Source organism: Mastacembelus armatus, chromosome 3, assembly GCF_900324485.2.
Source record: "Mastacembelus armatus chromosome 3, fMasArm1.2, whole genome shotgun sequence".
Lineage (NCBI taxonomy): Eukaryota > Metazoa > Chordata > Actinopteri > Synbranchiformes > Mastacembelidae > Mastacembelus > Mastacembelus armatus.
The window spans coordinates 7244408-7314612 of record NC_046635.1 but is presented as its reverse complement, the minus strand read 5'-3'; the positions used below and the strand labels follow the sequence as shown (position 1 = coordinate 7314612).

Genomic DNA, 70205 nt, shown 5'->3' with positions numbered 1-70205 from the left:
ACCTGCAGCCATAATAACAGAAAATGAGATGGGAAGCAGATCACATGACTGACTGATACTGATTGTTCTGACATACTGAAATCACTAGGGCTGGAACTAACAATTAATTTCATTATTGATTAATCCGACAATTTCTTGTCTCAATTAATCATTTTGTCTCAGCCACAGTGACAAATCCCGAGTAATATATTCTACAACCCATTCGCACCAGAGCTGTTGGCATCAGGGAAGACTGAGGTGTCGCTAAGGTTGTACTGTAGCGTCAGGTTAGCAACACGGTACAGACTTCCATTGGTTGAAAAACTCAGTCCCAGTGCGTGGCCGGACCCAAACACCGCCACCAGCCATGGTGAGCTTCCGCCTGTGCCACAAGAGCTGCTGCCTGTATTGACTGTGGCAGAGTCAGGCAGAGAGACCTGCACTGTTCTCTGTGGAAAGCAAAGAGATACAGCTGTGTTTACAAGGATATCCATTGGTGGTGATGAACTGAAGGGAATATGGCAATGTTTATTAAACTGTGTTCATATTAATGCTTTAGAGACGGAAACCAGAATACTGTCACTATACATACTGTGCTGCTGGAGGTGTTGTATGTGATGGAGAACAATGCAGAAAGCTCAGCCTTAATGCATGTGGAGTTGCCCTCATGCACTTCAAGAGTAACAGCCTGGATACAACCTGTAGAGAACAGAATGAGGAGTGATGCACAACCCTGAATTATATGGAATTATATATCCCATTATTTGTATGACATGTCTGGCATTGTAATTACACTTGCATGCAGTAATTCAAAATACTAAAAACTACTCATAATTAACATCAGATGCTGAAGTACAAAATAGCATGACCAGATTTTATGCTAGAATCCTAACACAGGTCAGTATAGTGATAAATAGATGATTTTACTGCACATGTATTATGATACAAAGTTATGATCTGGTTCATTCTTGTTTTTATCTGACTTAATATGATAAAGTTTACAAAACAAGAACAAAGATAATGATTATTACAAAACGACCAGTGTTACATTATGCCATGTCCTACATACAACATAAAGCAGTTCACACAAACCACCACCAGAGGTCTATAGACAGCTAAAAGTGCCCCCCCCCCCACTTCCCTATCTCTGACTCTCCCATTTTGACACGTAAAAGCAGGCAACGCTCAAAAACTATAACATTAATAATAATTCCTGTCACTGTTGGGCTTATTTGAGCTGCTGCTCCACAACAGCCTTGCAACAGGTGTAACTGAATTTCTCCTAACCAATAAAGTCAGAAGCCATGCCTGTTAGTTATTTGGCTACACTAAATGTGGCTCGAGTGAGCAGAATTACCAAGCAGCACTTACCAACTCAGCCAACCTTGCAACTTTCAGCCAACCTGGCAACTTTCACATATGCATTGTAAGCTATTAATACCTCTATGTCCTGGAAACTGCCAACTCACTGTTGCTTCTGTGTGTGTGTGTGTGTGTGTGTGTGATAGTGGCTGTATTTCTAAAACATGTTGCTTCAAGGCTACAGTGGATATTCAAGCCCTATCAACCCTGCCCTCATGTCCCTAAAAAAAAACTGAGTTTCACCATTTCTGTCTCACTTCCCAGAAAGAAGCTGACTCAAATGTGGCTGTTCAATGGCCGTGACTATTCCTCTTTGACTTTTCATCAGCACAAATACTTCTTTTCTCTACCGTATGTACAGTCAGACTTTAATGATAAAGAAACAACAAAATAAAAGTTGCTCATGAGGGGAAAAAAATCTTGCCTTGCTGAAAACCTGACCCTAAGGTCACCTCTCTGTTTCTCCTGTAAATACACAGCAGGTGATTTACACAACACTGTAATCTGATCATGAAGTAGGAGTGGCTGTGTGTGTGTATCATATCAAGCTGCAGATAGCAGTGTTAGGCAGCTGGTGCAGACAGCACAGTAAACCAGAAACGTATTCCACACAGATCCATGTGGTATGAGGAAATACTGGTGCTAGCAGGCTTAAGCTCTAAGGTCAGCAGGGTCTTCAGAAGGACCCCTGAGCATGTTGCAAAGTGGAATATTATTATATAATGAAAATGAAAAGGTTAAAAAAAAGCAAACTTGGTCTGTTTTCCTGTTGTCAGCAGCCAAATGCCTGTCTGTTTTTAGGCCTTGTCACACCAATACTAAACTAACACTGTCAGTAGGCTCCTGCTGGCCTGTGTGCAACACAAAGCCATCAGAGAGGTCATGTGAAGCTCTCAAATGACTCAACAAAGAGGACAATCTGTTAGTACACAACAATAGCAAAATCGAGGCATCAGAATAGAATAGGTGCAGCTGACATTTGCATTTTGGAGTTCAGATAGACAGGTCTATGTAACTTTGAAATGCTGTGGTACACTTTCCACTTAGCTGAACTTCCTGATGGAAAGACTCCTCACCTTGACAAAAAATAGCCTAACTACTTAATATCGACATACAAAGCAATTAATCAGTTAGTAAAAAATAGTTTATTTTACTGTCATTAAACTAATCAGCTAAAGTTGCAGCTCTAAAATAAACTAATTGGCCTGTAAAAGACCATGACATCTTTAAATAGTCTGTTCTGTCCAACCAGCGCTAATGCCCTACAGTGTTGTAGCATGTATCTCAGTGTGTGGCTATAACCACCGTTATGTCGTTAGTGGCCGTGTCGAGGCAGCTCTGTACCGCAAACACTCACCTAAAACCGCAAACCAGGCGACGGAGAGCGCTGTCAAAGCCTGAGAGAGTTTCATCCTTCACTCCAGGACACAGCACGGCGCACACTTTGCTTTTATGACCCCGTAGGAAAGAAAAAAAAAGCCGGAGAGGCGGTGTGGCGTCGCCGCTGCAGGCTCAGCTGGGTCTCCGGTAACGTTAACGGTAACGTTACGGAAAAGCGACTACAAGTGCACTTGACCTGACGGACCGTTAGCCAAAGCTAAAGCGTCGGTGTTGTTGTTTACGTGTCCCTGTGGTCTGGAGACAGGTGAGAGGTTTATTTAGCATTAGTGAGGGATGTCTTACCGGGAAAAACGCTCGGGAAACGCGGTTAACGGTCGGTCCCAGCCGCAACGCCTGAGTGAGTCCTGTCCTATCATGTGAACAGATAGCGTTCAGCCACACGATCACGTGAGACCGCCCCCGCTCTGTGAGGCGTTCAAGGCGACCAGCTGTGTCCGGAATGACATCACAACTTTCTGTCAAATATGACTTCTTACGAGTCTGCGTATCCGTGCATAAAACAAGCGATGCCATTCCAGCCGGTGTCTGTATAGAGAAACCCAGTGAGGAAAATAGTGGACCCCCAGGTACAATGTTTTAAAGAAAATAACTTCTCTCACAAAAAACGAAAAACAACTTGTCAGGGTTGATTAAAAGCAAAATGTAGCTTATAGGACCGGGGAGGGAAAACACCCAAACGTTGCTTCCTGACACTGTAAATTGTGTATAATTTGAAATAGCTGCTTTTAAATACCATGAAATCGTGAAGCCATTAAGGAGTGATATTCACATTCCTGAAATTAATATGGTATGTAGAGGAGTCATTATACTGTATATGAAATGCATATTTTGGAGCACAACATATTGTTTGCTATATGGGAAGGTAGCGTGAAAGTGTATACACACACACACACACACACACACACCATGTGCTGCGCAGGCGGCAAAGTGCGTGTGTTGTGGGCAGTCAGCTGATACCATCAGTTCACGAGGGAGTGCAAAACCCTAGAAGGAACTCTGAAGCTGCATTAACGCCGCTGCCCAAGATTTCTTCAGGACCCTGCAACATTTTCCCTGCATACTTCACCTGTGCTTTCTGACAACAGTTTTCTTGTCTTAAAGTGAGGCTACAATGTCGACAACCATATATTTCTTAATCATACTGTACAAAGGTTGTACACAATCTGATAGTGGAAGTAAGAAATACCCTTTTATTTTCAGTTCCATCTTCCAGTAACTTGATATACTAAAACCCTGAATGCTATCAAATTGAAAGTATGTTAATTTTAAATCAAAAATCATCCTAAAGAATGACCTGATGCAATCAGATTACTGAAAGTGTCTAGTCTCAGCTGTAGCTGGCAGAGGTAAACCCTTTACAAGGTGGATAAAACAGGGGAGATGTGTTCAAACACCTAAGATAGTATCTACAAATAGTTGAATCATTAAATATCCATTTATTCAGGTTCACTTTTCTCACGCTTACACAGAATACAATCTGATCTACAAAAACGTCAGCACATGACATTGGACATTTTGGTCAAAACATACAAGATACCCAAAGAAATAACCAATTGGCTACTGCAGTATCTGTGCTACCAGCAATGAACCTTCCCTCTGGCCCAAACATGTCATTCTCTAACCAACTGGACAACTTCACGTCTAATCAATCTATCAGGTTTAGAGCCAGCACTTTTTGCAGCCATACATTAGGAGAATGCCTTGAAAAAAAAAAAAACAAACTAAAAAAAAAACATTTTAAAACTCCAGACAAACCAACTATATCAGAAAATAACTGAATTTAAAATATGAAAAAAGATCCCAATTCTTGAGAGAGAAAAAAACACTAAACTAAAACTGAGGAAAGTGCTAGTTATTTTCAGTTGAGTTTTGCATTAGCAGATTTGTAAGTCACATAAACCAACCATCAACACCTTCTCCAGCCCAATCTCAGCATCCCACTAAAGATACTGCCGTGGGAACAGCGCAGCCAAGTCTCTCTCGCCTGTCTGGAGCTCTGCGTGATCTGGAAGCTGCATCCAGGTTTGTGGATGAAGGGAAAGATGGGCACCAGAGGAGAGTCAGGTGGCTGAAGGGCTTTAATGCTGTTTTAAGGGTCCAGCTGTACGCTTGCTGTGAGGAAAGCATTGCATTGACAGTGGTACCCCCTCAGGCAACATAGTGGTACTGGTTAGGAGTCTCCTTGTCACGTTCCATGTAGTCTCTGTCTATAAGTGACTCGATCCGTTTCTTCAGGTCGCCCGGCTGTGGAGAGAAAACCAAGTCAGATACTGATAAACTTTGTGTGTATGTGCTTAGGTGCTGAAAGTGAAATCATAGCAATGAGAATGAGAAGCTTAAGATAAGTCACCTTAACAGGGAACTTCAGCTGATTATAGAGCTCTGATACCAGCAGGTTGTGACTGAGAGTCTTCCTCATCTTCATGATGCGTACCACGGCTGCATCAATCTGATACTGCCTGTCTTGAAATACACGCTCTGTGGTGCTTACTTGCTCCTCTACCTGTGAGAAAAACATGTCTAAAATGGTTAATAATCATCATCACAGCATTATGTAAGTATTCAACAAAAAACTACACCCCTGTAAAGCACTGGCTGTGGAGGTGTTGTGAGGAAAAAAAAGAAAGAAATGTGCTGGTAGTTTTACCGTTTCCTTCATTTGGATCTGGTTGATCTTGATGCGGAACAGTTTGTGTTTAAAATCATTGTTGAAATTGAAACGGTCTCCATCCTCCACATCTTTCCCTCGAGGGTTCTTGTTGAGAACGCGAGCTTTTCCACAGGCTAGGGACTGCAGTGTGCGCCTGAGCTCGCCCTCCTCTGTGCAGGACAAGCAACACTGTCAGTGTGATCCTATCAGGATCACCTCTCCAACAACAGAACAGCTGAATTACATATTTCAAGACCTGTATCACCTATGCCAGTGGCAGTGCGGATCTCCTCCACGCTGAATTCCTCCCCCTCATTAAACATCAGCAGCACCAGCGTCTGGAACAGGGAGACTTGGAGCTCCTTCTTACCCTGTAGGATAAAACAGTGGTACGTGCAGCTCAGAAACACTCTTAAGCTAATTTGTCTATCTACTCTATGCCTTGGATGTCCAAAAAGGTTTACCTCTTTAAACTCCGCCTTTAATACAGCATGACCCAGTGTGGGCTGCCACTGCAGCTTTCTCCCACTGTGCTTACCCAGGTAGAACAGCTTGAACACCTCCTGGAGTTTTACCATCTACCAACACCAAAGAGATGAAATTTGTACTAAGATTATCCTTAACAGTCCGAGACCATCATCATTAAGTCTATTGTTTTGACAAGCTTTCTTCACAACCTTTATCATCTTGCTGCCAACTTTAATTCAGCACACTGAATGCACTCTAAACAATTAAATATTATTTGAGCAAAAAGTCTGATGTTGAAATTCTACTTAACCCAGGTGCATAAACTGCTTTTATGATTCCAAACCCTACTTTTCAGTATTATCACAGCATAGTGTGTACAATTAACAACACCTAAACATACAAGTACTTACCTCTGGGGGCAAGTGAACCTCCATGGGTGTGTATGAAGGCCAGTATCCCATAGTGAGGATGTTGACAGTGAGTTCTATGTTGGTTGGCTCACGCTGGTTCTGCATATACTGAGTAGAAAAAACACAACTTTATCAATTAAGCATGAAAAATGCATTTAATGACTCAGCACAGTCAAATCCATGAATTTAAGTATGGCATCAATGTTTCACAATGCACATGTATGTTTATATGTTTAAGGCTGTGAGTACCTGTTTGAACTGGATCATGATGTCTTTGGACAGTTCCATGTCCTTGAACATCCCCTCCAGCTTGCTGGTAAATGCTGCTCCACATTCTGAAGTAAGCAAAACCCACGAATATCATTACTAATGTTTTTTCACACTCACCCATTACAGACTATTTCAGATTTTAATATTTATTTCAGTGCTTAGACTGCTACACTACTGGGTACATGCAAACATCCTTTGTGCAGATGACACACTAATATAATGTGCATCAAGGTGCTCCAAGTCTACAATGAAAGGATTTGGAACTGTTCCTAAAGCACCAATCAGACCAACACCAATGACATATTGTACACCTCTTAAAATCAAATTGCATTGTTTATTAGAATATTAAGCATATATCCCAGAATCTGACAAGGTGTCTTTTTTATTGACAACAATTAATGACTAATAACATCAGACTAGAGATTCACCATGTTTGAGCTTGGAGAGCATGGACTTCTCAGCATCAACAGAAGCACTCTTGCCCACCAAGAGACGCTTGGCCAAGTCCTTCTTATAAAAAGCTTCAAAAACATCTTTTCCTGGAGGGGGAAAATAATAATCAAGATGACAGAGTACAAGAAAGTGCATAATGTTTAGTAATGCTAACTGACTGAGAAAGCAAACACTGACAAATCCATTCACCCCACACACATGCACAGAAGTGTAACTGACCATGTATGAAACGAAAGATTATCATTATCTTGTCCAGTATTCTCTCCAGCTCCTCCTCTGTAGCCTCCTTGTTTCCTGCCCTCAATTTGGAATCCACATATTTAGCTAAATAGGAAATAATAACCATAACAATTGTTACCACAACCTGGAATAAAAATGACAATAAAATGTGCTGGGTAAAATTATTGAAAAAACAAAAAATGCATTTTACACTTTCACAAAGCTATTAAAAATTGAAAGGCCTGAAAGAATGAATGAGTCACAGCTGTCATTTCTTCGCCCAACCTACCAATAAGTTCAGCAGGTTTATTGGGTCTCTTGTTGATAAAGGTCTCAAAGGCCTCCTTCATGGCGTTGATGAAACCCTCATTCCGTGCAAAGCAGCTCTGTGCCACGTTGTCCATCTTGTCCTTGAAGTCCAGCAGGTCTTGCACCATGTCCTTGTCTTTCTCTGGAGTACATACAATCTCCCCACCAAAAGACTGGGAGTAGACAAAGTTGTGTATGCATATTTGGTAACCATCAATGTGTGAGTTTCTCACATAAAAAGGAAGGATAATGCTTTGTATTGTATGTTCACGTATATACTAACTCAGCTACGTATATACCTTGATGTAGTCCCTCCAGAACTGCAGAAGTGTAGGAAGCCCTCCCTTCACTTTGCTGAAGAGCTGGTACAGCAGACCCAGCTCAGTCACACGATTCTCATCCAGCAGTGTGCTTAGACCTTACACAAAAATATAACATATTATTGACTTAGTGTGTGCAAAAGTATTAAAAAATACAACTTCAACTACATTCTACAGTTTCATGTTTATGACTAAATAGAATTTACTGACTGAACTAAAAATCGATGTGTATTGAAGCACCATGAGTGTAGATGTCACTTTTTGACTTTACCCATGACTGTGCAATAATACATTTTACTCACAACCATTTCACATCACAAAGAAGCAGACAAAATAAATGAGCTTGAATAAGATTTAAAAGCAACAAGCAAAGCAGTACTAGATTTAGTTGCAAAGGCAGTATAATTTACAAGGTAATGCAAACCAAATTAAGAACATCACAATCTTTACAAATGTATACACACTAATGCAAAGGACTCAAAAACATACCCTTTTGTAGTACTGCTGTCATGTGTTCTCCTAAAAGTTGTTTCTCAACACAGCTAATAAGTGGTTTCCTGAGATAAAACAGAAAAATGAGGAAGTATATCCAAAAGCTTAAACAGATGTAGCATATTCAAAATCCCTTCATCTACATTTAAAGAAACGCTTTTAAATATTCCCCCCGATCTTTAGATTCATCAATTATTTGTTAAAAGCTAAAGAAAATATGGGTCATAGCTACAGCTCTGAGGTTATGATTTAAAATCTTTTGGGGAAAAAACCGCACTGATAACAATTGTTAAATTAAGTCTTGCACAGTATAGTTTTATATGTTAACCCTTGATTAATAGATCAAGATAGATCAATAGATAGATTTTAAATTACAAAACTGTTGAGTGAGCTTAATGTGAATAGATTTCAGAAAGACAAGAAGCACAACACAGTGTTTTCTTTACACCTCCATAATTGTTAGCAGAAACCTCCGCAATTTCGCGAAAAACCGCAAATATCCTCTGCAATTTTTTTATGTGTTTTAATGGTAAATTATTAAGAACAACAAAATTTTGTAATTTAGGTCATTCATTTATTTACTAATAATGTATTAAGCTGAAAATGAAATTAAAGTGTTTTGGGAGCATATTTGGGGGCATATTTAAACTATAAAAATAGACATTTATAGAGATTTTTTGACCACATCCAAAGTTTTTCACAGTTCGCGGATGCTCTAGGAAAGCAAATTTCGGGGGTTTACTGTATATTGAACATTTACTGGACTGCACCGCTTGGCTGTAGGTCCAAAACAGGGCAAATTATATATCAATTATAAAACAAATGTAACATTATGTCCATGTGTACTGTATTTATTTTTGAGTTAAATTAATTATAAATTAGATGCACAATACCTTAACAGCAAGAAAAAAAATTGTTATCAATATTTACCATACTTTTATTTGATGAAGTTTGGTATGCACATGATCTCCAATTGGTACTTGTGACCTGGTTTTTGTCTCAATAATACAACAATACCATAACTGAAAATTGAAAACTAATTACTGAGTGCTCTGGTCGAGGTAGTTCATTATACGATCATTCTCCTCCTCTAACCGGCGAGCCACATGGTGCAGGTACTCGGGCACCTGGACACATAGAAACACTTATATTCAGCACATTTGTCAATTAGAAAATGTGAAACACATGACACACACGTACAGTTGAATAATAATTCCACTTACGTCTCTCTCCTGCATTAGCCGCTGCCCCTCTGCTGCATACAGACGATTGGTCTCAATCAAAAACCTCTCCTCAAAGGAATCTTTGTAAACCTTAATAAAAATTAGACAGCCAGGAGGTAAAAGCACTCACACATTTAGACCATCTACTGATTAGCTATTGTAAACAAACGATCGAGTACCTGCAGGTCTGACAGCATGCCCAGCAGGCTCCTAAGCAGACTGCGGTCTACAGTCTCCCCATTCCGCTCCAGTTCGATCTGCTCCAAAATTCCATCTACCGTCCGCTTCTGAACTGCACTGTCACTCACAATGTGGGTACGAAACAGTTCCAAGCCAGTGTCCCTGCAATTCATACATGCTGTCAGCTTTCTGAATACACCTTAACAAGCAGAATTATTTGAATAAACTGTGATTTTACCAGATGGAGGGCAGCAAAGAGTTCTGAAGGACGTAGGTACGATCCAGGAAGAGAAAGATACTTCTGATCATTATCTACAAAGACAAAATACAAAAACACTGTCCTCTGAATGGAACAAAACTAAATAAAGCATAGTTATCATATTTATATCTGACCAACATCAAACCTTACAGTTTGCCTGCAGTGGTCCTGCCAGCAGCGATTCATACGTTTCAGGAAGGAAAGGTTGTCCAAAGACTCTGTAAACTCCATGTTAAGGAAGAAATATCATATTCACTCAGTGTTCAATTCAGGTGATGCTGGATTGGTTTGCCTATATTTTGAGACAATTTTGTTATTCTGTGATTTCAGGGCTGCCTTATTATCATGCGATATATCAAACTTCTTTATATAATCTGCTAGTCAGAGCTACCGCTTGATAAAGCTCCACTGTGGAAGATTTGGAAATACAATGGTGAACTCCCCAACTTGATTGAATTTACCCCTATTTAAGCCTACTAGTGATCCCTTGTGGTAAAAGACTGCAAAACACCTGAACTGTGCCAGCAAAGTTCATTGCTGCCAAAATTGACAATCACTGTCAGAACTGCAGGCTTGTGATTGAAAAGCTTTGACTAGTGTCCTACCATTAATGGTGGGAAGTAGATCTGAAAGGGTGACACTAAATGAACATATTTTACAAGTCGTGAACGGGCCAAATGCAGTTTGGTATATTACAATAAACCACTTTTATTACTAGCAAAGATGGGGGTCTTATGAGGTAGAACACCTAAATATGTATCCTTTTTGTACAAATCTCAGTAAATAATTAAACAATAGGTTTGACACATAATTTCCCAATACAGTTGCACAAAAAAGGATATTCTCTAAACTGATGGATCTGGGCCTGCACATGTTCTTCGCAGACCTGCCGTAGCTGCTTGTACAGTGTTGGGGAGACTTTATATGAACACAGGTTCTCCACGGCCTTCAAAACAAGTGTTTCAGAAAAAAAAGACACACATTAATGCAAAACTGTGTAACGGTAAACAAAAAAGTAGAGATTCTCTTCTGATGGATTACCAATGTCAAGCAAATTGCTAAAATCTACAAGTTGAACTGTAATTAACAATTGGCAACTACTGGCATATTTGTACATAAAAAAAAAAAAAAAAACAGAGACAAACAAACCTGATAGAGCTCTTCCAGATTGTACTTGATAGAGGTGCTGTTCTGAATGGCACCTACTGCATCTTGTAGTTTTAGCCATGTGTCCTCAGTGTAGTTCTCTGCTAGTTTTGGCCTGTCTGTTACAAAAAGCCAAAAACAAAGTTGACTTATAGCTCCTACACTATATGTGAACTTCCAAACAAGTTAACAGAAACTTCTTAGTGCGAATGAAACAATACAACAACTATAACATGTCTAACAAAATCATAATAATTTGGTAGCCATCAGTTTTTTTTTAAAGGACACTATTAAATACTAAATAATAAATATATATCTTCTAGTAATTCCTTTAAAAATCTTTTGAATAACTGTGCCACCTTCTGTTTTGTTCCATATTTTAAAAAAACTAGTTAAAAATGCAAGTTACATGATCTGTTGCATTGAGATAAGAATGTTTCAACAAATTTAATTTAACAACTTGGATGATGGGCAATGAAAAAAAAAAATTGCTTTTTGTTTAACCAAAAGGGCACAGGAACAGGGAATGTCTCATTTTTGGCTTATGTTTTGAAACTAAAGCATGGATTATATTGATATTTAGTAGGAGGGTGAACTGGACAACTCTGAATGTCTTTCCAAACCATATCTTTGTTTAGTTTGTAATGAAATGCTTTAAAACTCTTAAAATGTAATGTCTGATCTTACTAACTTCCCAGTAATTAACACAGCTCCAGGACAGCATCTTCAGCACACATGCCCCAGACCCCGGTGTGTGTTTATTAAATCTAATTCAGAAGCTGCATAGTCTAAGTACGATTCAAGAAGCAATATGTTAAACTCTTATTTTGACACTGGTCAAGTCCCTCCCACACGTAAACATAGGGGACTCACCTTATACTTTGGTTTTTCAGCTAACTGTAAATCATGTTAAAGGACATACCGTTTTATTCTTGCTCTTGCATCTTGTCAAGTTACACCTAATCCAGTTGTAGACTGGTTTCAAAATATAACCCAAAATAGGCGAATTTAAGTAGTTTTCTGGTGTTTATAAAACAAAAAGTATATTTTTAATGCTCTCTGCTTTTACTCTAACTGTTAATGGTGAAGCCAAACATTTAAAACAAATACGGACCTGAGAGAAGCTGTAAAGTTTTTGGAAATAAAGAAAAATATAGGTAAAACATTCAGTGACAATACCTTTGAAATTTTTGATCACTAATTTCTTTGAAGCGCCACTTTTGCTTGAGGCCATAGCAGAGGTCCTGGCCATCCCGTTGGTACTGTGCTCTGTTATAGCCGAGAAGCTGGCTCTCTTGTCCTGTCGGGTGTCCTCTGCCATGATCAGATTAGCGCTTTGGCTTAACGCTGTTTGCTTCAAATGTTGTGCTGAGTTTCAGCTGGGCTGTTCAGTCCCCTGTTTATTGTCTGTCAGTAACCCAGCCTGTTGAACTGGCAGTCTTTGGTTGACAGCACAGACAGCCGCGGTCTGTTTAAGACACATTTATAAGCAAACACGTTAGGTTAATTAGTCAGAAAAAAGAACTGCCGTCAGCTAAGTAAACAACTAGCTAACAGTGTGTTACCTGACACTGCTGCACACTTTAGCTAGCTAGCTTACCAGCTTTCGTATTCTCCACAACACCTTAGCTTTATTGGTTAGTCCATGCCACTCTGAACTACGTACAGATTTTAACGAGTTCAGTTATCGTATTGTGCGACAGAAACAAAAGCCCTGAGCGACATAGTTATCTCTGATATAACAGACCCATGTTTTGGTGGCTTTCTTTAGCATGTAGCTGGCTAGCACAACAAAATGGCTTTTATCAGACAGTTCGGTTGGACAGGTGCATCCTGGGTGAAAAGCGGCCGAGTTGCGTTCAGGCACAGTTTGGACTTTGACACTCACTTACAGATACTGCAGTACCTGAATTGACCTCATAGGTCCTCTACAATCCATGTTGTATTTCCATTTCCACCCAGAAAATAACCAGTACTACAGAACTGTTACTAATATAGACAAAAACATTTTTTAGTTACTTTATATTTGAACTCGAGCTTCAGGGAATAACTATAAACATGTTCATAATGTTGACATTTTAAACTCCAATTAAACAATCAATCAATCAGTTATTAAAGAAATTATTTGCCAGTCCACCTTAAGATAAAATTAACTGTTGTGTTTAACTGTTACTGGTGCCTTTCAGCGATGGATAATACTAATACTACTTAGTAACCAACCTTTTTGGTAGATATCAAACTTTTTGTACACTACAAAGAAATTTGTATGTATGATTTAGGAATTTTAACACACTCAACCTTTGGATAGCTTTAAGACATCTTTCCATCCACAACATGTAATAGATCTAATCAGAGTTTCATGTTCAGGTCAATGGACTGCACAGATTATTACAGACGTTTCTTCAAAAAATTAAAGGTGGGCTTTGATTGATTTCCCTGCTGTTTCTCTTTCTGACTGACTGCAGGACACTTTCATCCAGAATTTGCTACTGGAGTCCATTCTTCCTTCAATGTTCCCTGTACTACAGGCTGCCACACAACCCCACACCACAATATTTCCACTCCCATGCTCAAAACTGGATGTGTGAAGTACTGGCTTAATTGCCCAGACTTTTAGACATGAAGTACTGTTTAATGTTCATGAAAGAAAATGTGACAGTGCAGCCAAAGTGTAGTTATTTTAATAACACGGTAATAATAAGTAGTTTAAATGTGTTGAGAAATCACCCTCCTTACAAGACAATCTTGAACGCATCCCTGTCACCTGCAGCAGTTCAGAGCAAATGGGTGGTGTTTTATACTGGACGAGGAAGACCTAGCGCTACCAGTCAAGTCACATTTTCTGCTCGTCGGTGTGGTGCCGACTAGAGCACCATGGCTAGACTGATGTTTATGTGTAAATATACTCCGTCCATGGTATTTTGGGGGTATTAAGGATCGCCTGGTCCTGTTGGTCTGGTCTGTCGTCCTGAGCGCTGTTAGCAGCGGTAGGTAGGTAACGTTATGCTAACAACTCCGACTCGCTGGACAGGGAGTTGGTGCGCAGAGCATCATCTCACTGAAGAATATGAGCTTATTTTCAGACAGATACCTTTTGAGAAAAGGGAACAATTTGGGAATAAATTATCAGTAAGCCTCCCTATTAGTCTCAGTGAAAACTCAGCTAAGCGTTAATTAACCTGCTTGCTATGGCAGATAACTGGAGAACCGCTTCTTTAAGCTAACGTTAGCTAGTTTAGCTATTTGGCACAGGAGCTACCAAATCAATTAAAACCCGATAACTATTTCCTCACATACTGAATATACGTGAGCCTAAGAACAGATGATTGCACCTCCGGACAGTCCGTGTGAAAACCAGTGAACTTTGTTTTGCTGCCGCCGTTTTAAGCCAGCTAACGTTAGCATTATTAGCTCTTACCTTCTTGATTAGCTAGCTAACGTCTAGCTAATGTTCTCAAAAGTTGTTGGACAGAAACCTTTTGATTTAACGTTAGGTCACTCCTTTAGCGTTTATTGACACTTTATTCATAACAGATAACAACATTTTTTTTCTATGAAGACATAAGGTAATTTATATAAATAGTCTATCATTACGCTGTCCTCGTCCATAACATTAGTTACACAGCAGCCATTTAACTAACTGCCTGTTTATTAATTACATATATTAAATAATTAGCTTCATCATGCACACACAAGAGTTTGGTAAGGAAAGTGGTTACACAGTGGTAGGGAAGGACACTGAGTGGATGTACACGACATTATATATCGGACAAGAAGGAACAAAACAAAAATGACGCTAGACACATGACAGATTATACACTCAACATTACTAAAACATTCAACATTTCCATATGTGGATGGAAAGTCCATATGCCTGATATGTAAACATATAGTGTGGTTTACATTCATCTGTCATGTCAAACATACCGTGTTGCCTGGCTGACATTTAAGTTTAACAAAAAGATAAAAATATAATGCCCAGAAGAATAACAAATCCACTCTTATTATTTAGAGTTAAATTAGTTATTATTATTTTTATTTTTATTTATATATATTTATATATATATATAAAACTCAGGACACAGGATAAAACTCTACATCTGTTATATATATATATAACAGATGTAGAGTTTGTGATGAATGAGGGGCATGCCCATACCTCAGTGTATCATGTGGTATTTGTCAGGGAATTAATATTGTATCAAAGAAAATCTTTTGCAGTGCACTGTTATATTGATTTAGTTTGTGTGCAGTTTTGTTGATGCTAGTTTGTTTTGTGTTATCTAGCGTAGATGCCTTGGCTAAGATGAGTGTGAAGGCTTTTGAGCTAGTCCCCGCTGTGGAGCGAGATCTCCTCATGGGCGACAAAGCTCGCATCAACATCCAGTGCATTGAATGCTGTGGAAAGCATTTGTATGTCGGCACCAATGACTGCTTCATCCACCACTTTCTGCTGGATGAGGTCACTTCCTCCAAAGGGAAACTGAGTTACTCACCTCAGAAGCTTTTACACAAATATCTGGGCCTCAAGAAACCAGTTGCTGAGCTTAGGGCTGCATCTGCTCTGGAGCGTCTGATAGTGCTTTGCGATGGAATAGTGTTCCTTGTCGACATGGTGACGCTGGAGACTGTGCCTTCAGCAGCAGGAGGTGGGGCCAAGATCAGAGGTGTGACAGCATTCTGCGTTAATGAGAATCCAGTGAATGGTGATCCGTTCTGTGTGGAAATAGGTGTACTCTCCTCCAAGCGGCGGACAGTGCAGATTTACATGGTATATGAGGATAGAGTGCAGTTGGTCAAAGAGGTGACCACTCCTGAGCAGCCCTGTGCTCTCAGTGTGGATGGTTACTTCTTGTGCCTGGCCCTCACTACACAGTACATGATCCTGAACTACAAGACAGGAGCCTCCCAGGACCTCTTCCCTTACAACAGTGAAGAGAGGAGACCCATTGTAAAGAGGATTGGCAGGGAAGAGTTCCTCTTAGCAGCACCTGGTGGTCTGGGTAAGTCAGTGCTAAAACAGGGTGTCAGCAGAAAGTTCATTTAGTGGTACAGAGGTCCTGACTACTTCCTTTCTCAGTCACTGAATAATACAGCATAACTTCCTAATGCTGTTTTAGAAACAGATTTTACTAATCTTTAAAACTTAGGATAGCAGATAGTATTGCAGGTACTAATCCACCCCACCAACCTGTTTTTTTTGTATTCAGTAGTTGTATTGTAATGTATTGTTTACTTGACATATTCCTCTTTATCTTCAAAATGGTCTTTCCACCTTCCCTATAGGAATGTTTGCCAATGCAGAGGGGGCATCTCAGCGGGCTCCAGTCAACTGGTCCGAGAGCGTGCTTGGTGCCACTGTATGTTTTCCTTATGTGGTGGCTTTGGATGAGAGCTTCATCACCATCCACAGCATGTTGGACCAACAGCTAAAACAGACCCTTTCATTCAGGGATGGACACATTCTGCAAGATTTTGAAGGTATCATCACATAAGGCTTTTTATCAGAATTAATAGACATGGTCTCACTTCATTAGAGGTGAACAACTACTGTACCTAATGAACTGAATGGGAAAGTGTGTCCAAATATTTGGCTTTATATGTTTTTTTAAATTTTTTATTGCCAACAAACCCCAAGGTCAAAATCACAATCATCGTTTTCAACGAAAAAATATTGGGTGTGTACCTTAAGCCTAATTGAGCTTATTCACCTGCGTTATGCTCACTTCTAAAACATATCAGTAAGCCACACTGTACTGGGTGACGTGTTAATTCATTATGCAAAATATAGGCATTTAACATTAGAAGTTGAAGTGCTCTTTACTTGGGTGTGGAAATGTTTAGACCATACAATTGTCCACTCTTTCCCTTCACATCCTGTGTTACATTGTCAGTTTATTTTGTCCACTTTGAAGAAAATCCACAACACAGCGGGGCTCCTGTGTGCTGAGAAGTTTGACTGGTCTGTGACTACACTTGCAACCTGAATTAACCCCGCTAGAGACTGTGACAGTGATCACTGTTGTTATTCTGTGAGCTGTTCATAGCTAAACTGACTGGCTGTATTTTTTGTCATGAATATACCTGTCTCCCAAAATCAGAGTGAATCATCTGCCTCCATTCAACCCTATACCAAAATGTGTAGTCTATTGGACAACAATGGAGTTCTATGGCACAGACGAATAAGCTGAATCAGATTCTGGATACACAGGCAATACTTATTAGTACGGTACATATTTATTTCATGGAATTTGTTGACAGTAACAAAATATAGAACGTCACCAGCCTTGTCCTTTAAATAAAAATCAACTAAAAGCATGCTAAGATCTGGGCAGATGCAAGTAAATCACAGATTCTCTCAGTTGGTGCTTAAATAAGGTGGTCCTCGAAGTAAACTCTGAGGTGATGCTGGAAACTCACTGTGAAACTCACTGCAATCACAGACAATAGCACAATACTCCCTCTTTCCAGCATTGAAGACTTTTAAAAAGCTGTTGTGTGACCTGTGAGTGTTGTATCTTTTAAGGGAAGGTCATTTTAGCTTCCACTAAGGCGGTGTATGTCCTGGTACCTCTGCCATTGGAGAGACAGATCCAAGACTTACTGGCTAATCACAGAGTAGAAGAGGCACTCATCCTCACAGAGGGTGCACAGAGAAATATTCCCAAAGACAAGTTCCAGGTAACAAACAGTCTGTCATGTGACTTCCATGTATGAAGTATATTGAAAAGATCACTTGTCTTGAGTAATACGTTAGTACTGGTAACATAATAATCAACAATAACATATTTAACAACTTTGCCTGAAATGATAAAGGTAAACCATTGAGCTGTGCAGAATCTCATTTAATGGCAGTACTTTTCTAAACTCACAAACACAGTCTCATATTGTCACTTTCTGCATGTACAGATTTTGCACAAAAGAATCCTCCAGCAGGCAGGTTTCATACAGTTTGGTCAACTACAGTTTCCCGAAGCAAAAGAACACTTCAAGTAAGAGCCTGAGTCAGTGTTTGATAATTTTCCAGCTTTTGTTAAACTGCTTTGTTTCATGGGATTAAACAGTCTGTGGCCTTAACACTCAGGCCGAAGATTTTGTTAGAAATGCCTTACATTATATAATCTATAAATATTTTTAGTAATGAATATGGCAGTACAGTATTTGTTAATTTAACTGCTATTATTCACTGCTGAATTGTTAAGTTATGAGTTGTGCCCACTTTTCTAGTTTCTAGCCCTTGCTTCAATTATCAACAGTTTTTTGTAATCATATCTTTATATTTTCAGGAAGGGTCAGCTAGATGTGCGGGAGCTCATATCCCTCTACCCATTACTGCTTCCAGCATCCTCTACATTCACACGTTGCCACCCTCCTCTTCACGAGTTTGCAGATCTCAACCATCTGGCACACGGTGACCAGGACAAAGTGCTGCGATGCAAGAAATTCCTCATCAGTTATTTGGGAGAGGTAAATAGAGTAAAAATAATATCTTTGCACAGAATTATTCAAAGTTCCCCTGTTCGAAGATCTATAATACTTTATATCTACTGCAAAATGTTTCTCTGCACTAAGGTACGCAGCACAGAAGTGGCCAATGGCTGTCGGGAGGATGTGGACACAGCACTGTTAAAGCTGTATGCTGAACAGGATCATGAGAGCCTTCTAGACCTGCTAGCTTCAGACAATGCCTGCCTGCTAGCAGACAGCGTGCCATGGCTAGAAAAATATCACAAGTGCGTATAATATTCACTTATCCCATAACTCATTATCACTGCATACATTTTATAGTCTCATGGTACTTCACGTACATTTATGGTGAAGTGCTATTATTAGAATGGACACTCAAATACAACTAAATTGAAACAGCACCCACACATTGTGAAACTGTGGCTGCACTCTGGACTTGCTAAAGGTAAGCTCTTACTGTGTATATAGTTTGACTTGTTTATAAAAAGAGAGTGGAGTAAATTAGTTGTCTCCATTTGGACATGTCATATCATGCTGAAAGCTGTGGTAATTAGCATCAGATTTACCACCGTTGTGGACATTGTACATGAGGAATATTTTCACTAATTGCCGTCACAACATTCAAAGAGTCCAGGGACTGTCTGAGATAAGGATTTGTTGGCTAAATATGTTGCTTTCTCCTCACTGTTAATTACCATCCTGGTAAAGCTTAAATATTGTGTCCGGTATCTAGTTACTGAGGGGGAAAATAGAGAAATTTTTTTATTTAATTTAATCATTTTCTTCATCTTAGATATTTTGCACTTGGGCTGCTATATCATTATAATGGTCAGGATTCAGCAGCACTTCAGGTATGTATACCTAATGTCTATTCTCACAGAAGATTTGGTGTGTGCGTGTAAGGTTTAGAAGTTTAATATATCTCCACTTTCTTTTTCTGACAGTTGTGGACTCGTGTGGTCGATGGGGATCTGCAAGATTCCACAAGGTCTGATCTTTATGAGTATATTGTGGACTTTCTATGTACCTGCTCCAATCTGGACCATGTATGGAAGTATGCAGACTGGGCCTTACGGAAAGATCCCACCGTAGGTTACCAGGATGTTAATTTACCTCAAAAATGTAATTGTGTTGTCAAAGATTATTGATGCTAGTCTACTTCAAATTGATCTGTAAACTGATTTACCAATATAAACTTGTTTTATGTTTTCTTGTTATAGACAGCAAATTAGCATAATTATACAGTCGTCCTACCAAGTGATGCTTCTGTATAGTCCAGATTAAATATTAGATCATCCACTCAAATCAAGACAGTCAAGATGGCTGGAGAGATGTGATCTGTCACCCTCTGGTGCTCACATGCCTTTAGTTTTTTGTAAAATAAAAAGAATGCACCAAGATCTTAGTGGGCATCCTCACTTATAGCGGCATTTGCAGCTCCATTCATGTGTGCCTTGAACAGAAAAAAAAACAATTAAATGTGCTTTTTTGTGTGTGTGTGTGTGTTGCATGCCTTGCCTACATACTAGATCATTTACATCAGTTATAATACTTATTCATCATTTATTCATTTTGTAGCATAATTTTCTGATGTTTTGCATGAGGTTTTAGAGCTGTAGTGATAACCTAGGCTTATGTTTTTATTTATAGATAGGTGTTCACATCTTCATTAAGAGGCCTGTCAGTACAGACCAGTCAGAGCTGAAGCCTGATGATGTCGTCACTTACCTGGGAAAGCACAGCCAGGCACTACTTCTCTACTTGGAACACCTAGTGCTGGAAAAAAGGATACAGGTACATTAAAAGGATAAAATTGCCAGATTTTAAAGACAATAAGGTGGCCTTGTAGTGAGAGAGAACTGGAAGATCATGGTTCAAATGTTTGTGTCATCAAGTCTGGGCTTTATTGAAGTGTTATTTGCAAATCCATGCACCTCCAGTGAAGCTGTTGTAGTTCCCTAACACTAACACTAACCTTCCTGTGGAAGAGCAGTGTTTGAGGAATTTCCTAGCAGTATCACATCTCCAAAAATATAGAATTGCATTGATGTCATGGGCACGTTAAATAGACTCAGTTTAGTCATAGACTTAGTTGTTTTTTTTTACCACATTCTAAATATGAAAGTATTTTGATGAAGCTGGTGCTATGAGACCCAGTAGATCAGCACTGTCCCTCGGCCTCCTCCTGCAATCCTGGTCTGTGAGGTTGGTGAAACAGTTGCCTTTAAAGAGTTGCATGCCCTCAGTTTCTACCTTGCTCCTCCCAGCACTTCTGACACATAAGTGTGAGTACTTGAGAAACTGGATGGATGAATACACAAGTTTGTAGAAATGAATTTAATTGTAACTTTTAAGTTTTTTTTTTTTTGTGCTTTTAGCTGAGTTCTGTTTCAGGAGTGCCCTCCTCCACACTCTCACAGTTACATAAATTCATATGTACAAGCTGCCTAGTACAACAACAGTCATGTTACTTTAACAGTCCACAGTAGTTATTACAAAGGTGGGGAAGATGTCCTCCCTAAATTAACTTACACTGACAGTAGCCAGACTTTAACACTGTCTTTCTGTTCTAAATAGGTTAGTTTGGAGGCTTTTTTTTAATCCTTTAGATTAAGATAATTAAAATATAAATATGTTTTTTAAACTTATGAGTGTTGACTCAAGTTAATATCTCGTTATTGCTGTTTGCATTCAGTATAAATATAGTCTTTTTAAGCAAACTGGATTTACCTGCTCATTTTCCTTTTTAATTTATTAAATATTGATTTTATTTTTCATGTTTGTGGGTGCAGAAGGAGAAGTTCCACACACACTTGGCTGTGTTGTACCTGGAGAGGGTCTTATCATTGCTGTCAGAGTCACCAACAGATGAAGAGCAGCTCGCCAGAGCGAGAGAGAGGCTCCAAGCTCTGCTCAGGGAGTCCAACCTATATCGTGTACAGTTTCTTTTAGGTGAGACATGTGACGATGGCAACACTTTATGTTGATCTTTATGTTTTTATGTAAACTTGGGTGAATGCTGCTTTTTTGAAGTTTTTAAAGAGTTTTATTTATAAGTTAACAGCTAAAGTTTAATTTAGACTTGTCTGCAAATGCTCATCTGTGTACCAGTGCAGTGAAGGGGTTTATGGGTAAACATAGGGTGATGACGATGACATGCACGCCTCCCAAATCTGTGGATGTGGGCTTGTGTGGGCATGCACGATGCGTAGCTCCACACAACACAATTGTGGAGCTACGCATCATGCATGCTGATGGGTTGAGCGACTTTCAGTTCGGAGAGGTGAATAGTCCTTTGTTGTTTGAGCACCCCCTAGCCAGAACATTTACACAAGTATATATGCAACATCTATGCAACTGTCTCCCAACGACAGATGCGTATGTTCCCATACATGCAGTGACCCAGATGCAGTAGACCTTCTAAATTCAGTTTAAGTTATGATGTTTAGTCTGTGATAGTACAAACATAAATGATAAATTCAATGCAAGGTTAGTGCATCTCTGGGTTGTAAAGGTGACTGGAAAATCCTTACTAGAAAATGGTGATTGGCTGGGACGATTCTTACGCTGGTTTTGCCCTTAAAGTTTATATTCTTCTGTTCTATTTAGGTAAGATGGATAAATATGAACAACTGCTGCTAGAGCGTGCAACACTACATGGAAAACTGGAGGAGCATGATAAAGCTCTACACATATTAGTGCACAAGCTCAGAGACTTCCCATCTGCTGAGGCCTACTGTATATGGTCCTCATCTTGTCGGGATTCAGCTTACCGACAGCAGCTGTTTCACATGCTCTTGGGAGTCTACCTTGATGGGAACCTTTCTGGAAAATCCCAGACAGCAGCAGGAGGTGGCAGTGGAGATCTGGAGATGGCTGCAGTAGACCTCCTAAATCGGCACGGTGAAGCTTTTGATGCAGTCCGCGTCCTGCGTATGCTCCCTGATGGCTGGTCACTGCAGCTGCTGCGACCCTTTCTGGGTCGAGCTGTCAGGGCCAGTATGCATACCTGCCGCACTTCCCAGATCGCTCTGGGGCTTGCTCACTCTGAAAACCTTCAACTGCTACATGACAGGGTGAGAAGTGCATAACATATTACAAAATGTGCAAATTAGTATGTATTCTGTTCACAGTGAAATGCAGTTGCCCTTAAGGGAAATATGGGGCCTTCCTGTTAGTTACTAGCCTGGCCAGCCAGACCCACTCCTTTTTTAGTGAAAGAATGTGGGTCTGGACCCCCTGTCACAGGAAATCCTCCAAACCAGGCCAGTCACAGCTTAGTTTATCTGCAGTGGAGCGGGCTTTATGCAGGACATAAGTCTGGCTGTCCAGGCTATATAGTTGCCTCCTAAAATTCTAGGAAAAGAACAAGTTATTTTAGTTTCTTGTGGGAGCATCTGTAGTGCGTTAGTGCTCATTGATGCTTTAACTCACTATAGCTTGTTCATGTGTTCTTTCCTCCAGTTGAAAGTGCAGAAGAAACCAATTTTTGTGTCTGAAAAGAAAGGATGCCACCTGTGCCACAACACCTTCACTGAGCCCGACGTGGTGTGTCTGCCAGGTGGAGTGCCTGTCCATACTCGTTGTGTCGCCCAGAGAGTAAGAGACTCTCCAACAAAGAGACAGTTAACTAATAGCAGTAAACATACGTGAGACTTGACCTTTCAAACCGTAATGTAATCTGTGAATGGAGGCACCACACTCAAGCAGGACATGCTGAGACTTTATATGGCTGAGGACTGTGGGGTTATCATAAAGCACAGAACTCCCATAGCCATAGTGGAATCTGCTATGGCAAGAGTTAATGAAAAACACAGAGAAAGGTGGGTGAGTTTGTATTTGTGTAAGGGAGAAACAGATGATTTCAGCTATTTATTCCTGTGCAGCAATTATGCCACACATTCAGACTGCAAGTTTTTATAGAAGCCAAAACAGTAAATTACAGCTAAGTCACCCTGCCCTTTAATTTATTAAAACAGAGAATCAATTAAAGACAGGCTCCTGTGCTTGTATATGGGTTCAGTACTGTGCCTGTCCCTGTCTTTGCTCCTACTGTTTTAAACCTGAACTTGAAACTGCCTGGATTACAGAAAACAATATTTTAATCTCGTTCCAAATGTTTCTAAAGCATGAATAGTATCACCATTCTTACAGTTCTGCTCTAATCACCTCAAATGAGTAATGTATTAATATTGTCCTATCTTGCACATTGCAATGTTACATTTTAATGTACTGAAATACTACAAAGACTCTCTACTACTAACTGGAGTCTTTTGTGTTTGTCTTTTACTCTCTGAGATCTACTCTCATTGTTGCTTTACTTTCCTTTCAGCCATAAAGGAAGTGAGTGTTGTATTTGCAATATTTCAGTTGGTGACTTATCAGCATAATCCACACCCAATACATTTTGAATGTCCTGTGCCTGAGGTTTTTGTCTTTGGAGCAACAGTAGAGTAAAATATTACATGAAATCTTACATCGCTCCACTAGTCATCAGTAATTGTAACTGAAGATTCAATACTCAAACAGCATCACAAGACCCTTCATGCCGACCTTCTAAAACTGGCTCAGTTACATAATCTTTACTGATAGTTTATCAGTAGACACATGAATGAAACATGGCCTCAAATGTTATGGCACATTTATAGGTGGCAGATATGTAAAGCATCAATTAATCATGTAAAATCAAGCTACAGAAATTTTGTCTGATTTTGACTAACAAAGGAAATAAATCTAGAGAGATTTTTACTGCACGCCTGTGTTTTTGGATCCATTTTGTTCCAGAGGACAATTAGTTACTTTTATAGTTGATAGTTAATTTCAATCCTGCTTCTGTCAACAGAAAACAAGTAAATCTCAGTGAGAATGTGCTGAGATTCAGAAAGGCCACTTTTTATTCTGAGGAGCCAGGAGATTATTGGTTCTAAACTGAATGCTGTGAAACAATTGTAATTCACCTCCATAACTACTGTTAGTGAGTAGTTCACTTATTTCACGGTTTACATATTGTGATGCCCATTTTTATATAAGCTGTAAAACAGTATTTGGCCACAAGATGACACTATTGTGTAAAATTTATAAAACAAATGGACTGACCCACAGACTTTTCTTAATAATTATGCTAGTCTGCCTATGCCCTAAAAATGTTTCTAAAAAAAACAACAACTATATTGAGCTGTTTGGAACAAATCCTCTAAATATGTTCCATATTTCACGTTTGGAAATACCCTGGTATTAAAGGTAAATGCTTTGGAGTCATTAAAACTGCAATTAAAATATTTTCTTGTTAAAAACAAAGACATCACTTCTACTGTTGCAGTAGGAATACTGTGACAGTGTGCAGCATTGGCATGAAACGTCTAGATTTTGCTCTTAGTGTGGATGGGGAGAATTTTCTCCAGCATTCCTAACAAAAGTAATGAATGATCGTCAGAGAAAATGGTTTTAACCGCACATAACCCCCAAACCTTTTTTAATACTTGGAGATTGTGATAAAACAAAACCTTTATCATCCATGACTTTGATAGCCCAAGAACATATGGCTCGATGCATCTCAGCTTTCATAGCTGCCTTCCCTCGAGTGCTGAAGTTATGACTTTAACCTTTTAATCATGACACTGCTCTCAAAAACAGAGAGGAATGGAAGTCAACCCTATCCTATCATAATGAAGCCCTAAAATTCTTTACAGGCTTGTCATCGCAGAATACTGCTTTGTCCTTTAGTGCTTTCCAAATGTCGTGTATGTGTCAGACAATAATAAAGTGCAGCTTGGACCTCATAAATGTTTCTCCCAGACTGACATAATTAATGGGAGGTGCATAAAGTGTTTGTGTTGCTAAATTGTGTGTACAGTCAGAATCAAGGACGTTTTCCCAAATGTCTGTTTGAGGTGCCAGAAAAAGTCTCACTACGTCAAACTTTGATTTTAAAAAATTGCATTATCCAAGGTCACTGAAGACTCACGAATTCCGTAAAGGAGAAATAGGAGAAAACCCTAATGAAAACTAAACATGGTAATGTAAAGGCGCTGTACACAGAATACACTGACATTAAATTATTATGCACCTTTATGTTTTCTTCTTAATGTTCAACACTTGTGGAAATGTGTCATTCTCTGTCTCTCATGAAAGATTCTCATCTGGATTTATAGTTTTAAAAAAAGTGATGTTGGCGGTCTTGACTGGTCTAAGATCAGGAGACATAAAAAATGAATCCCTTACCTTCACACTTTAGAAACTCTGTTCAAGATATTCTTTCAAAGTAGGTCTGAAAGAATCTAAATTGGCTTCAGGTCCCAAATGAAGCCTCCAAGGACTGTAGTTTTTTTGAGTACTGCCAGGTTTCACTCTAACACAACAGAAACAAACAAAAGAACAAGAGATTTGTGCCCCCCAAAAAAACATTTATTTTTAACATGTTTTCAAATCAACCCACTAAAACACATCACTGTGGGGTTTGTTTGTTTCTCTGGTGCCTGTGCTGTTGATTCTAGCCTTCTGTAATTTCATCCTATTTCTTTTGGGAACTTTGTGTGAACATCTGACTATTTTTCTAACATGGAGATCTAAATATTGTATATAGTGTAAGTTTGAATCACTTTCCATGCCAGAAATTCATGGCTTATGCACAGCATCTTTCTGTCTGAACAACTAAAGCGCAGCTTGCTTAAAGGTCATCCTAACCAAGACTTTAAATAATTATCTAATAAACTGCATTTGTGTGGAAAAGTGCTATTGTATTTTATAAATATATGTAAACTGTTATGTATATACTGCATTTGTACTTGTTTGTTGCTTTCTATGTTGAAAATGTGGACGGACTGTACAAACTGGTCAATCTGTCACATTTTAATAAACAAACTGCATCAACTCATGGAGTCATTCAGTCCTTAAAAGTAATTTCCATATGTATTTGGACATGATTATTGTTAATATAATTTCATTGGGTACAAATGAGCTTGCTTATTAATGTCAATCAAATTAACATAATTTTACTCCAAATTTGAAGTACTTGAGTAGGCTAATTTAATTTCATGCTAATTTATACATCCACTCCAATATACTTCTAATGAAATTACTGTACCTAATACAATTACAACTATTTCATAACACCAGTTACACTGATGCATATAAGGCATATAAAGAAGAATGTGAGGATTTGCTGCCTTTTATTTTGATGATTTTAATCATATTTATGAATTTGACGTTTGGACCATTGATTAGACAAAACAAGCATTGTGAACATTTCACTTTGAGCTTTGGATAATTATGGGTATTTCGCAGTTTTTGTTAAATAAATGTTTACAAACCATACAATCAATAATTAATTAATAGATAAAATGATCACTATCTTTGCAGTCCAATCCAAAGTAGATCAATTTTAGCTCCACCTGAAGCAAAGACATACTTACTAAAACTGAAAAAGAAGAAAGACTGATAAAAACAGCCTTGAGTAACATGAGTGATGTAATTTCACTATGTTGATTCCAATGCATAGAACGTTACTATTGTAAATGTGACCAGAAAAAAAACTGAAATGAAATTCTTGGTGGGGATGCTGCCATTCATGGTGACTTAAGAAAAATTAATTGCAGGGAAATTTCAGAGGAAAACCAACCAAACAGAGAAAAGAAAGATGTAGATGACACAGAGACACGTTAATGAAATGAAGACTCAATAATGACCCTCTGTGGAAATATTGAGTGGTAATAAAACTCAGCTAAGTGTATCTGATGTAGTAAAGATTTGAGAGAAAAGGGGTATAAAGAAAATAATGTAACAAATGGTGTTTTTGAATGTTCCAGTTTGCTCATGACAAAATTCATACATATCAGTATCTGGGGCCAGTTGTTCATAGTTAGTCAATTGGTGTATACTATTTAGAGTTAAATAGCAACTATTTATTGATTTTATTTCATATTAGAATATTTGTTGTTAATTAGGCATTCATACCCTGAAGAAAAAATAAACTCATTCAAAATTCATAATGGACAGATTGTTATTACCAAGGAGCAGGGCTTAAAATGTGAGTCTTAATAGATTTTACTCATTTGTGCTTCCCCATTCAGAGGAATCCAAACCAGAAACTGATGCAACCAAAGCAAAATATGTGAACATTATGGAGGAAGAATGCTGTTATCAACTGGGAGCCAGAACAGAGAAGAGCCTTGACAAAGATGTGAGAGCACAGGGTTCTCTGAGTGATGGGACCGCTAGACACCCAGAGGTAAAGGAGTGCAGTGGTCCGGGTGCATTGCATGCTCTGAGCATTTCAGCCTCAGGAAGGCTAAAAGCTAGGCAGGAGTCAGTGAGAAGGCTGGAGAGAGCCTTAAAGGTTTTCTGGGATCTGACACTTGCTGACAGAGCAGCAGGTGTGCTTGGTGTTTTCTGATGTGATATTGTGTTTAATTAAACTGATTGGACTTGATTAGGAAAGGCACACACCTGTCTATATAAGACCTTACAGCTCACAGTGCATGTCAGAGCAAATGAGAATCATGAGGTCGAAGGAACTGCCCAAGGAGCTCAGAGACAGAATTGTGGCAAGGCACAGATCTGGCCAAGGTTACAAAAGAATTTCTGCAGCACTCAAGGTTCCTAAGAGCTCAGTGGCCTCCATAATCCTCAAATGGAAAAAGTTTGGGACGACCAGAACTCTTCCTAGACCTGGCCGTCCAGCCAAACTGAGCAATCGTGGGAGAAGAGCCTTGGTGAGAGAGGTAAAGAAGAACCCAAAGATCACTGTGGCTGAGCTCCAGAGATGCAGTAGGGAGTTGGGAGAAAGTTCCACAAAGTCAACTATCACTGCAGCCCTCCACCAGTCGGGGCTGTATGGCAGAGTGGCCCGACGGAAGCCTCTCCTCAGTGCAAGACACATGAAAGCCTGCATAGAGTTTGCCAAGAAACACATGAAGGACTCCCAGACTATGAGAAATAAGATTCTCTGGTCTGATGAGACCAAGATTGAACTTTTTGGCGTTAATTCTAAGCAGTATGTGTGGAGAAAACCAGGCACTGCTCATCACCTGCCCAATACAATCCCTACAGTGAAACATGTTGGTGGGAGCATCATGTTGTGGGGGTGTTTTTCAGCTGCAGGGACAGGACGACTGGTTGCAATTGAAGGAAAGATGAATGCGGCCAAGTACAGAGATATCCTGGAAGAAAACCTCTTCCAGAGTGCTCAGGACCTCAGACTGGGCCGAAGGTTCACCTTTCAACAGGACAATGACCCTAAGCACACAGCTAAAATAACAAAGGAGTGGCTTCGGAACAACTCTGCGACCGTTCTTGACTGGCCCAGCCAGAGCCCTGACCTAAACCCAATTGAGCATCTCTGGAGAGACCTGAAAATGGCTGTCCACCAACGTTCACCATCCAACCTGACAGAACTGGAGAGTGTCCCACAGCAAGAAAGTAGACAGAGAGCATGGAGATGGAGCTGGAGCATCTCCATATGGAAACAATGCTAAAGGTGGGGTTCCTGGGGTCAGAGCTCATAGTTGAGACCCATCATCTCCTTGGTTGGCAGTCACAGGGATAAGAAGCAAGCACATGGCTACCTCTTAGAACAATATCATTGTTTGAATAAGAGTTGGGCATTTGTCTGTTGATGCTTCCATGAGCAGACTTAATTTAAGCATCTTTCACTGGTTACAAATTGTATGCCAGCAGTGCAAAGCCGGCCTAAAAAATCTGTAAGACAAAGACTTAGCAGTGACAGAAACTCACAAAGAGAACTTGCCCCATCAAATAAAGAAACAATATTATTTAATTATTTTTGTTAGGGGTTGTGGCAGACAGGGATTGGGACTTATTTGCTGGAGACAATGGAGCACTGAGTGATCCGCTTTCTGAAGCGACACTCGCTGGCTTGCTGGCTAGTGTAGCTCTCCAGCAGGGATTTGGGCAGCAAGGCAAAGAGCCACGGTGGCCTGACATGAAGAACATGCACCAGGCAGAGAAATCCCACTTTCACCCCGATGCCAGAGAATAAACTCCTCTGAGGAAAAAGAGCAAAAGTCCATTCTTACACAAGAGCAATAGTCTTTCAAATCAGTTCAGTAATCCAATAATCCAATAAAAGGAATTCACAAAATGTCTACTTATAATAGTTGTACAGTATGAGTTGAATGAGGATAGCACCCTAGGGGCTGGGATTTGTCAGCTAGCCACTTTTTGAAACTAAAACCTGTAGAGTTAAAGGACCCAAAGCACTGATTATTGAACTGGTCCAGCAGGCATACACTAGCCTCTGTTATTTCTTGTTTAAAAGCCAGTGAAAAACCCAAGACCAGAAAATGATGTAAAATGACCACAAAGGTCTACAGATTACAAAATTACCAAAACTGATGCAAAATGGCCACCAAGACAAAAAAAAAAAGCTTCACACAGTTGCTATGCTGTGCTAGTAGCACTGTCATTGGTGAGGGAAGGTGAGAATCAACATTCAAGGTTTCCTAGGAGTAGCAGGAACTTTTGCTCTTAGCTCCTATGAGAACAGTAGAAAACATGTTCAAAACACCAGAAAGGACAGAACAAATTACATGAACAGGCAAAGCAGATAAGAAAAAACAAAAACAAAACAAACAAAACAAAACTAGTGATAATTGTTACAGCAAGGAGCTTGCTGATGGATCTTGCTTGTTTTTAACCGTATATCCACATAATGTAGAGGTAACTGGGCTTATAGTAGCTCCAGACCTCATCCCCTTTGGCTGATTAGAGGCACACAGACCATAAAACTGTTGTCCTCATGGGAGAATTACCAATGGATGCTTCTCTGTATTTGAGCGGAGAGGAGCTATCAGTGAGCACCTTCTCTGGTGATCCAATAAGACACAGCAAAATTGCAATCATGCAGTTGAAGAGGAGTCACATTGTAATACAGGCCTGGGCTCAGTGCCTCATTTGCAGTGAGAGTCATGCACCCAGGAGGCCTGTCATCCTTCCCTGCGGTTGGTGCTTTTAGGAGCACATGAACTGGTACTGTTGAGCACTGGTGGTTCCACTTCCACTTCTTCCTCCAGATGCTTTTTTTACGACAGCCTGGCTTTGGGTCATGCACAGGCACTTTACTGGCTGCAGGAGTGCTGTTTTAATCTGTGAATACAGGGCGGAGAGATGAATAGAGCAATTTATTATTACCGTTATATAATTCATTCCCCATAAAGTGCTTTGAGACCACCTGGCCATTGGCCTACCTGTGAGTACTTCATGAGGTGAGAACCCCGTTAGACCATGAGGGCATTCTCTTATGACCAGTAAAACAAATGGCAGGGCTTGTATCTATGATAGGCCTGTCTAAGCCAGTATCTTTGTTTGTTCTTCAGCACCTCTGGTTTGAGGGTAATGGGCAAAAAGTTGCTTTAGATCTATGTGATTTAGCTAGGGATGACATTTCTTCCGATTTTTCAGCAAAACCCAGAGCATAGTAGTATTTCCCATTCTCCCTTTGGACACATGGTCTAAGCCATAAGACCACTTGAGTCATACAGGGAAAACAGGATTTGGAGAGAGCCCAGACCCCACCTGGGCAACCCAAACACCAGCTGAAGCAGTATGCAAATGAGAATTTGCAAGCTAGTGTTAAGCCACAAATGCCCATCACATCCAGGAACAGAAAACTGCAATATAATAAGGCACTGAAGGTGTTTCAGCCTAGATTCCAAATAAAAGGTCATACATTAAAAAAGAACAGGTTCCTGGTTTCATCATTGAAAGAATAGAAAATTCATGCAAATGACCTTTATACCGTATGATGAAAAATGAACCTCAATGCCAAGCACGCATAAAACACTCAATTTAGTTTTACAGGACAAAAATCAGACTGCTATTTTTAAAGAGATGATTTGATGATGACCCCAAACCAGAAATACCTGAGGCCCCTACAGCTGTGATTGATACAGAGAGACACAGGCTGGAGTGCTGGGCTTTTATGCTGGTGCTGAAAATGGTCTTAGCCATGGATCCTTATTATTTGAACAGACCTATGGTATTTGCCAGAGGTCTGGGTGCTTCTTTTGTTTAGAATTCTTCATTGCCATGTTTGAATTTCCCCTCTTTGAGGGACACTGTACTGCTTTGGTTGGGTGCCTGTTCCTCAAGACCCCCGAACCCAAAAAAGTGCACACATTGGGCTGCTTGGAGTTTTGCTCCATTCCTCTTCTTTGCGTGTCACAGACACTCAGCATTCTTAATGTGAGCCCACAGTTCAACCACGTTTTTTCCTTCCCAACCTAAGCAAAAAGGAAAAGCTTTGGTTTCAGTGTCAGAATCAAGACCAGTGAGGAAGTAGCATGTGATCACTTTCTTTATATGTTGGATCAGGATCAACCTCAAAGTGTTGCTGGAGTATTTGAGTCAGTATGGAGTGACAGTTGTTGCAGTGGGACTATGGCAGATCCTGGAATTATACCGTCAGGGGCGTATACAGAGTGAATTTTTAAAAATCCCTTGGTTTAAGCCTGATTTGATTTTGGAGGCTTCGATTTGACCATTTTAACCTCTCCCCCCCAGTGGACCTCATGTCTTTCCAACAGTATGAGCTCCACTCTCCGAAATGTAAAACTGGTCCATGTAATTTGTCCTTTTTTTACCATCAGCCTTGGCCTTTTCTAATAAACACGACATCTACTGGGAACACACTTTCAGTCAGAAAATGTTGCATCACTTATTGCCCTGTTTCAGGTAGCTGACTTTAAGAAGGTCAGGCAGGATTTTGTTTTGGTTTTCCAAGGCCCTAGTGGTAGTTCAGGGACTGCCACAATTTAGATGAATAATAGTTTGTTCTCCTTTTGAATTCTACCTATTGAAATCATAATGTTGCAACCTGACCTGAAATATTATGGGGAACACCTCCAGGTGACTGAAACGGCGCCCCCTGCCGACAGGTCACTGTGACTGCCGGCCTGCCCACTGACACAACAACACAAACGCCATCTTTTAGCTGACAGGCAAAGTAGCGAAGCAGCAGAGTTGTGGAGAGAAACTAGGTCAGTAGCTGGGAAAAGCAAAACGCCTTTAGAAGCCTCGCTCCATAAGCCTCGGTCAGTGTTTGCTATCTTTCCGACACACCCTGCTGTCCTATGGTCCAATGTGTTTGATCGGTCGGCCAGCTGCAACGCAGTTTTCTTGTGTCGGTCCCGGTTGACGTTGAGTGATCGCCTTCTCCGACAAAACATCACACGGGGTGAAAGCCAGGTAAGAGGAGGCCGAGGTTCACCGCTGCTGAAACCACAGACTATGTGGTCTCTATGTTTTAGTTAACTTTTATTAACTACTCGGCGTTTCCTAAGTAACGTTAGCTAGTTAGCGAGCTGCAGCGGCTAAGCTAGCTAACGTCAGGCACAGTTGGTTTGATGCGTTTATGTTTTGTCATTAAAAATCAGCAAAGTCGAGTCGTTCACCTGCACAAATGTACAACCACAGGGTTTTTACGAGCAGGGGTTAACTTCGTGCTTGTGAATTTGATATCAGCCTGCGAGACTTGGCTGTTTGAGGCAGAAGGAGGCGTGTCTTGCTTGTGTTTTCACTATGCAGAGGAAACATTTCTGCTCTTGTTTGTACTTTTGTTATCACTGTCATTGAGCAACACTCACGAAATACACCTCACAGTTATTGAAAATATGTCACTGGATGATTTTTGGGGAAATTAAATAGGAACTTTGGAAAAAACGGATCAGTATCTTTTATTGAATGGTACTGATGCCATAAATGAACCAGGTTCAGGTGAGAAAGTGAGGTCAAAATGACCTGACTACCTTACCCATAACAACCCAGTATTCAATAAGAGTCAAGTAAATCTGTATGATTCAATTAGTTCTGTAATTGGATGTTAAGTTTGCTATTTGGTTGAGAGCACATAGAAGGAGGGAGGAGGACAGTGATGGAGACAAGGGGACAGAGCAGGATGTAGTCAGCAAAAAGACCACTGGGCATAAGGCCCTGTATAAATGCCTCATTCATTCATTCATTAAGGGCTGAGCTCAACTAAAGGTCTGATCCTTGAATCACCCCTGAGACTAGGCTTTCATGTAGCGCTTTAATGATCAATTCACAGATGTCAGGATTTGAAGCTTTGAAAGCTGAATGTCTCAGATTTCAAGACAGCTTCACTAAATGTCTTAGATCTTAATATTTCATCTTATATAATGAATTAATTGATAAATAATTCATTGATTAATTTATTGAATTAATTTATTGCATCTCATTTCACCCATGCTGTACGTATTCAGAATATATCAGCATGCATCCACCTACCAGATTTGGCCTATGAGCTTGTTAATTACAGGATAATTATGATAACATTTAGTCTGCCAGGCATGTCATTTATTGTGATGAGGAGGCCCTGAATAAACTGTACTTGTAATGAGGAGGGTCTTTCTCCATAAACTTAATTCAGCCCAGCCATCTGGATTCCTCTAACCCCTATTCTGTTCACCCAGGCAGGATGAAACGGGTTTTCCAAGGGAATGAGCAAGAGGATGGAGGTGGCACCAGCGCTGGGTCTCAGGAGACTCTTAAACGGACCCGCAAGCAGAGGAGGGAGAAAGATTTGGAGGAAGGATCCAGTTGGGAGTGTCTGCCACAGGAGATCCTGCTCCAGATCTTCCAATACCTGCCTCTACTGGATAGGGCTTACGCTTCTCAGGTACCGTGTAATTTTAATTACCGTTAGGATGGCTCGACACTAGACAATTTTTAACATGGGTTGTGTTGTGGTGCGTTACAATTTCTTAGTTGTAAAAGTATGCATCTGGTTGGCGACACTTCTCAGGCTATTGTGGGTATTCTGTTGGAACTTCCCTGATCAGGAAGATTGAGGCTCTGACCTGATCAGTAGCAGTAAAATAATTGTATTGACAACACACACTTGAGGATTAATTAGACAAATAATTTGTTGTGACGAGTCTTGGGGGCAAATTGGGTACAAAATCAAGCGTAAAATCATCTGTAGTGTGTAGCCACTGTAGGTGCAACATGTGTTCTGCAGATTTTATTGAACAGTGTTGAAGTAATAGGGCAGGATACACATCAGATGTTTTCATTACTGTTGCAGTGTGACTTCAGTCCAACAGTGGCAGTGCTGAGTACAGTGTTTCATAAAACATTTGGTCAGGGGATACATCGCAGGACTTGGGAGTAGATTCTGGGGGATGAGTGAAGTCTGTTTCTGTATAGATTCTGATACATATAGATAATGTTAACCTGAAGCATTTTCAATGCTGAACTGTAGAAAGAGATTATTTGTTCTACAAAAATGCCATTCAATACAGTGCAGTTTATCCAGAATGCATGTGTAAACCCATGGAAGCAAATTATTGGCATAATAATTTGAAAACTGTGAGTTTTCGAAATTTAAGTTGAATACTTACTGTTGAAATGTAAATATGACTGTATTTATTGTTTGAAAATCAATATATGTGGTGTGTTACATTTTGTAAGGGATTCAATAAGTATTTTTGGCCCCAACTCTCTCTTAAGTGCAAATCCATAAGAAAGATTTTGCTAAGCAGTGTGTTCTCATTTTTAAATGCTCTTCAATGTTCACCAAACAAAGAACACGTCTGAGCTGAGTGAGACAGGCAGACACATGCATCAGACTTTGATTGTATTGGTGTCACCACAGGTGTGCCGAGGCTGGAATCAGGCTTTTCACATGCCAGAGCTGTGGCGGTGCTTTGAGTTTGAGTTGAACCAGCCAGCCAGCTCCTACCTGAAGGCCACACACCCAGACCTCATCAAACAGATAATCAAAAGGCACTCCAACCACCTGCAGTATGTCAGCTTCAAGGTATGGACTAATGGTGCGGAGGAGAGGAGGCATTTTGGTCAAGGTGGTAAAACCGTTGAAGACAAGTGTGTAGTGAAGTGAAAACTAATGTTCTGTTCAAGTTAAAGTGTCGCTGGGTTTTGAATTTGTTTCTCCACACTGTTTAGGTGGACAGCAGCAGAGAATCTGCAGAGGCAGCGTGCGATATTCTCTCTCAGCTTGTTAATTGTTCTTTGAAAACACTGGGGCTCATCTCTACAGCCAGGCCCAGCTTCATGGAACTTCCCAAAGTAAGCTGCAAATGCATCTTTGTACAGGGACTGTATTGTCTATAGGCATCTTGTAGCACAAGTTTTAGATAACTGCAATCTTTTCTTTATTATGGTTGGAGCATTGAAACTTGAGGTTCTCTGAACTTTAACATACTGGCATAGCGTAACACTTCATTGTTTTAAAGTTATGATCTCTGCTTAATGTCTAAAATGTAGCTGGTCTCATTAATGCCTGCGGTAAGGTCTATAATTTAAGATCTCTAAGATGTCAGCTAAAAACATTGCACTCAGCCTTTTTCTGTGACAGCCAATCTAAGAAACAAATCATAAACAAAGTGAGTATGACAGCACATTTATTTGTTTTTATTCATGCATACACTTTAAAGGTATGAGCTAGTTCCTGTTTTGATTGGATTTTGTGCTTAACAAGCACTTGAGTAAAGATCCACAAACATCCAAACAAGGCTGATGTGATCAACATTTCTGTCAACTGTGTAATGGAAATGTATTGTGTAATTAGTTGGCAGTTGCAAGCTACAGCTGCATGTCAGATTGTTTGATGACTTGCTAAGTAAGACTAGCATTTAAGGCCATTAGAAAGGCTGGCCATGTTTATTAAAGAAAAAGGATGACTAAATATTTCTTTTTTTTTTTTTACTCTGTTCAACAGTCTCACTTCATCTCAGCACTGACGGTGGTTTTTGTCAACTCCAAATCACTGTCCTCACTCAAAATTGATGACACACCTGTAGATGACCCCTCTCTCAAAGTCCTGGTGGCCAATAACAGTGACACACTCAAACTGCTCAAAATGAGCAGTTGCCCTCATGTTTCACCAGCAGGTACCTGCAAATGAAAGGACTGATGGATAAAATGGTAGCTAACATGGACCTGAGTTGGTGTAAACATTATATACATGTGTAAAACATCTGTGTGCATAAGAGGGAATGGTGTAAGTAAAATAATATTAAAGGACATTTACTAGCAGTCATTGGGCAGAAATCATTTGGAAAACAAAAATTAAGACAGGGATGGATGTTGCTAACAACATAAAGCTATTTTAGATTTTTTACCAAGATGTGATGATGTACTAATTCATACTCTTCCTCAATGTTACAATAAAGACAAAAGTCTAAACTGTCAAATTGATAGACCAGTGTTAGTCAATACTGCTTCATCTTGTGCTCCACCATGAATAGACTGTATAGGTCTACAACCTTCTAACTTTCCTTCCTCTCCATCCCAGGCATCTTGTGTGTGGCTGATCAGTGCCATGGCCTGAGAGAGCTGGCTCTCAACTATCATTTGCTGAGTGATGAACTTCTCATTGCCCTCTCTTCAGAGAAGCACGTTCACCTTGAGCACCTTCGCATTGATGTGGTTAGTGAGAATCCCGGCCAACAGTTCCACACCATCAAGAAGAGCAGCTGGGATGCTATGGTGCGGCACTCTCCTAAATTTAATCTGGTGATGTACTTCTTTCTCTATGAGGATGAGTTTGGCCCTTTCTTCCGCGATGAAATCCCCGTCACACATTTGTACTTCGGCCGCTCTGTCAGTAAAGATGTGCTGGGCCGCGTTGGCCTCACCTGCCCGCGTCTGGTTGAACTGGTGGTGTGTGCCAACGGGCTGCGGCCACTGGATGAGGAGCTGATCCGCATCGCCCAGCGCTGCACACAGCTGTCGGCCATTGGCTTGGGAGAGTGTGAAGTGTCCTGCAGCGCCTTTGTGGAGTTTGTCAAGATGTGTGGAGACAGGCTGACACAGCTATCCATCATGGAGGAAGTACTGGTTCCAGATCACCGCTATGGGCTGGATGATATCCACTGGGAGGTATCAAAGCATCTGGGTCGTGTCTGGTTCCCAGACATGATGCCTACCTGGTAGATCATCTGGGAGAAGGTTTAGGTTTGTATGCGTTTATATGTGTGTGTGCTCATCTTTCTTCTGATTTTGCAGAAAACTATCTCCACTTCACCACATGTACCTTTATTCTCCCTGAATACATGAAGAAATTACATCTCTCTTGAGTTTTGGTCTGATAGATACCAATTTGTTTTTTTAGAACATTTCACTTTGATTTCAACTTCGCTATGGCGTTCCATGTATATAGTGTTTATATTTATATGTATGTTCATGTCCAGATTAGTTTATCATGTTGTCAGTCATAACTTTGTTTCCTGAGACCTTTTCCATGGACTGTGAAACCCTGTAGACTGGTTATGTGTAGTTTTTTGGGATAATTTGGGGTGCAACTTTTCCATGGGAGATAACAGAAATACCTGGGAATTATCAGGAATAAATGAGACAATTGTGAGGTATTTTATGTTCACAGGATGTAATTACTGCATTATCTGCAGACAGATTCTTAAATATGTTTGCCATATCGGCGGAAAAAGAAATCAGAAGCTTTACAGTAATAGGGTTATTTCAGTTAAATAACACAGAATCATTTGGCAGTTTGCCATCACAACAAAAGGATGTGCTGTGGCAGGAAGTGGCAGACTTCATGTGCTGGAAAAATATCATATATGATTAGATGCGGATTACACCATTATAAGCTAATAAATTCAGTTAAAGTCACCATACTAACTCCCATTTTTAACTGTCATGAATAGATTTTTAAGTTTTCTTTACAACCCAAGTAATGACACATTGAGACAGCAGAGGAATAAGAAACATTTCATTATAGAGGGACAGTCACTGTGTGGAGCTTGTTGAAGACAGTTTGATTGATTGTATGGGAGAACTATGCTCAGGAAGGCAACAACGCTCAAGAATTCCAGGTTGAATCTGTATGTTTTGGACTCCATGTGCCTGTAATCATGTCTGAATTGATGTCTTTCCTGACCCATATTCCTATTTAATTGTAAATACATAAGTGTGTTATTGGAGAACAAATGGGATGGGAAAATTTTAAATTGTTGATGTCATATCTGTACATGTACTGAATCCTATTGATGCACTTTTTATGAAGGACACAAGTTTACGAAGATGAGCTACAGTGTCATCAGGGCGTGACGTTACCTGATTTCGCAGAAAAGTAATGGTCAGTTTTGGCAGTAGTCAGTAAATTTTGACTCACCATTGGTAGTTACCTTACTTTTACTTACTATTTTCTATTATTACCAACATTATAACAGCAGATTGTTATAAATTGCAGTCGAATTGAATTTTGCAAATTGAAACAAAAATGATTCTGTGATGCTTCTGGGAAAGGGGCAAACCAAACCTGATGGATGGCTGATAGTATATATATAGTCAGTTGTTCACCTAAGAAATAGATACTGGAGCCTAGCATTTGTAAAATATGCTCTAAAAGAAAATGTACTTGAAACTACAGAACGAAAGAATCACCCAGCAACAAACATAACTCATTGACAAGTTTCTTAATACGTAAACAACTTCCTTAAAGTTTACTGATGCTATAAAAAGTTTAACATTAATATTGTTTGTAAACACAGCAGAGAAAATTATGAAAGCCTGACAGACCCAAAACACAAAAAATAATTTTCTTTATGTGACTAGCTCAGATTTGTGTTGTAGCCTATTTAAATATTGAAATTTTAAATGCCAATACAGGGCTGCATAGTTATGTACAATGCTGTACATTTTTGCAAAACAAAAAGATGGCTGATGAGGATAATTTTTTTTACAACATAGATTGATGGTGGTCCTTTATATTTTGCCCTTGATTGTATAGCTGTTTCACATGTGTCACATCATCCAGCAGTTATCCTCCAGTGTTTCTTTGGATGTGGCAACTGTTGTAATTGATAAACATGAACATTTTAAATCTTAATAGGTAATCTTAAGAGGTAATTGTGCAGCCCTGAATACCAGGCACCGTGGCACCTGAATGTTGATGTGATTGAATGTTTGCCTGAATGTGTAAGAATGAAATATTTCTCCCTCACTGCTCGTTTGTTGGAACAGAGTGAAAGAAGAATATGTCACTCTTGGACTGTGCAATGAAAGAGACCTGTAAATCATTATATTAAGTTAAAATTGATATTTTTGTACAGGGATAATATTCCATTGTTTTCTGTGTCATATTTGAAAATGTTAAAACTTCACATTATCTTTTTCAGTTGTTGCCCTCTAATAAGCACTCATGATCATGTCTTAATTTGAAAAAATTCTGTTTATCATGGTCGGCAAGGCCTGACAATGGACTTTATCATTTACTGACATACAGTACATTTTGTATGTTTATAAAAACATGCCACCTGTTGGTTAATATTAACTGCATTTATATTTGATCTTTATAGTTTATTATTGTAATATTCATGTATAGGCTAAGTAAAGGCTGCAGTTTCTAATAAAGTATACAGTGACAGTGTGTTGTTTTTATTTTAGCTAGACAAGGCTGCATTGTACTGAGATTTATTGGAAGAGGCTGTTGTACTTTTCCCAAAGATTTGAGTAAAGTTCATAGCCACAATAAAACTGCCTGTTTGAGGTATTCAATATCTTAACTATAAAAGTGAACACTTGGTTTAAATAAGCTCTGTATGTAGAAAGATATAGAATAGTTTGGTCTTTTTGTCTAAATAATCATTTGATATATTTGGGTGGTGATTGATATGTCAAATGAAGCAGAGAGATAGGCTCTTTCATACTGTAAAGTCGCAGTACAACAAAGTTTCTAGTAATACAGTTTCATTTAGATTCTTCACATATTCTCACATGTCGCTTGTGATTAATTTGAGATCTTCTTAGGGCTGTGATGGCAATATATTGTAGAGTCCATGTGTATTTGGCATCTAATTGAATTGGATATTGGATTCACAGTAATGTTGCATCACTGTGTCAGGTAATTTCTAGATCAGCCTTCTCAGGACTGTGAGCATATAGCATCTGTGTTTAACATCTCCATGATTGCCCTTATGTGTACTTGTCATTAAGTTATAGTTTACCTTATCAGTTTGTGGTAAGTACATTAACACAAAGTCTCAATTTTTTGTTTCACAGACTTACACCACCCCTTTATGAAAATCTGATACTGTAGTTATATGAAATATTTGCACATTAACATGTTTTTTTTTTGTTGTTGCCAGTTGTTTTTCACAACTATTAAAAACAATGTGTTAATGGCAGAAAGATTTGTGTTGTACATAGACTGCTTTGATAAACTTCGGTCTATCCATATATTTAACGTTAAAATATTAAGATTTGAGGTATTATGGAGTTAAATCAAATGTTATGTAAATTGTAACTAACTGATTCATCAACTAATCAATTAAGTTTTAGAGTACTGTCTGATATATGTGTATATATATATTGGACCTTCACTATATATATATAGTGCCCCACCCAACCAGGCAAACTTGACTTCATAAATCTCCAGACTGAGGAGGGTTTAGTGTACCAAGTGTATTTGTAACAGCTGGTTGTGTTAAACCTCTGTGGACATTCCCCAGTTGGGTGGAGTGAAGTTGCCTGCTCCGGCACAGTGCGAGTCTGTTCTCTCCACTGAACTTTGGTAGCCGTCGAAGGGGCTGGTACACCAGTTCATGGTAACTTGTTTGCTCCCTTTGTAACAGCGTTGGGCGGAGAGCTGATGCTGGGGGTGGCTGGAATGACGGGCAGGTAGGATTTGTCCTAGTTTAGCACGTTTAGTCAGTAACAACCAGACCGATAACTTCAGGTAATGGGCAGCTAGTTAGCGAGCTAACGTTTCAGCTAAAGCATATTAGCTTGCCTATGTAAGCTATGTTAGCTATGCTAGGACGGACAGCTAATTTTTAAGAAAATGTTATCATCAACGCACATTTTCGTTCAGGACAAAGGTCAGTTCATAGTCGATACGATATAGTTATAACGCTATTTACTTTACTAACGTTAGCGTTGGTGTGTTTTTCACTTGGGAGCTAACTATTAGCCGTAAGATTAGCATGCTAGTTGAGGTAACAGTTAGCGTTAGATCTTTAGCGACCAATATTTCTCTTTAACTTCTCAACATTATGCGAATAATTACCACAAAACGCCCGTGCACATTAATGTCTACTGTAATATGTTGGTGTGGTTCTTAAACCGCATAGAATAAAAAAAGAAAGACTTCCATTAGTTGGATTAGCATGTTACATTTGGCTTAGCTGAATTTAGTTTGTAATTTGATTTTAACATATACAAGTTCACCATGAAGTCCTTGGACCTTCATTGAACTTCAGACGTGGCTTGTAGATTGGTATTTGTGTGTAACATTATATTTGTCTGTGTGTATTTAGGAAAGACTGCACGTAGGGTACTGGCTGGATTTCAGCACAACTATTCCTTTACCAAATTAGGTGATGGTTGTGCAGTAAGAGTGTTAGTGAGTCCTCCAGCTGATTTATATTGTGTCCATTCTCTGTGGCAACAAACTCAACACTTACTTCAGAGTTATGTGAGACATGATAAACATTGGTCCCTGCCTTGCTTCACATCCCAGTTATTAGTCAGATGAACACGCCACAGAGTCTCTGGAGAAGTAATGTATTAATATGTGTTCATGACAGCATTGCGAATGCCCTGGCCAACGCAGCCTGCGAACGATGTAAGAGTGGGTTCGCTCCTACTGAGAAGATAGTCAATAGTAATGGAGAACTGTACCATGAGCAGTGCTTTGTGTGTGCCCAATGCTTCCAGCAGTTTCCAGACGGACTCTTTTATGAGGTAGTGCATATACTAGTTTTCATAATGCATTTTACTAATCAAAACTTTATGGACTCCATATGTAGTGACAGGTTGTATTTTATATTAATATATATATATATATATTTAATAAATGAAGGACTCCTTTCTTTCTCTTCACAGTTTGAAGGAAGAAAATATTGTGAACATGACTTCCAGATGCTCTTTGCTCCTTGCTGTCACCAATGTGGTGAGTGTTACAGGCCTTCATTCATTTAGGGCCTGTTCAGATACTAGTGACCACTTTGCGTAATCTAATGGGGCTATTTATAAAGTATTGTATATTTGTATATTACTTTAAATTTGTGTATCTTCTGACATTCAGATTTTGTCATGTATGTATACACACACACACACACACACACACACAGTACTGTGCAAAAGTTTGTGTCAGTAAAAACACACAGGTGATGCTTTTGAGATAAATGACATAAATAGTTGTTTCCCCTTTGCCCTTAAACCAGCAGCAGTTCTCTTTGGTTTGACCTGCACACAGTTTCTTCTGGTACTTTGTAGCATCTTGGAGAAGCTGCTCCAGTTCTTCTGTAGATTCAGGCTGACCCAGGCCTGTCTCTTCATGTGATCCCAGACTGACTCCACACTGCCCAGATCTGTGCTCTGTGGGTGTCAGACCAACTGCTGTAGGACTCCTGGTTCTTTTTGCTTCTGAAAATAGTTCTTCATGAACTCTAGTGGGTACTTTATGGACTTCTTGTCCTGCACAGTGGGATTCACTATGAACCTGGGATCAATCAGGCACCTGATGGTGTTGTGTGATAAGAACATATAAACTGCCTAAACCTTTTGCACAGTACTGTATATGAGATGGATTATATTTTAAGCCTGACATCTCAGGTGTGTCAAGTGACCATTACTGTTATGATTAGACTTGCCTCCTTGCTTACATTTGAACTTGTGAAGACTTAAGCTAGACCAAAAAAAGACCAATTTTTGGTGATCTGTTGTGAGAATGAACTTGAAAGTGTTGCCTAGTTATTTTCCACTTATACGTCTGTTGTTTACTCAAGGTTTTCCATGATATAATTCACAGCACTTCCACTTTAATGAACTCCCAATTTGGGAACTGTACTATGGTATATAAGTGAATGTAGTCATCCCATGTTGTGATTATGTTTGCAATCCCAGTGTGTCCTCACTGAACTTTTAAGTCTATCCCGACTACCTCCCACTTGTTTAAATCACCCAAGATGCATTTTAGTGCCATGTAATCTTTATTTAAATATTGCTCTACTGTGTCCAGGGAGTGACAGACATGCTGTAATTAAATTAAATGGTCGATTAAAATGCCTTCAAAATTCAAGTGTCACTTTGAGAACACTACAAAAAGCACTGCAGTGAATCATATTAACACTAAACCATAATAAAATGCTGATTATAATCTACTGTACAGTATGCAAAAAAGCTTTCATACATAACAAATATTTGAACCATCAAACTTTGACTTGACTTAACCTGACCTCTCACTTATGGTTTCCCTCAGGGGAGTTCATCATTGGTCGTGTCATTAAGGCTATGAACAATAGCTGGCACCCTGACTGCTTCTGCTGTGACATTTGCCAGGCTGTGCTTGCAGATGTGGGGTTTGTCAAAAATGCTGGCAGGTAAATATCCCACCTTGTTAGTTTATGTATGACACTGGCAGTGTGTAAAAGAGGTGGGTATTCATACATCAAGCTGCTGACTTACTTGCTTTCCAACAGATACTAGTATTTTGAGCAGCCATGTCAGGGGTTATCAAAACACTATTTAAGGCTGTAGTCTCTTTCTTGATGCCCCTCTCTTGTGCTTTTCTCCATTTTCATCAGGCATCTGTGTCGCCCATGTCATAACCGTGAGAAGGCTCGTGGCCTGGGCAAGTATATTTGCCAGAAGTGCCATGCCATTATTGAAGAGCAGCCACTAATTTTTAAGAATGACCCCTATCACCCAGACCACTTTAACTGCACCAATTGTGGGTCAGTATTACTGCTCCACTCCACTGTTCTCCACTTAGCTTCACAATATGGTCTATAGTATGATATATAACAATGAGTTGAAACACCACGTTCCTCTCTTTTTTGTGTGATTAAATGTTCCTCTATATGCAGGAAAGAACTGACGGCTGAAGCCAGGGAACTGAAAGGAGAGCTCTTCTGTTTGCCCTGCCATGACAAGATGGGTGTTCCAATCTGTGGTGCCTGCAGGAGACCCATCGAGGGCCGTGTTGTCAATGCCATGGGAAAGCAGTGGCATGTAGAGGTTTGTGAACAAGAAAGTAAACTGTTTCTCTGTAGATGTAATATACTTGTTCAAAGGGAATGAAAGATAGGCATTGTGAGATTTGTTTTTCAGTTCTGATATTTCTGTTGAATTGATAACTTGTGTTTGAGTTACATATTATAATAATAGTAATAATAAAAATAATCACAAAAACCTGAAATCATTAAACATAAATAGAACCCTATCCTTGTTGCATGTTATACTGTCAGGAATAGGCTTGAGAAAGACTTCTGACACATTAATAATAGTGAGCAGATAGAGATAACCCCCTTTAGAGTGGATATGCAATGCTGTCTTCAGACAAAAGCAGACTGAAAAACTATAGTGGTTTATTATACACACTTACGCAGAGGAAAGTTTAATTAAATGAAACACTTTAAAAGCAAAACACTATAAATAAGATCATTTGAGGCAGTAGGACATATGTGAGTCTTGTTTAATTTTCTCCTGAGGCAGAATGCACCAGAAATTGTTGTGTTAGGAGGCAGCTGCAATCCAAAAATATCATCCCTGTCTAGAAGTCAATTCTGCATCTAATCACTTCAGAAACTTTATTTTTTTATTCTTTATGTGATTCATTAAATGCCCATGTAATATTCACATGACTCGCATGCTCTATGTGTGTTGGCACCTGCTTTTCTAGGTAGTTTAACACATCTTGCCAGGAGCCCTTATGCCTCTTTTCTTCAGCAACATTTTTATTTATTTATTTATTTATTTATTTTTTCAGCATTTTGTGTGTGCCAAGTGTGAGAAGCCTTTCCTTGGCCATCGTCATTATGAGAGGAAGGGGTTGGCTTACTGTGAAACCCATTATAACCAGGTAAGAAAATAGGCAATGCAATGTCCACATAATCGGATTGGAGGACATAATAGGGATCATAACGTCAGTAAAGTCTGACTTAACCCCTCTTTGCCCTACAAATACACATATGCATTTGCCGCAAAAACATAAATCTCATTGTCTTTCTGTTATTAAGCTCTTCGGTGACGTGTGCTATCACTGCAACCGTGTGATTGAAGGTGATGGTGAGTATCAGTATGATAAAGCTCTTATTCTCAGTGCAGTGTTATTACTTTACTCAGTTGCTTGAAGATACAACAGTTCAATGTTTATGTTTTTTTGTTGCCCTTTCTATGACCCTCCCCTCAGTTGTGTCTGCTCTTAACAAGGCCTGGTGTGTAACTTGTTTCTCGTGCTCCACCTGCAACACAAAGCTCACTCTCAAGTAAGTGATAATGTTCATTAATAGCTTATTTTACTAACCATTTGTGTACCATACTACCAGCTGATTGTTGTTGTCCTCTGTTGTCTGTAATACACCTGCTGTGTATTTGCAAAACTTACCTTTCTGTATCCTACTGTCCTCTACAAGTCTTAACCTCTTTGACTATTTTCCCTTTCCTCCAATTTCTCCTCTTACATGCTTCACTTGCTGCGTCTGTGGTAACTCAGAGATAAGTTTGTTGAAATTGATCTGAGGCCAGTGTGCAAGCACTGCTATGAGCGCATGCCTGATGAGCTCAAACGCCGTCTAGCTCGACGAGAGCGTGATGCCAAAGACCGCAAGAAAAAACCTTCTGTCTGTCTGTAGATTTACAACAAAGCACTTCGTCTCTTGGTTGGTGCATTCACTACCTTACTCGTTTTCTATGGCGTACCTTGTTTACATCATTGCATGATTTCATTATGTCTCATTTATTTTCAAAATTATAACCAACATCCTGAAAAATTGTTTAGTGTTTGTGTGAAGTGCATATGTATTAAACTTGAATTTGACTCAATTTATGCTTATGAGAAACCTAAGCTTTCATCATGCTTTGATTGATTTTGTTTGTGTAAATGAGATATGTAATTGCTACCTTGCAATGATGGGGTAAACTGCAGTTGTCCATATTTAGGAGGTTAACTCTTAAAACTCTGGCTGATGTAATTTACAGCGTGGGGATGGAGACTTGAATAGATAAAATATGTAAAGGGGAGGGAAATCTGAAAGGTTAACGTAGGTGAGGGACAAGTCATTGCATTACATATGTAGTATGATGTTCTTTTTTTCTTTCCTTTGCAGAAACAAGTTTGTTGAGTTTGACATGAAGCCTGTTTGTAAAAAGTGTTATGAGAAATTTCCCCTTGAGCTCAAGAAAAGGCTCAAGAAGCTGGCTGAGTCTTTGGGACGTAAGTGAGCTACTTCAGACCAAACAACCTGCAAATACTGTATTCCTTCTTTGTCTGTGTTGCTAAAATATCCAGGAAAACCACTACATTACAGCCAAGGGATTACCGGCATTATTTACCGGTAATATACCGGCACCAGTACTTCAATATTATAAATGAAATCTGTTTTTTAAAAAAAAAAAAAAAAAAAAAATCAATTTACTGCCATCGTCTTGCCATAAAGGTGTTTTTTTTTTTTTTTTTTAAATGAAGGCTTGCTGTATTTTTTTATATACATTCCTAAATTGTCCAAATTTGAAATTTTCTCATTAACAAAGAAATATGTCTAAGTTTATTAAACCATGACTGAGTATGCTATCTGCTATGCGTCTTAAATTTGGACAGATTATTCTTTGGTATTGTTATGAATAACACTTGTGCCTTGAACCTACTGACTATGTGTCTTAAAATACACCAAATGAAATTGTAACTTACAGTTGTTATACAAATATACCTTATTATATATACCTTAATTAGATAAACTATGCGCTGAAAACCGAATTTAACTAAACATTTCACCTTTGGGCCTTCATACCCCTGCATTGATACTTATAAAGCAACCAGTGTTCTTTAGGACAATGATGTTGCTTTTTGCCAGCATGGAAAAAAAGAGATGTTTCAAGAAAAACGTCGAAGAGATGTTACTGAGGGCAGCTTGTCTACAGACCATTAAGTGTTAATGACTCCATGCTTGGATATGTTTACTCTAATGCATATCAAATAGTGTTGTTAAATGTGTTAGACATTGCTATATAATGTTTGTAAATCTTAGCTTCAGCTGCTCCTTGTTACTGTTATATCATCCCATATACTCCACAGATAAATATTTTATTCAGAAATTATTCCATGGCTGTTGCTTGATAAGATGGCCCCTTAACCCAGTTGTTATAAAAAGTGACTTGAGTGAATCTGAGATTTCCAGGCAGTTAGGCTAAATAGACAAGAGCAGCATCTTTTACAAAAAAAAAAAAAAAACTGTATGGCAAGCAAATGATAATATTCAGCTTTGTTGGTCTTTAATTTTAAATTACCTGCAACTTTCTGAAAGAAATGGCTCAAAGAAAGCCAAATGAAACAAACCTTCAGCTGATCATTTAATGCGAACACTATGATGTGAAAATATCAGCATGTTGCTAAGACTGTTTGTAAATTGACATTATATAGAAAAAAATGAGAAATGCCACAAAACAAAATTGCTTGGTTTGATGAGCATTTTTATTATGGAACACATGCCTATACATTTCATGTTGGTGTTTATATTTTATTGATTTGCATGAAATGGAGAATTGTGGTTGAACAAATGTATGGTATTTTGCTTTCTGCTGAGTGATCAATAAAATATTCCTAAACATGCAGTGAATGTTGTTGGTGAAATACCAAATATACGTTGTTAATGTTGTTTTAGGGTTTGAAAATATTTACAAGCGTACTCTAACTTGGTATCATATTTACTGACTTATTTTTGACTTGTAGCATACATTTGCGATAGATACCATAAGCATATTACACACCGCATTATACAGTATATACCACATAAAACACAGACATCTAGTACTATAGCATAAATCAGTATCTCATCCATCAGTTTAGAGAAACATCTTCATATTTGTGTTTGGTAAACAGGCATGGAGCTTCTTACTTTTCTACGAAAAGCTAATGTCTAATAATATATTTTCATAGTACTTAAAATGATTAACACTGATTGAAACAATAGTTGGTTTGTTAGTCTGTAGTATAACTTTGTATGCAACTCTTTTTACTATAACGCGTAATGAAAAAAATTACTCATGATTTTAAAAAAACACCTGATCAGTAACTAAATAGAATTACACCATTATTCATTTTTTTCCTTTATACCCATGCCTCTCTTACTGTGATACTGACAAAAATGCCCTTTTTAGAGCAAAATCCAGTATATTTGAATTACAAAATTGTACATAGATGCCAATTAAGTTTGAATCCTAAATGATAGGATGTCCAAGTAAAACTACACCTGTTATTGATGGGCTATTCCCCTTTTAAGTTAATGCGATGAACTTATTTTACACTGATTGGAGATGAAGTGTCTTGCTCAGCATTTTTTTGGTAACATCTTACAAGAGGAGTTCATGTTTAATAAACTGCTGCACTCATGTTTAATTTTTGCTCGACTTATACATTCCTGATTATAATGCATGAATTAATGCATGATTTATCACATGCCCTTGTACCTAAACAGAGGTAATGTGATTATTTTAAACTCTCCACTTCATGAATGTTAACTCATACATTACAGTTGGCTACTTCAAATGATAAATGAACTAAGATAGGTGCCTGAAGCTGAATAATTATCTTATGAAAATATGTATTCACGAATATGAACCAGAATGTCTTATTCTTTTTACTTATTTTTTTACAACTGGTATTTAGCTGTTTTTCTGGGAAAATTTGAGCATTTGGGGGACTATGATAAACCAGAAGTTCCCAGTTCAGCTAGAGAACTGCAGGTACAACTTGACATACTGCAGTTTGTTCTGGTATCAGGGCTCAGCGGGTCATCATAGTCCTGTACAGCACTCTGAGCAGCAAATGAGAATGGTGGGAGTGATAAGCAGAAATCCCTCAAAGGGACTGTAGAGAACAGGTGTTTGTTGGGGTGAATGTAGATAATGCAGCAGGGACGGTGAGACGCTGGCATTACCAGATTGATACTAATAAGCACAGTGGCTCTGAGTATATGATAGTAATCAGCATTTTAAGATAAAATCCCAAATAATGGTGATGCTGTTGCATTTTCTGTCTTGCAGATGTCACATTCTTAGTAAGACAGAGTTTGGGGGAGAATGACCAGGCGTGATAGGCACAAAAACATCTTATTACAAATTGTAGTAATTAATTATTAACTAAAGTGAACAGAATTCATCAGTAAATTTAAGGAGGGAGCCAAATAATCTAACAGGGACTTAAAGGGCTAATTTGTCATTTTGAGGAACACTTACTTGCCTTCTTGCTATGGGTTAGGTGAGACATTTGTGTACTAAAAGCATGACATTTGCTTAGCTTAGCACAAAGACTGGGAGTGGAGCAAATAGCTAGCCTGAGTCTGTCCAAAGTTAGAAAACACTAACTCTATAAAGCTGACTTATTAACATGTTGTATCCCCCTTGTTTAGTCCATTCACACACAGAAGTGTCATAATGTCAACTCATTGTATGTGTGAGCTTTAGAGGTGTAGTTGTATTGTATATTAAACTTTGGTTAGAGCCAAACTATCTTTTTTCTCCTACATCCAGTTTTTATGCTAAGCTAAGCTAATTACCTGCTGACTTTAACATTCAGGTCATGATGAAGATGTGAGTGGGGATGATTTCTCATTTAACTCTTGATTAACTGTCTTATTTTGCCCCAAAGATGCCCCAAATGTCAAACTGTTCTATTAATAATTTATAATATAATATTGACACATTTTCAGGTCTTCCATTACTTTCTATATGTGATTTTTATGAACAAGTTATACTGTTTATTTATAACTGTAAAGGGCATTAATGTATTTTACACATACAGATCATAAATCTATTGATATTACATATTGATACATGTTTTTGGACTGTGGGAGGAAACCAGAGTACCTGGAGTAAACCCATGTAAGCACAAGGAGAACATGCAAACTCCACACAGAAAGGTCCCAACCGGGTTATGAACCCCGGACCTTCTTGCTGTGAGGCAAGAACCAGTAAGCTAACCACTAAGTAACTGTATGATGAGCACCATGTAGGGGAAGTTTTGACAGATGCTTCTGAGAATGGGAATGCATCAGCTGCATGTTTTTGTATTGCGGTTGGAGATATGATGGTAAACCCAGGAAGTGTAGTCTGAAAGTTACCCATTCACCAAAGGTCATGCCTAGGAGATCTTTAAGCTGTTCTGCATTACCAAAGATCAGTGCCAAGCCATGGAGGTCATTGCTTTTCACAATATCCGTATACCTGCTGGGGTATTTCATCCTTTCCAACTAAGAAAAACAGGAAAGTTAAAGCATAATAAGCACAAAGGAGTAACATGATTTACTTACTAAACCTCAACATAAACCAATCTAAAAATGCTTTTCTCTTACATTTATGATTTGCACCATTGTGTGAGGTGAATAAGTACAATACTTTTAATGTATATGTAAGGCTGTGTAACACAATAATCTTTAATATTGGTGTGCCATTAAACTCTATTTTTATGACTATTTAAGGTCAGCATTTTCCAGTTGTATTTCTGATTGAGTAGTTACTCAAAGTGGTGCTGTTACCCCAGGTAAACTCAGGCTTAGCCAACTCTATCTACCTTAATGATTAAATTTTAAAAAAGGTTCTTACCTCTTTACACACATCCTCTGTAGTCATGTTGATGACAGTTCCGATTGGCAGAGGAGCTAGTTTACTCATCAATCCAAAATCTTTCAGCCTTGATACCCCTCTGATCTGGGCCAGCTCGTTTCTAATGGAATGATCCAGGTTCACTGTTATCACTTCAAATGACTTCAAGTCCTTTATGGTGAACTGGAAATCTATTTTGAGAAATCTTTCAAACATCTCAGGATCTCCGTCCTGCTCGAGAAGGTCCTCAATCTGTGCGCTCATGACGTACAGCTCTGCCCTGGATTCATTGAAGACTTCCCATAAAGTCTCTAATTCACCAGTGTTGGCCACATTATTGTGATCAAAATCTGCTCTTTGCTGATCATCTTCCACGCACTGGATGATCCAGCTGAGTCGGCAGGGCCACTCAGTGGCTAAGACCACCCATGCTGCAATGTATTCTGGCTGAGGAACCTCTATGTTTTTTTTCAGCATGATTATCAGAATCACTCGAATGGAGTTGATCACCCTCCTCATGAACATGGCATCATCTAACATGTACTTGTTTAGATTGCTTTCACTGCTGATCAGGACTCTCATGACCTTGTCTACATCCTCCTCCTGTTCATACGGTGGTGCTGTAGTTGTATTCATCAGTGGATCTAAATCTGACATCTCTATTGAAGATGTATCTGAGGAAGATATCTTATTGAGCTTCCTGGCTCCATATTTCCTCATTTGTATATCCTGTGACACTTCTGAATTGCTTCTGAGGCTGTAAAATAAACTGCTCTTTGAGTCAATGCACAATGGTGGAACTGTAAAGGCCAGAGTCACTATGTGGTTCAACAGTGCATATGCTCTGTCCTCTTTGCTGAAGCAGCCATCTGCAAACTTAAGTTTCTGTACAAGAACATCTGGGTTTACTGCAAGAACAGAAATAAATGGACTCTCCTCATCTGAAAGCAGGATGTTGATGGCCTCCAGAACTGCAACAATTTTCTGCGGAGAGCAACGGTCCAGATTGGTGATCTTCAGCACCACTCGAATCCTTCTTCTCTCAAATATCTCCATAAACTGTATGAAGCAAGACAGGAAGCACATTTCCTTCCTAACTTCATTCATGAAGCCCAGTTGGCTGCTGATCTGCTTATTGTCCATCCCCTTCTTAATAGTCAAATCCTGGCTGAAGATGAGATTCTTAAACATATGAAAGATAAACCTCAATACACTTGGCACAGGAATACCTAACACAGCGATGAACAGACCTGCCAGCACACCCATATGGCCATTTGTTTCATTCATCTCCTCGCCTGGTTTTGCCACAACCTTGGGAAGGCCAAATGTCAAAAGGAATACCAGGATGATAACCAGTACCACAAGAACAGACAGTGCCAGAAACCACAGGGGGCAGCAGCAAATCTTCTTGGACTGCCAATTGTTAGGACCATCCTCCACTATCTGACATGTTTTATAAAAACACAAGAAAATACAGAGCAATAAGAAGCAAATTAGACACACTTTTACACACACTTTTAGCAATGATAACATCACAGCTTTAGAGGTGACCATGTTTGGTCAGTTTGTTAGTTTCTCCACAAATTTGGTCTAGATTGAAAAACCTTAAGGATTTTTAGATTGCCATGAAGCTCTGCACATATAATCATATAGGATCATATTTTTGGTTGAGTGAAATGTCACCAAATTAATGGCTGAATTGCTGTGAAATGAAGGACAGATGTTTATGAGCCCATTTTATGTAATGGCACCATGAGCTCTAAATGTCACTCTTTTCAGTATATATTTTATATACTGCTAAGGTGTTAAGGTATGAGATGAGAAGTACATGCTGGACAAAGTACTTTAATGACCAAATGATTGCAAGAATAATGATATTCCCATAACCCAAATTTTAGCAAATTAGCTCACTTACTAAACTAAGATACAAGTGCAGTATTGTTAACATGCTGATATTAGTCATTGGTTCAAAGCATGGCTGTGCCAAAGTACAGTTACACAGAGCTGCTAATATAGATTGACAATTCACAAACCTTCTTCGTGACTTCTTCTTCTTCATTATGTTGAGCCACACGGTAGAGTGCAAGCTGCAATTTCCCAAAGTTCATTTGCATGGCCTGAAACAGCCGTAGGGCTACACCGGCCCAAAGCAGGTCACTGCCTGCAAAATGCCAGGCACCAAAATGCACATAAATGAACCTAACGTTATGGTGATGCTTTGTTTCCACAGTCCAAATAGGCCTGAAGAAAAGCAGTCTGAAAATGAGCGTAAGAAAATCCTTAAATGAAAGCTTAACCGAGCGAGGCTTGGGTCTTCCTTTGTATTCCTGCTCAATTGTCAAAGCCTCCTGATTCATGTACTCTGAAGAGACAAAAACATTATGTTATTTACATGTAGGCTCAGTTATTGAGCTAGTTGAGGTGTATATAATGCAGGAAGATATCAAGATAAACTATTGTGTGGACAATTATGATGCACAATAAAAAAAAAGGTGGTTAATCAGTGACAGCATTTATTATCTGTTTTCCAACATGTTTAAACTTTGTTATAGTATGTGTTGGCAGAGAAGCTATACTACACATTATTATGTGAACATCAAACATGGTCTAACATGAGCAATCTGTCTGCCAAGGTCGAATATAATAACAAGACCTTCAAGGTAACGCAAGGAAACAACCTTAAACTTATATATGTCCAACTTTGTTTTCACTGCGTTTTTGTGTTTAGAAGAATTATGGCATGTGTTCTGAAGGACACAGAGATCTGCAAGGGCCTGCACTGTATAAATACTCAGTTTTCAGTCAGTTATTTGGGAAGAAGTCAATCAGACATGAGTCAGTTGTGGGTTAGTACATGGTGGATTCATATACCATGACTGCAATAGGTGAATCCCTGGAAAATTAAACACTGTTTAGTGGATGTTATAGAGTTGTATGTTGTAATATTGTAAACAGATGCAGGAGATGACATACTGGGATTGCCAGAAAAACTGTTTACACACCTTCCATTTGTCTGAGGATCATGTTAATTCGATCCTGACAAGAAGAGTAGAGCCCTACAGTTGCAGGTGATGAAACATCTGTCAGGGTCTTGGACAGGGCATATGCATAAATATCATCTGAAAGAATATTTAAAAGAAACAAAACAGCACTATTAACTCATTTTACATTTCCATTTTACAGTATATATTTACATAATTTAACTGATGCATTCATCCAGAGAGTCTTCAAAATGCTTGATTAAAAAACTAGTAACCTACCGACATCATTTCACACATCTACTCTGAGAATGAAGGAACTTGGCTGTGTTTGCACAGCATGCATGAAAAAATGAGCTTTTCTCATATATTTGAATGGGAAAAGTCTGGGGACAGGCACCACTTCAGTATATAAAACATATGAAAGAGACCACCCACTAAAACAGCAGACAGGGGAAGCTGTCTTAAACCACTCTGTGCATAAAACTGAGAAAATGGGATCTCCAGTAGAACTACTCACAAGGATAATTGTTACTGATAATGTTCTTGATTAAAGGCAAGTATATTTTATACTGAACTAAACTGAAATGAGAGGTGTTCATTTACTTGGTGATAAATTGCACCAATTCACGAAAATGTTAATAGCATAGATTGATAAATAGGGCTATGAGCATTTAGAGTTGGGACCATAAATATTTGGACAGTCCAAATCATTTGGGATTGGCTCTAGGATGCCAGCCCCCATGAATAAGCATTAACCTCCTAAGACCCGAGCTTTGGTTTGGTTTTAGATTTCTTCTAGCTATTTGGGGTTAGATGTACCCAATAAATAATGTGCTTATGTTTTGTTATTGCTTTTGTTTTTGTTTTTTTGTAATGCTCCAAAACTACTACTCCAAAATAGGAATGTCCTTTTTGTCTGTGGGAACAGTTGGATCACACTTGACCTTTGTGAAAGACAGAAAATGACACAAAATGAAGTTTTACAGTGCAGATAACAAAAAATATGATGTCCACGTTTGTGGACGCCAGGTCATAGGAGGTTAAAGATAAAGGATGGGTAGATGGGAAGTTATTTTGAAAGTGAAGACTGTTACATACAACAATGTAACATCTGAATTGGCAACTGAGTTGCTGTCCAAAGTTTGGCTTTATGAAAAGCCAAAACTTAATACAGGATATAGAAACTTTTGACATCTTAAATCAGAAAGAAAGCCCAAGTCAATGGACATCATTGCCAGAAGGTAATGTGTGTTCTGTAAGAGTTAAAATAATAACACAAAGAATTTAGCCAGCCCTGCAAAAGTATTTTAATGCATATATAAAATGTCCAGGGTCAACAGTTTCAAAATGCTAAAATTAAATCCAAACGCAAATACAACCTCCATGATTGATGAGAACCAATTAAAAAACAATGTCCTACAGTCACTGATAAATGAATACTGAGATACTGTTCGGGGTAGCTTTTCAAACTGAAAGTGAAAACAGTTTACTGAAGAGTATAGAGCGTGTCATTACACTCAGTAGAGATTACTTACCTTTTGTTGGCTCACACATAACTGTGCAGTGAGATTTGCCGCTTTCATAGAAAATTCCTCTGACCTGTGTAGAGTAGGAAACTGTAGCAATCTGTCCAACCTGGAATGAGAACATTCACAAACAAATACAGCTGTAACAGCTATACCATTTAGACCACATCTCTACCCTGAACGAACCAAAGCAATTCTTTCCTTAGTTCTGTTTTGGTTTGTAAGTTCAGTTTTTCCTTTTCTAAACTTATAAACTAACAGTTTGGGAATTATTGTGTTTTCAGTTGTAATGTGCAACACAGTTTGTGCCTTGTCACATTAGAATGATATCCAGTATGTATAGATTTTAACATGTTCAATTCTGTTTAAATTCAGTTCCTTTCACCAAAGTCTGGTTACATCAATGCATGGATGGGTTACTGAATGGGCCTACTGGGCAACGGCCAAGGGGCCCAAGGGTTCAGAGGGCCTCGAGAGCAGAACACCTGATAAACTTTCTGTTAAAAAAAAAAAGCAGATGACTACAAAAGTACAAAAAGAAAAGAAAAGAAAATAATGCAAAACCATAATAAAGAAATGCAAAACAAAATGGTTTGACACAAAATGGTTCAAATCAGATGCAATCAGACTACAAAAGGACACAAAACAACCACAAGATGACATAAACTGATTACTATACACTGTTGCTCATGTAGTGGAGCAGGGGGCCCACTGTGTATCAAGGTTTACAATTTGGACACTCACAATGGTAATTCAGTAGATGCTGTTTTACTAGAAAATCTGTCAAAGATTACTCTGTTCATATACTAAACACATTTTGTGGTTAAATGGCTTTTGACCTCTGGTCATTGTGCACAAAAAGAATGCTAAACTACAACAAGAAACACTTTTGTAATTATGCTCTAATTTACAATGAAAATAATGACTGGTGTATTATTCTTTGGTAGAAACTTGTTATTCTTGAAGCAATCTTACCTGATTCAGCTCCAAATGTCAGTCCTAATCTTTATTTTGACTCATGTTGGATCACTACTTTTAATGCGCCCAGAAAACAGAGATGACTGTGCACAACAGCTAAGGTGTGGCCGTAAAATTTTACAACACTGATAAGAAAGAAAGGCATCAGCCAACCTATGTCTGTGGGTGGGACACTGGTGTTTCACCAGTCACTGACACAGTTCAATTCTGTCTCACTGGGACAATTGCTAAGAGCACTATTCTGAGCTAAAGAGCAACTGTTTCCAGAATAGATGACTTAAGGAGACTATGGCATCACAAGAATCTGTGGAGAGTGTGGTACTGGCTATGTCTGTGGGGATGACCTGCAACCCCCGCTGTGGGAGCGAAGCACGTAGGCAGGGCCCTTACCCCAAGGGGCGACCTGGGCATTCTGCCAGAGTGCAGAGTTCTTAATTCTCCCCACTGAAGATTGCCGGCAGACTAAGGAGATACCTCCTCCCTCTGCTCTGTTCTCCATTCCCGCCTCTCTCCCCACCAAGGAAATCTCTGGCCCAGGTGATAAGCTACAGCACACACTGGAGCTGGTCTTGGACCTGGAGTCAGATGACTCTTCCTCCTTGCCCTCTCTTCCCATAACTGCCTTAGCCCACCGGCAGATAAACTTTGGCTTGGCCACAAGAGGGCACTCATGGTTAGCGAATAGTCAGATGCACTAACTCCATTTTCCTTTGGACCTTATGGGCAGGATGGCCATAGATTGCCCTTGGGTTGTGTCTGCGTGTGGTGACAGAGGAGATGACTGCCAGTGAGAGTGGCAAAGCGGCTTCACATGGTGGCTCGCCCCCTCCTGGTTTTTTATCCAGACTGGTGCAGGCATTGCAAGATGGACCAGCTTTTCTGCAGTTTGCATGGCCCCCTCCGCCATTTAGCAAGGTGATCGAAATGCAACTCGCCCCGCATGCACTGCTAACCAAAATACAGGATCTCTTGGTGAAGGGAGTTATTTCCATTGTTCCACTGGTAGATATGGCCCATGGATTTTACTCCAGTTATATCCTGGTCCCCAAGAAAGTGGGAGAAATGAGGCCTGTTCTCTCATCTCTGTGTCCATTCCCACGTCTACATCATTCCCCAGTACAGGGAATTCTTGCACTTCCAGGGAATCAGCTACCAGTACAACCGCCTGCTGTTCAGCTACTTGCTGGCTCCTCGTACCTTCTCCATGTGTGTTGAGAAGACACTGGAGCCCCTACGGAGAAAGGAAGGGGTCCATTTTATCTCACTGCCCTGCTTCTGCTGGCATGCTCCCAAAAGGACTCATGGCAGCAGATGGTGGAGCTAGTGGCTCATTTTAGCACTTTAGTTTTTTGAGAATAAACTGGAAAAAGAGCTCCGCCCAGCCTACTCAGACCATAGTGTATTTGGAGGTGGTCCTGAACCCGCTAGACATCAGGGCCTGTCTCTCAGAGGAGATAGTGGCTACCCTCTAGTCCCTGCTGCATTTCTTTGCTCCCTGCCATCTGGTCAAAGTTCAATTGGTTATGCACCTACTGGGGATGATCGCACCGGCTCACCTAGTGATGCCGCTCGGCCTGTTACATACGAGGCAGCATCAGCAGTGGTTCATTCATCTGAGGCTCGACCAAATGCAGCAGTGATGCATGCTATCACTCCTGTCATCAATGGGCCTGGATTTGCGGTACGGGGGAAGCCCCCAGGCACTGACACAGGGGGTTCCCCTGGGCAATTCTGTTTACTCATGAAGAAGGGATATAACGCTTTAGCGATAGCCCAGAGGGCGGTGCCCAATTCACAGAATCTTGGGTTACAATACGTAACCAATGTTTTGTTGTTACCTTTTCTGGGAGGCAAGCAGTGGCTGCAGCTGCTCCATCCCCCTCTGTCTGTCCGGTACCAGACTGACCTGTGGATAGCATGCACGGACAGGTGGTGTTGGCTTCAGAATTTCATTTGCACTTCATAGCTCATTTAGTTTGAATTGGAAAAACTTCAGGGGTCTATAACAAGGCTATTTCTTTCAACCTGGAGGGGAATCCGAACTCCCTTGCTGGCAAAACAGTTTTGCACCATTCAGCTGTGACTATGCTAAGGGACCGCTTCTTTTTATTTGCTTCCCCCTTTTCTGCATGACACAATGATTATCCATTTGCTGTGTTGTTTCATTTGTGCTGCCTTGTTGAAAAATACCCTATGGATTTTCATTTCCAGTTGTATATTTCTCATAAAGGAATAACTCTTACATTGAAAATTTTATTCAGCTACTTGTTGGTCAGTTCCAAATATATTTTGTTAATCAGATAATTTTCCTTCCAGATAGTGGCCATCTCTAAAAGCTGTCCTGTACCCATTGTATCAGCAAACAGGGCAAACCTAGAAAATTAGTGGTCCATTGGTTTGCATTTACAGAGTAGCCTGGGATGGAGTCAAATTCCTCACTGAATTACTGTTTCAGTCCGCCCCAATAGGCAGGGGTTAATTACCCAAATTAGTCCCAGCTGTGCTATATATCCATGCAATCACCCATACACACACACACACACACTCAGACACACACACACCTGACATTGCTCCCCCACAGTCCCCTAAATCCATGGACACTTTCCAGGAAATGAGGTTACATACAAGACAAAATTATTTCTGAGACGATGCTGCACATTTTTCCATTCTCCTTTCCTGTTACTTTTACACTCCTGCTTCCAATCTTCTCTCTATTCACTGAATCTGAGTGAAGTGGGTAGTTCCTGAAAGCATTGCAAGGTGGAAAAATCCTCATTTTTGCAATAGCTTCTGGCATTAACTGTCCAACTTTTTCTGTCCACGGAAAAATGGAACAAATGAATGATTTCATGCTTGAGCCTTGGGTCTGCAAGATTCATGAAGTGAATTACTAGTCCGGAGTCCCCCAGGTTGAGAATGGCTAGATTGCTCTTCTTGGCCTCGACTGACATACAGAGCAGTTAAGATGCCAAAGCAGAAGCACAAAAGCCATTTTTGCTCAGAGCAAGATTTGTTAGGACATAACTGGTTAGTCAAGCTTTGAAAAACAAGCTAGAATCCTGATTTCCCTTGATATAATTACTTTTTTGCATTAGTCTACTTTGACCATTTTCCATCTGTTGTTGCAGTGTACCTCACAAGACCTTCACAAACCTACTACAAATGGACCCTGTAGAGTAGATCATCAAGATCAAGATATATTTCTAAAAATACACAAATGGATCCAAAAATAACATGTACTAGTGTGAACATAGATGTATACCAACACAGGTAACAAGTCACTTATAATGGTACAGACTTTATTTTTAAAATGGCATATTGTTAAAATTTTATTTAGGTAAAATTAAAGATTGCAAGCAATACATTACTCGATGCATTAAGGTATTTTGCTGCTCTTTAATATTAAATGTCAAGTTATGTTCTTAGACAAATATTGCACCATGGCAACAATATTTTTTGTCTCTTATTAGTCCACATGGGTTGTGCATGACATACGTCACATTAGTATCCAAACAGGCTCAGGCTGCAAGCATATGCAGTGATAATCAGAACTTGACTTTTTTGGAATCACAACCAAAGATTTTGTATACAGCCTCACACACAAGCATCTGACAGCAGAATGCTCAGTTTGTAGGCTAGTTGCTGAAATGAAGTTTAATTAGTGTATGTCTGATTAAGAATTAAAATACTTGGCCTGAGGGTGACTAATTCTGTCTTTATTCCAAGTACCTGATTGTACAACGACTTTAATTAACTTGATTGTCATAGAGAGAGAGTGTGTTTTTTGTGTGTGAGAGAGAGGTTCTCAGTTATTGCTTGGCCAGAAGTCAATGCAAATCAATACTGAATGAATTGGATTGTATCTGCCCTTCTATGAACCCTCACCACTCCTCGCCCTTTCACCACATTAACCTTGTAATTAAGGTTTATGAATTCACCTTCATGATTAATGCAAGATAGGTATCACACACAGAGAAATGATTTGACTTCAAGTGATTTGTTTTGCTAAAGGCAATTAAACTAATATTGTAATATGTTAGTTTGGAGGGTTGACTTTTTTCTGTCAGGATCTGGTTGAAGATGCACACTTAAGATGATTTGCACCTACTTTGCTGCATGAACAAATCACATGGTATGAGATAAAAAAAAAACGTGTTGTAATCTAACATACCAACAGAGGGTGCTAGAGCATTGTGGATGAAAGCAGCGCAATGATGTTTGCTCAGCCACTCTTCATCACACTTCTCTGCTCTATTTGGTATGTAGGAGCAGATGCGACAGCGAAGGAGGCATTTACTGAGAAAGGGGTGCGGTTGAGGGTTTAAGAAGTGCTAGAACTTCTCTTGGATGAGCTGATGATCATTTAATGTAAATCAGTAACTGCAATGCACATGGCGTAAACAAACACACACTCAGACCCTCATCCCACACAAACACATACATTTGCAGACACAGTAATATCTACCTGCCTTTATTCCTTGTCTGTTCCTAAGGATAGACAAGCTTTCGTATAGTTCAGCATAGACACGTAAGCTGACACCAGCTTGGCCATGACCCAGCTTGCCTTGCCTAATTGGCCTCGAGATCTCTTGTTGGTGTGATCTATTGATCAGCCTCACTGCAGATGCTGCTAAGTCACAGGAACGGGACAGAGGAATAGACAGATATACTAAAAGTAAGCACTGCCAAATCTGGGCATGATGTCTTAAGCTTTGCTGCTCCCTTGGTGCAGCTGTGCAGCAAGCAAAGATGATGATAGTGTCTTCACCCTGAGGTCCAGGGGTCCAGATCCTTGCCATAAGCTGTCCTTTATTGTTACCAAGAGGATGATGGAACCAACAAATGGTGCTTTCTGAATTCTATGACCTCCAAAGATCTATAGACACTGTCTGCTTTAACAATCCCACTAGAGGCAGTGAGATGAAAACTCCTCTACACTCACAAGATCCACTTTTTGTTTGATACTTCTGCAACACATATTAGGAGAAAAGAAAAAAGGCAGCTATGAGATTGCCACAGAAGAGCCCTTGTGGGGCAGGGGTGAGTGAAATGGTATGCATGCTGATCTTGTATCTATCAGTGCAAACATCCTATACATGATTATTTTTGCCTTCAACCTTCTTTCCATTCACATTCAAATTCCAGATCACATCATCTCATTCTCATCTATTTCCATTTTGACTTCTCCTTATCTTCTCCCATCTCAAGCAGTACAACCATTTTAGTATAAATCTCTTTTTTTCCTCCTCCCTCATTCTGCACAGCCGTCCTTCAAATCTCAGAAAATCTCATAAGAGAAACATGTATATGTTTATGAGGCCTATAAATTTCCTATTCTCCACTGTGTGTGAGAGCTACATTCCCATATGGTATTACATTTATGATGCATGACAAGGCTTACAGTTCTCCATCTCCTCTGCAGCAGACTGTAAGTAAGCAGAGCTGTCCAAAAGTCATGGCTGTGACAACAGGGATCATTATACAGTTTTCTTTCTTTGTAGCTGCTTGTCTGTATTCTTCTCCATGCCTCCATGAAATCTGCCTTTATACAGCCGCCTGAGAGTATAGCTAGCAGGTGAACACCAAGCTTTTCTCTGGGTGGTGGTCTTGAAATGATTGTTCACTCTTGGACCTTTTCACCAACATCAAACTTACATGAATGTGTGCACAAATTCATGCCAGCCCGCTGATCCTGCCTCCTGTTTTATTGTCAATATCAGTCGGCTCAGGGGTTGTAGAGTTTGACAGCTGTTGACAGGGGCTCGATTGTGGAGGTAAAGATGATGGCAGCTCTTACCGTGATAGAATAGCTGTATCTTGAGACCCCTTGGAGGATGTTATTAGGTTGTTATGAAATCTGCTCCCTATCAGACCTTCTCTCAAGGAAGGGGATAGGATATAGTCAGATGCATCGCAAAGTAGAAGTGTTGACTCACTCCTTTCTTCCTATAGCTCCTTTTAATCTAACCCCTCTCCTTCCTTCTCCTACACACAAATGCACATGACACATTCCTCTTCAGTATTATTTCACGCATACTTCTGTTTTTCAGTCAACACAGCCTCCCGTCCCCCAGTGTACGTACACCAAGGAATTGCTTCATCTTTTAAGGAAGGACACTCATCTTGTTTTATATTTCATGAACATATACACCTCAAGGTGAAAAGCATGCACTACATCATGACACCAAAACCTGCTGTCAGGTTGCTCCAAAGCTCCTGACAAGATATCTGAACACACACTGATCATCCCAGCATATCAGTGAGAAACTGCTGTAAAAACATTGCAATGTTAGTTCAAACAAAAACACCAAAAGTGAATGTGCACACATCTACTGTACACAGTGTAGCAAACGAGTATGAACATGAGCTATGAGCTTCAGTTTGAACGATACACATATTTGTTTATCCGGCAAGTCAGTGAGATAAAAAAAAAAAAAAAAAAAAAAAAAATCTGAAAAATTGATCTTTGATGTGTGTATTCACAACACAGAGGAGCAAAAGTTATTCCGTTGCCTATATGCTTTGTGATGGAGTTTAACTTTACAATACAGTGTTTTGTGTAATCAAATCTTTTTTTTTTTTTTTTTTTTTTTACTGTTTTACTTTTTTTTTTTACAAGCAGTTGAGCTGTAAGGACTCCAATATCAAAGTATTTCAATAACCAGTGGATGTATTGCCATGACATTTTGTACACACATTCAGGACCCCCAGAGGATAAATCATGATGAAATTAGTGATTCTCTGACCTTATGCTTAGCATCACCATGAGGTTCACATTTCTGGTTTTGAATGAAATGTTACTTAAGGCATTAAAGGGATTTAGGGCTGCAACGAATACTGGATGAAATTGAGGAATTCGATTACAAAAAATCCTCGAAGCAAATACTTTGCATCGAGGATTCGTCTAATTACTGTCACTTGTGTTATCGGAATTGCTCCGCCTGGGGATCATTGTTCCAAACGGACCGGAATCACTGTCGCACAACGCATTTCACAGCGCAGAGAGCAAAATAATTCGTAAGAGGCAGAAAATGTCCAAAGTTTGGGATTATTTCAAACTTTAAAAAAGATGACAACACGGTGCAATGTGTGTATTGTAAAGTAGAACTGGCGAACCACAACAACACTTCGTCAATGCTTCAACATCTGAACACAAAACATCCGGTTGTGAACCAGCGGAGCCGACACAAGGTAACGTCATTTCAAGGTAACCTGTCGTTTCTGTCATGGGTTACACAATAGTATTATTGTTTCAAAATGCAAAAGTCTGTTTTATCTGAGTAATCACTGAAATATTCGGTGGAATAGTCGACTCCAAACATAATCGATAGCTGCAGCCCTAAAGAGATTAACCCTTTAACATCCCCACTAAGAAAAAAACGTTTTTTAATCTCCATAGGGCGATAATAACAACAATCAGTAAAAACAACAAATAATCACTGTTTTTATTATTATTTTTTAGGCCCCACAGTTTGTTTATATGGGTCCTGTGTTCAACTAATTTTCTCAACAAGAATGTGCTCTACCAAATGGTTGATCTGAATGTTTTTAAAATGAAATTTGGTGTTGACATTCATGTTCCCCTTTGTATATGTTGTATTCATTTTGATAATCCATTAGCTCTTTCTTCAATCACATAATCTGACCAAAATGTTAATTTGTCTATTAGTTTGCTTCATAACCAAATATCTGCAAAACTAATGACATCCATCAACTGTACCTTGTGTTCAGTACTAATTAGAAAATGCTAGCAACGGCACACTAAAGATGGTAAACATGGTGAACATTATACTTGCTAAACATGAGTCTGTTAGCATTGTCTTTGTGATAATGTTGGCATGCTGATGTTAGCATTTTCTGTAGCTCAAAGCTCTGCTGGGTCTTGAGTAAAGCCTCACAGAGCTGCTTTGGCTGTGTAGATCCTAAGTCTTGTTTTAATCTATAAAGAACTCCAGTACATAAAAGTCAAAGTGTAAATGCCTCTGATATGCTGAGAGGATGTGTGAAGATCTGTCTTTTTAAAACACCCTCAAGAGGCGGTGAGAGAGATGCTTTGATGGGTTAAAATGGAAATGGAAAATTAATGTGCACACAGCAACAACACGTAAAATGAATGTTTGCACATTATGTTTATTCTGTTGTAGTGTTACTGACGACTTTGATGCATTGTCTGTTTTTTTTTTCTGTATGCAACATTGTCCATGTGTGATTAGTTACTTGACTGAAATTGACCAGCTGGGGCCTATGGTGTGTGCCTGACAAAGACGCATTTGGAAATAAAAGAATAAGTGCTGGCACTGTTATGGCATCACACTGCAATGTTTACACGAAAGAATATTAATTTTGGTTTGCTGTGAAAAAGGCTGTCAAGGAAAGTGTAATATGATTCTTCTTGAAAAGGTAAAATTGAGGCTTTAATGGAGATTGTTGGAGAAATATAAAGCATTGAAAGAATACATTTAATAACATGTAAATAAGAGTTAAAATACTAGTGACATGTGGGACTGATGCAGGTATGTGGGTTATTCCTTTGAACAGTTTGCATCCACTCATAACTCAAATATAACATGCATATGGAGATTCAGATGATTCAGATGTAGTGCTGTCAAGATTTAATAATAGTATCTTTATTCAGTACAAAGGTTGTGCCTGCTTTCTTTTAACTGATGCATCCATTATAAAGTATTCAGGTGTCAGATCTGTTTACACGGTGCACAGATACAGCAGCTATTCAAACATCCAGGCTTGAAAAGGCAATTGGTGGACACAGAAATCTTAGTGTGAATATGAATCTGATTTGTGAGACAAGAATCATTTAAAGTTACTCTCAGGGCTCATTCTAAAACCCTTCTGTCAGCTGTGAGAGAGCCTGCTCTAATCCATTGTCACTGGGTGGATTAATTTGCATAATTCCACTATTGTGCAGTTCCAGATCTTTTTCTCTCTTCCATCACATGGAAAAGGAAGAAGAAGAAGAAGAGTCTCAAACCTCTGCTACTTGTTGCTTTGGAAACAGGGGTGTAAAAGCAAACAGAAGTATAGTAAGGTAAGAATGGGAGAACTGGCAGAAAAGAAAGGACTCAGTAGAGCAAGGGTGTAGCGATGAAGAGGGCGTGAGGATGGAGATATGATGAGCACGGTGCAGTGAAAAGCAGAATGAATGAGTGGAGGATAAGGGGAAGAAAGAGAGAAGAGAGGAAACTACTGTTCAGTGAATGGAATACAGAGCAATTTTCTGTTACTTAAAAAGTCATTTATCTATGTCGACAGTCTATTAGTCATGTATTCGAGTGTGACCCCCCTTGCACACACACACACTTCCCTCTGTCACACCCACGGTGTGTATGTTTACACGTGTGTTTGTGTGTAGTTGTGTGTAGTTGTGTGTGTGTAAGATGAGGCTGCATTGTTTATCCTTCAGGGATGTGAGTTTCAGGGAAGTGATGCAGTGCTAAGTTGCACAGATAAGATCAATATGTAGTTAAATGGTGGAGCTGTGCCTTTTAGAATGAACACTGTGTTATATTGCATTAGCTCCATGCAGTGTTAAAGGCATTATTCTTAAAAATGAAATGTGGAGAACTTACCTGTCAAAGAAAAACATTTTAGGACAATCGCTTGCTGCTCAATGATATTCTTTTACTTTTTGTCCTTCAGGATGGATGCATTAAAGGGAAGTTCTCAAGAAAAAGGACCAATGCCCCAAACAATATACTTAAATTTTAGTTTTAAAGCTCCATAACAGCCATATTAATTGAGTCATGTCCACACAGGTGGGAGGCTGTGGTGGGTGGGTGGTCAACTAATTGTTGGACTTTGTCAGAGAAGACTGCTGTTAATTTTTTTGTTTTCTGCAGATGCTCAGCAGTGGTTCCTTACTGCCATGACATGACTTTTTCCCAAGCTGTAACCATAGTAGTGTGAGATCAGAAAAAATTTTTTTTCAGCTGTGATTTTCCACTGTTTTGGAAAGAACTGACAAATTATGCTCTATCAATAACTCAACAATAATATGTGTTTGAGAGAGCAATTACAAAAAATATATTTTATTTAGAGGAACATTGGTTACATATTGTAAATCAAGATTCTGTGAATTGAGCGCAGTGCACTGGGTTATAACTAATGGGTCATATTCTTTCTTCACTCCTGCGCACTGAAGAAAAATTAATCTGCACCAACTTATTGTGGGTCCCCACAATAATGTCTCAATGACATTTGCAACTCTCAGATATAAGTGGCGGTTCAGGTAAAGTCTTCCTTAAGAACCAAACTGGTTCTTAGAGTGAGAGGGAGTACTCAAACGGCAGGTGGCTGTACTGGTAGCTGATCCTATGGAAACCAAAGTGCAAGAGTTCCTTGTGTTGGGGAACGGTGGAGACATGAAAATAAGCGTTCTCCAGGTTTGTGGACGTGGATGAGCATATGTAACCCTCTGACCTGCATTGATTTGTTGAGCTGCGTCAGATTGAAAACGGGCTTCATCTCTCCTGATTTCTTGTGAACCAAGAAATGATGGGAGTAAAATCCATGGGCCACATCCACTAGTGGAACAATGGAAACAACTCCATTTGACAACAGATCTTGTATTTCTGTTAGCAGTGCCCGTGCATGCGCTGACGAGGCAAGGAGTGTTTCTATAACCCTGCTGAATGGTGGATGGGCAGTGTAAACTAGAGAGTATGATCACTGCGGATGAGCTTGTCCATCCAGCAGTTCATCTTGCAATGCCTGTGCCACTCTGGATGAAAAGCCGAGAGGGAAGGCACATTGGTGGGACCTGTTCATTAGCTTAGCAGCTAGCAGAACCTTTAGCGAAAGGGGGGTGGGCTGCTGTCCAGCTGGGACCATGGGAAAGCCACCTGCATGATGGCGGATAAGGTTGACAACAGGGACTTTGGTTTGGCGGGCTTTGATGCTGCTGCAGAAAGATAAGCGACGATAGGGCCAGACTGGTACATGGCGTGTTGCCTGCTGCAGGTTGTACTGGCCAAACTATGAGTCCTGGGACGGTTGGGACGGGGATCTTACATCTGTTACCCATCAGCAATAGCCCAGAGGGATGTGTACCAATGAGACAGAACCACGCATTTAATTATATATTAATATATTTTTCCATTGCATCTGTGTGGATCACAACCTGTATGCATATCCTGTGAGTGAAAAGGTCAGTTAAACAGAATTCCTTATCCTTCAAGCTGAACATTGCTGGACTTTTTTTTTTTTCTACTGTGAGTGAATAGCAAGGCTAAACCTTGTATGACCCTTCTGTCAACAGAGTTTCCCAAGAGTGTGAGTGGCAGATGTGATAATGAAGGTGAACAATTTTTTTTTATTTTTTATTTTTTTTATTTTAGGTACTGCAATTGTAGCTACTGCAATGACACACTGCATATCTTCAAACTAGGACCAAAATGCTTTACTAGAGGTAAAGTGTGAAAATACATTATTCTTTGAAATGAAGTGACCCTTTAAATGGATCCAGATTGAGTGAGACTAACGAGGAGTAAGTATCTCTTGCCCTTAACTGAGACAGCACACTGTTAACCCTGCACCTGCAGAGCTGTGTCCTCTGTCTCCCCTGCTGTCTCTCTCTTCCAGCTCCCCCAGTCCTAATAAGCTAAACACATAGATAGATAGATAGATAGATAGATAGATAGATAGATAGATAGATAGATAGATAGATACTGTAAACAGCACCATGATCAAACATCAGGGGCACTACAGAGGACAACATAAAGATAATTCATGAATCACTTAGTAAATATTTATCCATCAATCTAAATAGTCCAACCAACCCATATGATCTACAACTCTGGGCACAATATCACAAATACATGTACGATCTAAAGTAATCAAATGAATGCTGCTTTTGTTAAGCTTGCACCTGTGCTGAGACTATAATAAATGTGTTTATCAGTGTTTTTATGGTGCAGTTTGTGTTGTTTTTGCAATAGTTTGCACTACCTTTACAGGTTTTCCTGTTATCACTGTCAGTTTGTAATTACCATAACACCTTTACAAAGAATGATCCAGAAGTTTCTGTAGCTGAGTTGAATAGATGAATGAACTGTGCAACAGCCTATGCAACACATGAACATTCATGAGAATTATATTTTTAATTTGCTAATCTGCTGAATATCATTAGAAGGTACAGTATAGGTATTCATAGCATTTTATGATAGTTATGGTAGTTCCAAGGAAATACTTTCTCAATATATGACCAGAATGACTAGAAGCGTTACCTAGCGTTTAAGAGAGTGCAGCTGTATAATCTATGACAAGGTTAGCCCAAATAATGAATAGGATCATTTCATTCAGACATTTGCTCTTTGAGGGAACTCTAAAATAATCCAAGCGGCAATGAGGATTCTGTTGGGAGAACTAATCCCCAATTAATAAATATATAAATGAACATTAAATCTTTATTAAATCAACAATACCTGGGTGAGGGTGGCGAGGGGACCAAATGGCTCAGGCATGCAGGCATCAGTAATGTAATGGAGAAAAGTGTCAGGCTGTAATGGCCGCATTGTACAGCTGGATGGATATGACTGGATGGTATTCGTCAGCTTGGAGCCACACAGCTGGTGAATGAGGCAGTGATTGTGAAGCATGAACGAAGCAGCTGATGCCAATCAGGTAATGCAAGCTCCAGTGCTCTGCCTGAACCAACACTCTGCTCCGCTGGCTCTAACGGGGGAACCTTGACAAACATGCAGGACATTACAGATGATGTCTTATTTTTGGATTTATGTGTTCATAATAGTACCAGGATGTACCAGAAATTAGTTTGAATAGTAGTTAGTTTGCACTGACAGTGGATCACATGATTTCTTGTATATGACTGATTGCTTGTATGTGTGTTTACTTTGTTTCCACTGCCCCCCATATAGCCAATAAATGATCTATTGCATACTAAAAATTAAATGTGTGGATCACTCAAATACGATATATTCACAGAGAAAGTTAGCAATCATAGTGCACTTGTTTTAGGAACTAGAAAAATCATGTCTGATATCCTGTCTCAGAAGATTTTACTAATGTTTATTCATCCATCCAAAATTATGCCTGTGACTTTCTCATTTTTCAGCATTTCTTCATATTTAAATACTAATCCTTGCAAGCTGTCCAGCATGACAGCCTTGAACTGCCAGCCAATACTGGAACAAGATTGGGTTTCAGTGTGTCTTTTGCCTGGGGTATACGAAGAGAAGCTTAACCAGAAAATCTATTTCTCATAATTATGAATGAAAATTAATGTCCATAATTCACTGAGTAGAACTGTGAGACTTTGGAAAAAGGTCAGAGAAGGTTCTGCAGGGATGTTGATTGAAACGATTGATTAGGTGATTTTATACATTTCATACCTACTCTGTCTTGTATATGTCGGCTTTAGGAAAGGGAACAAGATCTAGTCACTGTGTTAAATTTGTTTTCAGTTGGGAAAGAAAAATCCATGGTTCAACACTGTAATATTGTAAACTGTAAACCTAATAATAACAATTCATCTGTAACTGAATCTCCTTCCAGCAGTAGCCATGAAGAGATTACAA

At 39.3% G+C, this 70205-nt stretch overlaps 6 protein-coding genes across 13 annotated transcripts in view; 3 read left to right on the top strand and 3 right to left on the bottom strand.

Annotated features, from left to right (window-relative positions):
- Positions 1 to 3102, bottom strand: part of lamp1a (lysosomal associated membrane protein 1a) — a 5934-nt gene extending 2832 nt beyond the window's left edge. Inside the window, exons 1-3 of one of the 2 annotated variants that reach the window (XM_026320256.1) lie at positions 2699 to 3102; positions 572 to 678; positions 209 to 428 (exon numbers count right to left, since the gene is read on the bottom strand). In XM_026320256.1, the coding sequence (XP_026176041.1) occupies positions 209 to 428; positions 572 to 678; positions 2699 to 2753 (382 nt within the window). In that variant the 5' untranslated portion in view covers positions 2754 to 3102. The remainder of the gene's footprint in view (positions 1 to 208; positions 429 to 571; positions 679 to 2698) is intronic. The other variant, XM_026320257.1, reaches the window with a different exon arrangement.
- Positions 3103 to 4158: 1056 nt separating this feature from the next.
- Positions 4159 to 12966, bottom strand: cul4a (cullin 4A). 2 transcript variants are annotated; one of them, XM_026319666.2, is made up of 21 exons: positions 12707 to 12966; positions 12321 to 12609; positions 11145 to 11260; positions 10838 to 10941; positions 10146 to 10215; positions 9975 to 10048; positions 9736 to 9898; positions 9557 to 9646; positions 9378 to 9460; positions 8331 to 8398; positions 7821 to 7939; positions 7502 to 7694; positions 7213 to 7317; positions 6969 to 7079; positions 6520 to 6605; positions 6271 to 6378; positions 5857 to 5970; positions 5658 to 5763; positions 5390 to 5562; positions 5093 to 5245; positions 4159 to 4986 (listed from the first exon to the last, which is right to left on the bottom strand). In XM_026319666.2, the coding sequence occupies exons 2-21, from the start codon at positions 12460 to 12462 to the stop codon at positions 4891 to 4893; spliced, it is 2274 nt and encodes a 757-aa protein (XP_026175451.1). In that variant the 5' UTR covers positions 12463 to 12609; positions 12707 to 12966; the 3' UTR covers positions 4159 to 4890. The 2 variants fall into 2 exon arrangements, with proteins under 2 accessions (XP_026175451.1, XP_026175450.1); XM_026319665.2 differs by having other exon boundaries at positions 12742 to 12966.
- Positions 12967 to 13919: 953 nt separating this feature from the next.
- tgfbrap1 (transforming growth factor, beta receptor associated protein 1) lies at positions 13920 to 24361 on the top strand. Of its 4 annotated transcripts, none has more exons than XM_026319663.1 (13): positions 13920 to 14128; positions 15434 to 16144; positions 16428 to 16622; positions 17668 to 17822; positions 18051 to 18133; positions 18428 to 18608; positions 18714 to 18874; positions 19402 to 19459; positions 19553 to 19696; positions 20259 to 20402; positions 21401 to 21560; positions 22218 to 22684; positions 23073 to 24361. In XM_026319663.1, exons 2-13 carry the CDS (start codon positions 15448 to 15450, stop codon positions 23259 to 23261), a joined length of 2634 nt encoding a protein of 877 aa, XP_026175448.1. In that variant the 5' UTR covers positions 13920 to 14128; positions 15434 to 15447; the 3' UTR covers positions 23262 to 24361. The 4 variants fall into 4 exon arrangements, with proteins under 4 accessions (XP_026175448.1, XP_026175447.1, XP_026175449.1 ...); XM_026319662.1 differs by having other exon boundaries at positions 15429 to 16144; XM_026319664.1 differs by having other exon boundaries at positions 13920 to 14132.
- Positions 24362 to 32522: 8161 nt separating this feature from the next.
- LOC113137868 (F-box/LRR-repeat protein 3-like) lies at positions 32523 to 39993 on the top strand. 2 transcript variants are annotated; one of them, XM_026319791.1, is made up of 6 exons: positions 32523 to 32810; positions 34059 to 34260; positions 35239 to 35403; positions 35550 to 35672; positions 36325 to 36496; positions 36901 to 39993. In XM_026319791.1, the coding sequence occupies exons 2-6, from the start codon at positions 34060 to 34062 to the stop codon at positions 37539 to 37541; spliced, it is 1302 nt and encodes a 433-aa protein (XP_026175576.1). In that variant the 5' UTR covers positions 32523 to 32810; position 34059; the 3' UTR covers positions 37542 to 39993. The 2 variants fall into 2 exon arrangements, with proteins under 2 accessions (XP_026175576.1, XP_026175575.1); XM_026319790.1 differs by having other exon boundaries at positions 34055 to 34260.
- Positions 39994 to 41069: 1076 nt separating this feature from the next.
- On the top strand, positions 41070 to 48177 carry lims1 (LIM and senescent cell antigen-like domains 1). Of its 2 annotated transcripts, none has more exons than XM_033325738.1 (10): positions 41070 to 41246; positions 42155 to 42311; positions 42453 to 42519; positions 43831 to 43951; positions 44156 to 44305; positions 44438 to 44588; positions 45340 to 45432; positions 45590 to 45638; positions 45763 to 45838; positions 46066 to 46659. In XM_033325738.1, the coding sequence occupies exons 1-10, from the start codon at positions 41218 to 41220 to the stop codon at positions 46202 to 46204; spliced, it is 1032 nt and encodes a 343-aa protein (XP_033181629.1). In that variant the 5' UTR covers positions 41070 to 41217; the 3' UTR covers positions 46205 to 46659. The 2 variants fall into 2 exon arrangements, with proteins under 2 accessions (XP_033181629.1, XP_026175577.1); XM_026319792.2 differs by lacking the exon at positions 46066 to 46659 and adding an exon at positions 46679 to 48177 and having other exon boundaries at positions 41072 to 41246.
- A 2371-nt stretch (positions 48178 to 50548) lies between these two features.
- nkpd1 (NTPase, KAP family P-loop domain containing 1) lies at positions 50549 to 55843 on the bottom strand. The gene is made up of 5 exons (XM_026320606.1): positions 55830 to 55843; positions 54170 to 54318; positions 53201 to 53529; positions 51168 to 52610; positions 50549 to 50815 (listed from the first exon to the last, which is right to left on the bottom strand). Exons 1-5 carry the CDS (start codon positions 55841 to 55843, stop codon positions 50549 to 50551), a joined length of 2202 nt encoding a protein of 733 aa, XP_026176391.1.
- Between the last annotated feature and the right edge of the window lie 14362 nt (positions 55844 to 70205).

Excerpts from the sequence above, each read along its gene's own strand:
- cul4a (XM_026319666.2), bottom strand. The coding sequence starts at position 12,462 with ATGGCAGAGGACACCCGACAGGACAAGAGAGCCAGCTTCTCGGCTATA. Across the intron at positions 10,942-11,144 it reads ATCTGGAAGAGCTCTATCAG|GCCGTGGAGAACCTGTGTTC; the intron begins GTTTGTTTGTCT and ends CTTGTTTTGAAG. Across the intron at positions 7,318-7,501 it reads TAAACCTGCTGAACTTATTG|CTAAATATGTGGATTCCAAA; the intron begins GTAGGTTGGGCG and ends TTTCCTATTTAG.
- tgfbrap1 (XM_026319663.1), top strand. The coding sequence starts at position 15,448 with ATGAGTGTGAAGGCTTTTGAGCTAGTCCCCGCTGTGGAGCGAGATCTC. Across the intron at positions 19,697-20,258 it reads CCTTACGGAAAGATCCCACC|ATAGGTGTTCACATCTTCAT; the intron begins GTAGGTTACCAG and ends TTTTATTTATAG. Across the intron at positions 22,685-23,072 it reads TTCAACTGCTACATGACAGG|TTGAAAGTGCAGAAGAAACC; the intron begins GTGAGAAGTGCA and ends TCTTTCCTCCAG.
- LOC113137868 (XM_026319791.1), top strand. The coding sequence starts at position 34,060 with ATGAAACGGGTTTTCCAAGGGAATGAGCAAGAGGATGGAGGTGGCACC. Across the intron at positions 35,404-35,549 it reads TGCAGTATGTCAGCTTCAAG|GTGGACAGCAGCAGAGAATC; the intron begins GTATGGACTAAT and ends CACACTGTTTAG. Across the intron at positions 36,497-36,900 it reads CCCTCATGTTTCACCAGCAG|GCATCTTGTGTGTGGCTGAT; the intron begins GTACCTGCAAAT and ends TCTCCATCCCAG.
- lims1 (XM_033325738.1), top strand. The coding sequence starts at position 41,218 with ATGCTGGGGGTGGCTGGAATGACGGGCAG. Across the intron at positions 41,247-42,154 it reads GTGGCTGGAATGACGGGCAG|CATTGCGAATGCCCTGGCCA; the intron begins GTAGGATTTGTC and ends TGTTCATGACAG. Across the intron at positions 44,589-45,339 it reads GAAAGCAGTGGCATGTAGAG|CATTTTGTGTGTGCCAAGTG; the intron begins GTTTGTGAACAA and ends TTATTTTTTCAG.
- nkpd1 (XM_026320606.1), bottom strand. Across the intron at positions 53,530-54,169 it reads GATCCTCAGACAAATGGAAG|AGTACATGAATCAGGAGGCT; the intron begins GTGTGTAAACAG and ends TTGTCTCTTCAG. Across the intron at positions 50,816-51,167 it reads CAGAGGATGTGTGTAAAGAG|TTGGAAAGGATGAAATACCC; the intron begins GTAAGAACCTTT and ends TGTTTTTCTTAG.